At 36.0% G+C, this 72,089-nt stretch overlaps 5 protein-coding genes across 5 annotated transcripts; 2 read left to right on the top strand and 3 right to left on the bottom strand.

The window, feature by feature from the left end:
* The first annotated feature begins 8,926 nt into the window (after positions 1-8,926).
* LOC143542011 (putative glucan 1,3-beta-glucosidase A) lies at positions 8,927-12,136 on the top strand. The gene is made up of 6 exons (XM_077034686.1): positions 8,927-9,266; positions 10,092-10,211; positions 10,335-10,526; positions 10,619-10,777; positions 10,891-11,060; positions 11,162-12,136. The coding sequence occupies exons 1-6, from the start codon at positions 9,075-9,077 to the stop codon at positions 11,850-11,852; spliced, it is 1,524 nt and encodes a 507-aa protein (XP_076890801.1). The 5' UTR covers positions 8,927-9,074; the 3' UTR covers positions 11,853-12,136.
* A 4,384-nt stretch (positions 12,137-16,520) lies between these two features.
* On the bottom strand, positions 16,521-19,638 carry LOC143541993 (putative glucan 1,3-beta-glucosidase A). The gene is made up of 7 exons (XM_077034662.1): positions 19,546-19,638; positions 19,345-19,464; positions 18,407-18,598; positions 18,135-18,293; positions 17,507-17,676; positions 16,900-17,405; positions 16,521-16,814 (listed from the first exon to the last, which is right to left on the bottom strand). The coding sequence occupies exons 1-7, from the start codon at positions 19,636-19,638 to the stop codon at positions 16,633-16,635; spliced, it is 1,422 nt and encodes a 473-aa protein (XP_076890777.1). The 3' UTR covers positions 16,521-16,632.
* Positions 19,639-28,888: 9,250 nt separating this feature from the next.
* Positions 28,889-33,994, bottom strand: LOC143542012 (sulfate transporter 1.3-like). Its single transcript, XM_077034687.1, has 13 exons — positions 33,678-33,994; positions 33,157-33,503; positions 32,902-32,950; positions 32,228-32,435; positions 31,648-31,828; positions 31,507-31,572; positions 30,968-31,081; positions 30,718-30,834; positions 30,038-30,451; positions 29,768-29,958; positions 29,533-29,618; positions 29,390-29,466; positions 28,889-29,290 (listed from the first exon to the last, which is right to left on the bottom strand). Exons 2-13 carry the CDS (start codon positions 33,475-33,477, stop codon positions 29,147-29,149), a joined length of 1,968 nt encoding a protein of 655 aa, XP_076890802.1. The 5' UTR covers positions 33,478-33,503; positions 33,678-33,994; the 3' UTR covers positions 28,889-29,146.
* A 3,895-nt stretch (positions 33,995-37,889) lies between these two features.
* LOC143542036 (low affinity sulfate transporter 3-like) lies at positions 37,890-40,182 on the top strand. Its single transcript, XM_077034708.1, has 5 exons — positions 37,890-37,955; positions 38,585-38,778; positions 39,026-39,105; positions 39,205-39,281; positions 39,726-40,182. The coding sequence occupies exons 1-5, from the start codon at positions 37,890-37,892 to the stop codon at positions 39,876-39,878; spliced, it is 570 nt and encodes a 189-aa protein (XP_076890823.1). The 3' UTR covers positions 39,879-40,182.
* A 17,752-nt stretch (positions 40,183-57,934) lies between these two features.
* On the bottom strand, positions 57,935-62,936 carry LOC143542014 (sulfate transporter 1.3-like). The gene is made up of 13 exons (XM_077034688.1): positions 62,624-62,936; positions 62,103-62,449; positions 61,848-61,896; positions 61,174-61,381; positions 60,595-60,775; positions 60,454-60,519; positions 59,915-60,028; positions 59,665-59,781; positions 58,983-59,396; positions 58,713-58,903; positions 58,478-58,563; positions 58,335-58,411; positions 57,935-58,235 (listed from the first exon to the last, which is right to left on the bottom strand). The coding sequence occupies exons 2-13, from the start codon at positions 62,421-62,423 to the stop codon at positions 58,092-58,094; spliced, it is 1,968 nt and encodes a 655-aa protein (XP_076890803.1). The 5' UTR covers positions 62,424-62,449; positions 62,624-62,936; the 3' UTR covers positions 57,935-58,091.
* Between the last annotated feature and the right edge of the window lie 9,153 nt (positions 62,937-72,089).

Consider the following 72,089-nt stretch of genomic DNA (forward strand, 5'->3'; position numbering starts at 1 on the left):
ACAGAGTTCGAACCGTATTCGAGGACGATTGGGATCTTTTGCGCATCGGCAGCCTTCCACACCCGGCTCATCCCCAGCATCACCATCCCGGACTCCGCAAACCGGTAAACCGGAGATTGGACCCGAGATATCTTTGAGAACCATTCCGCCTCCTGGTAGTTGGAGGCGTGAAGGCTTGGGAGAGCTTGCCCATTCTTAAACTTCATGGCAAGGGGGATGGCGCGAGCGGAGATGTAGAAGAACTCCCGCTTCCACGCGCGAAGACTGCGCTCGGTTGCGTAAATCTTCAAACCCTTAACCCGGGTTATCAATGTATACCACCCCTGGATGCACCTCCAAGTGTAGAAGGTCATCAGGCGGTCAACATAGGGCTCAACGCCCAAAATCCGGCACACCCACTCGAAGTGGCGAATCTTGGCGATCGCCATGGGGTGCAACTCGGTCAAATGAACACCGTGCCTCTCAAGGACACGGTAAACAAACTTTGTCAATGGGAACCTAAGATTCTCATAAACAAAGAATGCAGCATAAACCCCGATCTTGCCTCTGGGGCATCGTACACCGTCTGGTGGGGTTCAGGAAACTCAGGCTCGAGAGACTCGAGCATGAACTTCCTGACGACGTACCGATACAGATCGCCAGGCAGAGCACACTGGCACTCGCCAGCAGTACTCTTGTCATCAGCTGTAGATTCGAGATCACGAGACATCTTGTAAAAGAAGAAGAAAACGATTTCGGGAGAATGCTTGCCTGAAAAGGTGAGTATTCGCCGGAAATCGCAAAGAAGATGAAGAGAAGAGTGAAAGTGTGGATTACAAAGAACCCTCTACCCCTTTATATACTAATCGCAATTAATGCGATGAAATTAATGCGGAAGAGAGAGAAAACGAAGGTGCAATGAAACTATGACACGTGGCAAAAAGCAAGCTGGCAACAGCTGTTGACAGGACGCATACCATTAATTTCGCGGCCACGCGCCCGAAAAATCGCTCCCACGCGCCTGAAAAAGCGTCTGGAATGACCATGTACTGTCACGTCACCATAACTTCCTGCACGTCCTGACACAGTCAGAAGAAACCGTCGCACGACGTTTCAGAGGTTTGGACTGTTCTTATCTTTCCACCAACTCTTCGAATTTCAAAATTCAAAATTCAAAAATATCAAAAAGTAAGCGGGAAAATACCCCTTACCTTGGCAACCAAGTAACCGTAGACGGATGCGGGTACAGTGTTAAGGCAAAACCCTTCACATACCTAGCACCCGCAGGGAATTGAAGCCAAGTAAACCTTGGCAAACAAGTAACCGTAAGACGGATGCGGGTACAGTGTTAAGGCAAAACCCTTCACATACCTAGCACCCGCAGGGAATTGAAGCCAAGTAAACCTTGGCAAACAAGTAACCGTAAGACGGATGCGGGTACAGTGTTAAAGCAAAACCCTTCACATACCTAGCACCCGCAGGGAATTGAAGCCAAGTAAACCTTGGCAAACAAGTAACCGTAAGACGGATGCGGGTACAGTGTTAAGGCAAAACCCTTCACATACCTAGCACCCGCAGGGAATTGAAGCCAAGAAAACCTTGGCGAACAAGTAACCGTAAGACGGATGCGGGTACAGTGTAAAGGCAAAACCCTTCACATACCTAGCACCCGCAGGGAATTGAAGCCAAGTATACCTCGGCAACCAAGTAACTATAAGACGGGTGCGGGTACAGTGTAAAGGCAAAACCCTTCACATACCTAGCACCCGCAGGGAATTGACGCCAGGAATACCTTGGAAATAAAGTAACCGTAAGACGAGCACGGGTACAGTGTTAAGGCAAAACCCTTCACATACCTAGCGCTCCGCTGGGAATTGAAACCAAGAAGGATCTTCTGGGCAATGCTTGCGGAAACGAAAATAACATCCCCGCATAGCGGGAACGTCGAGAACTACGTTGTTTGAAGCTCCAGGATGGAATTGGTGGTTTTAACATAATTGATCACTATGTTCAAAACTACCAAAACCTCACGGAGAATCCACACAAGTGGGACTCAACGCTCCTGACTTGCGAGGAGGTTACAGACCTACCCGCATCATACCCAAAGACCAAGCAGGAAACTCGGGAATTTCTGCAAGTGACAAGGACTTCCGCGGGAGGAATCCCCATGGAAAACCTTAAAAAAACCCTTTTCAAAACCCTTTGCTTAAGTCCAAAAGTTCACCTCACTTTATTAAACACTCATGAGAAGAACATTGGACTGGGGGGACTTGAAGAGGTAGGTCCCAGCAGAGCCCAGTTGGACCCGCAAGACTCACCTTGAAGAGGGACGTCTGCGCAGAAACCAACTGGATCCGCAGGACCAACCATGCTCAGAGATGTGACGTCCTTACGCGCAGTACGCAAGCTGTTCCCGCAGGAAATGCCTCCCAATGGTGAAGGACTCCGCCTGTCCCCGCAGCCTCGGATACAAGCCATCAGGGAAGGCCACCCGCGCAGCAAGGCTACACGCACAAGGCACTTAGCTCTCAATCACTCAGTGTCACCTGAAGGAATGAGCGAAGCCGGGAACAATCCCGCACAAGGGCGGGAGGGGGAATACTCCCGCCCAAATAAGCCAGTCCGTACGATACGGGAAGATCTTCTGTACTGTACCTGACGAGGTATGGGAAAAAGATCTGACTAAAGATACGACAGCTTATTGATAACAGTATGGCGAGCAGCATGCTCCTGTACTGTGTCACTATTAGCCGCTGCCTACTCACCAACTACTGCCATACCACGTGCGTAGCCGGCAGTTGGTGGAAAAGGAATAGTACACAGCAGGCCTGGTCACTATCAGCCGCTGCCTACTCACCAACTACCAGCAGGGCACGTGCGTAGGCCACTGTTGGTGGAACAGGAACACTGTTGTAGCCGGCCACACCTCCTTGGAAACCTACCTTCGGCTATAAATACCACAAATGGTATGATCTTAACATATCTTATCTTATATCATCATAATATACCTGATATCTGCTCTAGCAATCTCTTAATATACACTTATATTTAAAGAGCAATCTAGTCTGATTCTCACGCCGGAGGGTGGTCACAAGGAGGAACCCCCCCCCCCTTCTCAGTGACAAGCTCACGGTGTCTGTTTTGCAGGTTATCAGAAGAACCATCTTCTCAGGGTCTAACCCCTCGTGGGAAACAGCTATCTAACCCCCAGGTTACCAGTAATCTGCCCGGGGTCCGGTTAGTGTTTCTTCACTTCTCGTGATGGTTTTATTGAATGGGGCCAAACGGAAGAAACTATACAAGAAACAGTTCGTGTCATTGAGTTCTTTACTTCTAGGTATGTGAACAATCCAAGCTTATATGCAGTTGAGCTCATAAATGAGCCTAATGCAAACGGGGTGTCACTAAGTGTACTGACGAAGTATTATGAAGTTGGCTATAAAGTCGTACGCAAGCATGCTCCCAATGCCTTTGTGATTCTATCAAATCGACTTAGTGGTGATTCTAAAGAACTCTTTCCTGTTGCGAGTGGAATGACGAATGTTGTTATTGATGTTCATTACTACAATTTGTTTTCAAGCATTTTCGATGATATGACCGTTGAACAAAACATTGATTTCGTCCAAACGAATCGTTCGAATGAGCTACAAGCCATCACAACATCAAATGGACCGCTAACTTTTGTAGGAGAGTGGGTGTCCGAGTGGCAAGTTAGAGGAGCTACTAAAGAAGAATTTCAGAGGTTTTCAAAGGCTCAACAAGATGTCTATGAACGTGCAAGCTTCGGGTGGGCTTATTGGTCAATAAAAAATGTGAATAACCATTGGAGTATGGATTGGATGATAAAAAATGGTTATATTAACCTTTAGAAACGTACCAAAATATCATTTTAACATTTAAAATTTATGCCCACTTTAAATCGAAGTCATTTCCAACCCTCTTTTATATATTCATCAGGTTGGTCTGAATATAGTCTCTTAAATATTAACAACTGCATCACAAAAAATGTACGTAATTGGTTGTCGAATTGACAACGGTGTATCAATAATAAGCTGTAAGAAGATTGAATCATTATGTGGTGTTCTTATATCTCTTCCCTAAGTTATGACTGTCTTCATTTAAGAAATATATATAGTAATCAATTCTATGCTTTCCAATGTCATTTCTGAATCTTGTATAAGCTTTTGAGTCCCTTAATCGGTCCTAGATTCCAATCCATCACATGAGAGGTAAACATATATACTTACCAAACAATCCTACGAGGCAACAGTCCGTCTTTCCGTAACAATGGATTTTTCTCACTATGTGGTGTTCTTTCTTATTGCACTTATTATCCAATTCCCTAGTTATAAAACAAACTCGACCACCCTAAGATATTCATTTCTGAATGCATTTCAATCTTATGCATGAATAAATAAATACATAAAAAGTTTAGTTGTACAAAAGTGTAGGAGAAAATTGTACTAAAATGAAAATATTGTAGTGGGGAGGAACCTAACAAAAGGTGATTCATAAATTGTAAAATGCAAGTTGGGAGACCAGTGGCCACACGGTTGGACCATTTTGACAATAATGGCACCCTAAAAAAAAGTTGACACCCTTGAGTTTATTAGTCCCCACTCAACAAAATTGTATTAACTTTTTAACCACTAAAACAAAAGTTTGCTTCCTAAGAATTACTTAGAAGGTAATAACCTCAACATGTACACTGCATTCGGTTAAAATCTGTCATTCTGTCAACTTATCCAAATTAAACCCGAGAGAAAGATTGGTGATGGTGACTGTGGCATTTGGAATATCAAGAGAGAGTAATGTTAACAAAAGGTGAAAGAGGCGTGTGTTAAACCAAAGGAGAGGACAGAGAGTGCCACGCGTAAGAAAATAAGATTCATAACAAAAGGTAAAGCATATAATATAACTGGTGAAGCATATAGTACAGATAACTAAACAAATGTACAACTTTAATGCATAAGAAAGTTGTTATTTAATATATACATGTATAATTTGGCCGAAAGCCAATAATGGACAACAAAGTTAAGCATTATTAAGTTATATAAGGAAGTCATCAAATGTTAAATGTTTGAAAATGCTACTATTTAATTTGTGCTCATCCTTATGGGTCTCAATGATTAATTAAAGGTGTAGATTGAAAATGCATCCACTTTCAATAAGTGCGTAGCAGGACGACACTAGTTACCTATATGTCATGAGGAAAAAGGAAGACAAACAAGGGAATACTAAATCATCATCATCAGTAAATCCCACTAATAGCAAAGCTAAGATATGATTCGAGAAACGTAAGATGTAGACAGTCTTATAACACATAGTAGGAATAGAGAGGCTAGCTGCTTTCGGTGAAACCACCAGCTCGATAATAGTTTTGCATTAAGCCTTGGACATAAGACACGTAACACTCAACCATTGGGACACTGGCTGATTGGTGCATGTGCCCTTGTCTTTCAGCCAGCAACGCCACCACATGATGTTTGATTAACATTCTGCCGCTTTTAACGTCATTTTCACGAAATTAGTAAAATAACGTCAAAATTAGTGCAATTTCACTTTTACTCACCAAGGGCCCACCTATATATATATATATACATATTATATGCGCGCATCGCAGGTAGGACGTAGACGAGGGACTACTAGATGAAATTAGTAATACATTAAGATTAGTGGAACGCACTTCTTCCTTAAACAATCTGAGAATTTTCAAGGGACATAATCTATCTAATCTTTTTCTACTATGAATAAGCCCTCAAAAATCTTTTATTAACGCATTAATTAATAAGTTTTTATAATATTAGTGTAAGGGAGGTTTTGAGGATGGACAATTTGGGCGTCTGGTTGGGGCATGGAAAATTTAAAAATGTTCCAATACATTTTGAATACCCGAACTTTTATAAGTCCACTATTTTATGATACCCAAACAATTTATAGTCTATTTGAGTCATAACCTCATTCTAATATCATGATTTTGCTATATTGTTATGCTTATTGCTATAACTTTAATCACTGTTTAAAAATAATCGTTTACATTATTTAGTTCGTTAAGGCTTAAAATGACGCATTTTTTCCAGCTCGGTCGGGGTATTTGAATTCTCAGGGCCGGCCTTAGTGTTATATATAAACTAATATACAAATTACATTATTATATATTTTTAGACTTCGAAATCTTTGAGTAAATTGAAATTCAAAATATATTTGACTTGTAAGGTGGATTGACGAGTTTTTCATATAATAACTTAATGCTAAAGTTCGTTATTCATAAGTGATTGCCGGCCAATTTAGTTAAATTGAACATTTGTTTTTCTTATAATAACTTAGATATTTGTTCTTTGGAATCATCCATGAGGTGTGAATCAAACATTTTACCCCATTTAAGTATTTCAAATTAGTGTTGTGAATCACTACACGCCACACCCATTAGGGCTAGTTGGATGTGGGAAAGGCAAGCACTTTCATTTTACATATTTAATAATCTGTTGTTGAGGTCCTACTGAAAGAATAGGTAGTAGGTTAGTTACACATGTCGTTACATACAAATTGAATAGACGCCTTTTTCAACCATTTAACTCGCCCGACCATTTTCCTTATCAATTCATCATAACTTAAGATTTCAACTTTTAAACCTGACTTAAAAAGGGTTTCTCACACTGATGTGTTTCCTTCTTAATAGTGTTATTGGATAAATCAGATGATATGAAATATCAAAATCAGTATAAACGGTTGAGATCTCATATCCGGAAAACTCACTCGAGTATTATGGGTAGTTTCAAACGTTGTTCAAAGAAATTATAATAACTTAATGCTTAAGTATAACTTGTTTGATCCTATATGCGACGGATTTCATCCTATTTTTCTTAGAGAATGGTTTGGTTGAGGCTAAGAATCTTTTGTTTCACTGAGGATATGAAATGGATAGCCCCTACACCAACCTCTACACTTTGAGCGAGGCTAGGAATCTTTTTATTTCACATCCTCTATAAAACAAAATATTCTTAACTCTATCAAACTACTCCGTGTAAAAGGATGATGGAGTCTACCAAGTATATTACCGAGCATGTTATCGCTGTTCACACATGATAGCTCGCAAAAACCAATGGTGGCACAGTTTTCACTGTTGTCTGGTTAGATTTGTTCCACATGTCATCCATATGTGCAAAGCCCATCTCACATCCATTAGGAAGGGAACAGAACCTTTTATAAAAGAAGATGGATACATTCCCTATCATTACACATTTTGGGCACTTAATGGTAGTGGATAAGAAGATAACTCCGCAATTAAGCGTGTTCACATGGAAGTGGTATCAGGATGGGGACCTCCCGGGAAGTCTCCACATGAACAACCAAAAGCAAATCTGTGAAGCGATGATGGTTTGTCATCGACAAAACGAACAGGATTATGATGCGACAGTAGGTGGGCTGTTACAGCTTACAAATGGTACCAGAGATAGGACCGTGCTGATGGTACCACCCGGGGGGGGGGGGGGGGGTGGACTGTAATGTATTACATCGGTTCAGGTAGGGAGGAGAACGAAACCTTCTATATAAGGAAGTGGACACCTTTTCTATAATATCGTGTTTTGAGCACTTAATGGTAGCGGATGAGAGAATAACTCCACAATTAAGCGTGCTTATGTGGGAGTAGTATCAGGATGTGTGACCTCCTGGAAAGTCTCCATCTAGACAACAAAAAACAAATATTTGAAGCAATGATGGTTCGTCCCAACCAAAACAAACAATATTTTAATTTGGCGATAGGTGGACTGTTACACCATATACTTAGGTAGTAACAATATGACGTGGTCAAAGAAGACCTCCACCTATAAGCTTATTGTCGTTTTTACCATATGGTCTTGATCACACTTCTATTTATGCCATCATTGCTCGATGGGGAATAATAGGTTGCATTTTGATCGTGTCTATGGCACATGTGTTTTATTTGTCATAACTTTCTCAATGTGCGTCCTATTACATCTCATGTTTCGATAGCTTTACGTGGTATAGAAACTATCTTTATTAAAACACACTTCTAAGTAAGGAAGGAGAGTAAGATTAATATTCATGTATACTTCTATTGATATCAATCATATCATTCAAGAAGTTATGATACGTTGGAGGTTTTTACCGCAAGGAATCAATTTCAAGAAGTTATAGACCAAATGATTTAAGTTTGTTTTCTTGTGAAAAAAATATTCAAATGCAAGTAAAAGAGATTCGGAATCAAGTTTTCATGCATGTCTTCATGCATCGTACAATCATATGAGATATTCTCCTAGACATGAATATAGAAGAAAATAGATTATACAACTCGGTTTTATGATTTAATCTTAAATAAAAACTGAGTTGTTTGAATAGCCTTTTGGTAAATTAATGTTACGTGCAAGATAAGGTCTAACATTTTATCAATTCGTTGCACAATTAAAGGTTGTAAAGGCTCCATCTAGAAGTTGACTGATTCTCATTAATTCAATAAGTTTTCACCAATATTATGATTGGTGGTCCTTAGCAAAGAATTATAAGTGATCCTTTTTCAGAATAAATGTAACAAATATAATTAACGTTTGAAAAATTGTATGATGTATGTTGTAGATACAAGGTATATATGGCATGATGCGCATATTACGGTGTAGTACTTGGTCCGAACTTGTCGAACCAATGTCTCGAACCGTGACCGGCCCCAAATGCTCTTCAATTGGCTTGTCACATGTCTCTGATTTAGCAATGTATTATAGAACGTAAAAGATTATATGAATTATATTTATAAGTTCTAGAAAATATAGAAAAAATTATGTCTTTTTCTCGGAAAAAAATACTATAATTCTGAAATAATCTTAATATTAATTAATAAAATATTAGCTTTCTCATATAGGTCATTGTTACATTCTATCAATAGGATATAAGATTATGTTACATCATTTTTCTTATTTAAATTGTAAACGTTCATTTATGTGGGGTGATGACTTGTGAACACGATTACACAAATGTACCTTCAAATTGGACCACTAACCATGTTATATATACACACCTTCGATTGTGAACACAAGTGTACCTCAAACTCCTAAATATTGTTGACTAAGCAAGAAAAGCCAATGAAAACACTAAATTCAAATGGTCAGCTATTGGGGATTGTTTCAGTGTTTGCTTTGTTCATAATCTCCAATGGACAAACTTCGAACACAAGTAATCAGATGATCCGAGCCGTTAATCTTGGAGGCTGGCTAGTTGTCGAAGGATGGATGAAACCTTCTCTCTTTGATTCCATCCCGAATAAAGATTTCTTGGTTCGTTTTGAATTTAATTTATGTGTCATTTATGGTTTGTTTAACTTGTTTTCATGTGCATGCATGAAAACACTTTAAATGGTTTTTTCAAGTTTTTTCAAGGGCGGACCCAGTTAAATTTTTCATGGGGGCGTAAAATTTTAGAGGTCATTTGTCTATCGCTAGTAATTGTTTTCGGTAACTGAAAGTACATCAAACGTAGTTATAAATGTATACTTAAGAGTAAATTAAATTATTAAAATCTTACTAATGACCATAATTCTCATTCAAGAAAATAACATATCACATTATCAGTTTATCACATTATTACATATTCACAAATTAACATGGACTTCACATAATCGCATTGGACCTAATCATAACTCATAAGAATTCAGTGTTCTAGTCCACATTAACTACTTAGTCTCATACAAATAATTTTTAAAGTTCATAACTTGTAATTTTTCACTCTGGTCCATAATCAAATAAATTAAAAATAATTGATAAGATGAGAAATCAGTAATTCAGTGTCAGGATGTCATAACTAACGTCCTAACTAGTGGTCATTGTCCGGAATTCTGGCCGTTTGACTTCTGTCTCGATGTAAACACTACTTTTTAATGAATATTGGTTAATTTATTGCAAAATTTATGGGGGCGGTCGGGATTTAACGTTCGTATAAGACTAATATTATTTTAACCCCCCCCCCCACCCCTTTCACACCATACGTTCAGCGTTGGATTTTTTACGTCCGTTTAGTATACATGGCCTAATTTCTGTACGGATTAATTTTTGCTTGATTACAAATCAAGCTTAAAAAATTACTTATGAATTGATCATCACCAGGATGGAACTGCCCTTCAATTAAAATCGAAAACGATAGGGAAATACCTTGTTGCTGAGCTCGGTGGAGGTTCAATCATTGCAGCAAATCGTACATCAGCTTCCAACTGGGAAACTTTTCGGGTAATTTCATTCAATGCCTTCGCAACTAAAAATGTTGTTGCAAAAGTTTAAGAATACATTTTTAAGTTGTGACAACGGTTTTTTTTTCTTGGTTAAATGGTTGCTTTAATTTATTTGGTACAGCTGTGGAGGATCAATGAGACCAGTTTTAACATACGGGTGTTTAACCAGCAGTTTCTAGGACTTGACTCAACAGGGATCAAGTTGGTCGCCGTATCAAACGATTCTCAAAAGTCGGGTGTGTTTCAGATTATTAGAAAATCTGATGATCCGACTCGTGTTCGGATTAAAGGCCCAAATGGGTATTTCTTACAGGTTCGTTTGTCACAAATTTGTGTTTCTTTAATAGGTCTTGATGATTGATGATTGATTATTACAAGAAAACAAGTTTTACTTTCTCATTATAGGCAAAAACACAAGATCTCGTGACGGCTGATTCAAAAGGAGACGGACAATGGGGAGGTGGCGATCCTTCGGTTTTTGAGATGACAATCGTCCGAATACTGCAAGGAGAGTACCAAGTGACTAATGGTTACGGTCCTTTAAAAGCACCGCAAGTCATGAAAGTATGATGTTACTTATTTATATCTGTTTAATTTGCGGGTTACATTTATCATTTTTTCCATTAGCAAAATATCCTAAATGTTAAACCTTATGTTTAATTTGTGTTTTCATTCAGGATCACTGGAGCACATTCATAGTAGAAAATGATTTTAATTTTACCGCAACAAGCGGTTTAAACGCCGTGAGAATTCCAGTAGGATGGTGGACCGCCTATGATGCAACACCTCCTAAGCCTTATGTAGGAGGATCTTTGCAATACCTTGATAAGGCCTTCTTATGGGCAAAGTATGCATATCTTCCTTTGTTTTAACTTTTAAGCTTATATTTCTTGATGAAAGCGATATAATACGTAATATAGCTTTCTAATTGACCATTATTGTGCGTAGGAAATATAACATAAAGGTAATACTAGATCTACATGCTGTTCCGGGCTCACAAAATGGTTATGAGCATAGCGGTACTAGGGACGGTTCTATTGAATGGGGCCAGACAAACGAAACTTTACAAGAAACGGTTCGTGTCATTGAGTTCTTTACTGCTAGGTACGTCAACAGTTCAAGCTTATACGCAGTTGAGCTCATAAATGAGCCTCTTGCATCAGGGGTGCCACTAAGCATACTTACCAAATATTATGAAGCCGGCTATAATGCTGTACGAAAGTATGCTCCCAGTGTCTTTGTGGTTCTATCAAATCGAATTGGCGCCAATGATTCAAAAGAACTCTTTCCTGTTGCGAGTGGAGGGACTAATGTTGTTATTGATGTTCATTACTACAATCTATTTTCCGACATTTTCAATAATATGACCGTTGAACAAAACATTAATTTCATCCAAACGAACCGTTCTAATGAACTACAAACCATCACAACATCAAATGGACCGCTAACTTTTGTAGGTGAGTGGGTGGCTGAGTGGCTAGTAAGAGGAGCTACTAAAGAAGACTACCAAAGGTTTTCAAAGGCTCAACAAGATGTCTATGGACGTGCAAGCTTCGGGTGGGCTTATTGGTCGCTAAAAAATGTGAATAACGCGTGGAGTATGGATTGGATGATAAAAAATGGTTACATTAAACTTTAGAAACGTATCAAAAGTATCCTTTGATCGTTTAAAATTTATGCCCACTTTAAATGGAAGTCATTTCTAGCCCTCTTGTATTTGCCAAGTTGGTTCAAATAAGTGTTTAATTCTTAATCAACTGCATCACAAAAAAATGTATTGGTTATCGAATTCACAATGGTATATCAATAAGATGTTGGCAGAAGATTGAACCCTTATGTGTTGTTTCTTGAATTCCTTAGAAATATGATAAATTCTAAAATTATCATCTAATTAACTTTGTTTCACATCTAGCTTTGTGCTAGTTTTTATGCACAGGGCCGGCCCGTATGTGTAACAAATTACAGACAGGGCTTTAGACCCATAAAATTTTAAGGCTCCAATTTTAAAATATATAAGTATTATATATAGTATTAATATAATTTTTAAATTCATAACATTAGAAGCAAATTCGATTTTGGTGTAGTGGTCAAATGCTTTGCTTATGTGTGCAACACGGGATCGGGTCCCACCCTCTATTTTTAACTTTTGTTTTTTGGAATCAGCTCAGTGGCTTATAGTTCCAAATTTAGTTTTTCTAAATATAATTATTAATTCAATTATTTTGACTAATGCTTATAATACTTTTTATTTTCTCAAAATAAAAGCATTCACATCCAATTCCATATATCTTTCCTATAATTTAGCTAAAAAACACAATTCCATAAATTTATCTATCATTTTTTAAAATTTTTATTATTTTTTTCTCTTTTGTCTTATTATATAGTAAATGGTGATTGGTAGATATGTGATATATTATATGGTATGAATAAAAAATGAGTCCCTATATTTAGGGATTTACTTTAGTTGTCATATAACTCATCCATATAATAGGGAATGAATTGGAAATGTGATTTTGATGGTTTTCTTAAAATTTACTCTAAATTATATGGGTTTGACAACTTTAGAGAATGGGTTGAGAATGCTCTAAGGATTAGCTCAATAATCTGAATGTATACAATACCTTTTAATTTTAACCAAAATTGTAGTTTAGAATATTATATCTAACATTATAGTGTTATGACGTTCATCCTTTTTCAAAATTTGTATAATATATAAGCATTATAATTGTAAGTGTGGATGATAAAAATGTCTAATATATATGGTATCATCCACAAGAACTTTTTCAATATATTTCAATCAAGTTACTTTAATGTCCTGTTTCAATACATTTATATTTATTTTTTGGTTTTTAAAGAGAGAAAGAAAAATGAAACTATTTTGGTTTAATATTTAACTTATTCATCTAATTAAATGTGAACCGGATATAATAAAAGAAATGAAAAGTACAAACCCACTTTTTTAATAAGGCCCCGGATTTTTTATTCGTTTTAGGCCACCAAAATGGTTGGGCCGCCACTGTTTATGCAACTAATGGTCGTTCACAAAAAAAACTTATTATTGTCTTCGCTTAAGAAATGTATGTATTCAATGCTTTACAAGGCACATAAAACTCGATTTTGTGAATTTTGTATAAGCTTTTGAAACCAAACGTTCTGTCCGATAAACCAAAAAATGACAATGTGGGGCTAGCCCTTTTGATAGAGACATGCGTCTGTTAGATGGAAAGTCTCAAGTTCAAACATGGCCAAAGAAGTATATTTATTGGTCTAGAAAAGTGTATGAGTAAAATTTTCTATTAAAAAATAAGATAAACTCAATCATACTCGCTGTATGTTGCTATTAATCTGCCACTAAAGATGTTTTCTAAACCGGGCCCAATTAAGCCTCCATAAACCCAACAAATCTGCAGGTTTAAATTTAAACATAAAGCGTTTATACAAAAAGCTGCAACAAAAACAAGCATAACCCGCTCCAAATAATACGTGCCTGTGCCAATCAATCTGAACTGCTATAAATAATAATCGACCATTTAAAGCGGTTTGAATAAAACTACGTATATTTTACAGTGTTTTTAAACACATCTTTGATGAGATCACTAACTTATTTAACATTTAATAATTTAGAAATAAAATAGAGTGGAGAGTGAAAATGTAAAATTTCTATTTGTTTTCTTTGAAATTTGTTTATTTTTGTATATTCTACTGTGAATAAACCCCAAAACCTTTTGCTAATGCATAAATAAGTTAACTTACAGCACTAGTCATGCTGTATATTTTGAAACTTAGAAACCTTTGAGTCAACTGAAAGTGAACTATCAAAACCGATTGATGAGCTTTTCCTATCATAACTTAATGTTTAGTAAATCTTGTTGTTCATAATTAGTTGCCGCCTGATTAGTTTTAAGGAGATATCTATTCTTCTTTGGAATCATCCATTTGAAGTGTGACCATTTCACCCTTTTAGGTATTTTTAATTTGTGTTGTGAATCTTTACAAGCCAAACCCATTAGAGCTAGTTGGATGTGGGAAGGACAAGCACTTTCATGTCACAAATTATAAATAAGATTATTATCAAACTATGGTGTTGCAGAGACCTTATTAGTCTATGTGCAACATTTGGTTGGTATATTTAATTTTTGTTTTGCCTTTTATTTTTTGTTGTTTTATGTATTTGGTTGTTAACGAATTGGGTTTTGTTTCAGAGCCGTAACTCAATTCCGATCGAATTCATGTTGACTTGCACTCACATCCCGCATGTTTTGCCAACCGACTAGGTGGATTTTTTTTATTATAAGTGGTACGAGTGTTATAGAGGTAGGGTACCAAAAAGACCCAAATACCCTTAAGTAATACCCGAGGGTTAACCAGAAGTCCCTCATAAGGCACCCGCGAGACATGAGAACTAACTGTATAGATCATCTGAGGAAGAAACACCCTCATGACACATGCGGGAGCATCCTGACACCCTCAAAGGTCATCCGCAAGAAGGAATACCCTTCCTCATAAAAGACCACGAGGTAATGTTCCAGGACAGCTGCTGTCAATAACTAATTACCATCTAGAAGATTTGCCAAAATGCTTTCTTGCGCAATACGTGATCCCTTGGCCAATCAACTAGTGACACCTGGCAAGGCCGTTATAACCCTGCACATGGCCAATGTTACCTATCAACCAATATCAGGAAGACGCGTGTCCAGGTTGTTATGCACATGCAACGTATAGACTAAACCTATCATATGAGGACACGTGTTCAGGCGGTTATAAGAGCATCTTCTAAAGGGACAGCTGGCCCAATTACTTTCCCACACCCTTCGGCTATAAATACCCTCTCGATCATCATGAGGTATTCATTCACTCCCACTGTACTCTCTCAATTTACTTAAGTATTTTATCTTCATCGGAATTGTACTTATTCTCACGCCGGATGGTGGTTACGGGAAGACCCCCCCCCCCTCTTGTCCTTCCCATAACGAGCTCACGGTGCTCGTTTGGCAGGTTCACGCCACTGGACTTTGGGAATTGTGTTCATATCGTATTGACAGTTAACCGTATTCTACCCTATTGATTCATCGGATCTAGGACCCGTTAAAGGGAGTAGATCCGTGTTTCTTCAAGTGTTAATACTATCAGCCTGGCGTAACGATCCATGTATGCTACCTAGTTTAGTTAGTTGTTGAGCTCCTAGTGAAGAATATGCAGTCGGTTAGTTACACATGTAGTTAAGCAAAATAGACACATTTTTCACACATTTAACTCGCCCATTTTCCTAATTATAACTTAATGCTTAATTTTGTTGTTTATAATAAATATTTGTTCTTTTGAATCTCCATGTGAACTTTAATCCTTTTAAATATTTCTAGTTAGTGTTGCGAACCACTACAACATTACATTTTAGTTTTTTTTTTCTACACTTTAGATTGCCTAACTTTTTATTATTTTTTTATTTTAAATGTTTAATACTTTTAACTTTGAATGTATTTTAAAATGGATGTCTACGGATGTGTATGTAAGCGAGTAGAATTTTAAACATGGAATCTGAAGTATGAAACTAGGTACCATACCTCGGTTGAGCACGAAAATTGACAAAGAAGCTAGGAATATCACATAATGAGGAGAATCTCCTATTAGTGCTAGAGGGATACTTGGCCCAACGAGAACTGGTCAAGGACGATGCCCTCTCTCATAGTGAATTCGAAGGGAACCCGTTAGGTCAATCGTATCAGACAGTCGTACCTCAATTACAGCTTCATTAAGATTGAATATAGTTTAACGAACTACAAGGAAGTACATCAACTAAAAGTAGAGATGGAAAACAAAGAGAACGAGATAGGATACAAGATCATTCACATTCAAGCCAATTCATAACCTAACTCTTTCTCTCCAAGATTATAAGCTATGTTTAGCTTATTGGGGCCCTTACTATTCTTGAACTGGGCTGTTTGGTTGGGCCCATTGTGATTATATAGATGTCAACTGGATTTGGCCCATAGTGTCATAATAGAATTTGGGGGCTATCTAGCTTGAAACCTTGAACCGATTAAGGGTTTTTGGAACAAAATCTTTCTGACAATATTCAGAAATGGGTTTATTTAACATTGAATTGATATGAGTTTTCCAAAATTAGAACAATAATAAAGGTTCAAACTTTTGTCAACATATTATTACTACATCATTGTTAATGCAAGTCCATTTTGACAAGAAATATTTGTATATGGATCAATTAAACAAAAATAAGACGGTTAGAAAGCGTTCCAAATTGAAACGGACATAACTTTCGCTATCCTAGAAATTATAGACCCCATAAGATTTGAATACAAACATTACAACCGAACCCACGCTTGACAAATGACAATAGTGTTGTACACTTCATGTAATGAAAAGTAAACTTTAAACGATAAAATGACAATATTGATACATTTCTAAAGGGTAATATAACCATTCTTTATCATCCATTCCATGCTCCAATTGCCGTTCACATTTTTAAGCGACCAATAAGCCCACCCAAAACTTGCACGTCCAAACACTTCTAGTTGAGCCTTCGAAAACCTTTGGTATTCTTCTTTAGTTGCTCCTCTTACTTGCCACTCGGTCACCCATTCGCCTACACAAATAAAACTTTAGGATGCCATTTTATCATGACATGAAACATATAATGCATCATATATAAGGAAGTTGAAGATACGTACCCACAAACGTTAATGGTCCGTCTGATGTTGTAATAGCTTGTAACTCATCAGAACGGGTCGTTTTAAGGAATTCAATGTTTTGTTCCACATTCATAGTATCAAAAATGTCGGAAAATAGATTGTAGTAATGAACATCAATAACAACATTGGTCATTCCACTTGCAACAGGAAAGAGTTCTTTTGAATCACCGCCAAGTCGGTTTGATAGAACCACAAAGGCATTGGGAGAATGCCTTCGTACAGCTTTATAACCATCCTCATAGTACTTGGTTAGTACGTCCAGCGAGACTCCTGATGCATGAGGCTCATTTATAAGCTCAACCGCGTATAAGCTTGGATTGTCCGTGTACCTAGCAGCAAAGAACTCAATGGCACGAACTGTTTCTTGTATAGTTTCTTCCGTTTGGCCCCACTCAATAGAACCGTCCCTAGTAGAGCTATGCTCGAAACCATTTTGGGAGCCTGGAGCGGCGTGCAGATCCAATATCACCTTCAGGTTATATTTTCTATGCACAGAAATGATGAAATACAATATATATAACTTACTATATAGGTTTCATCAAGAATATATAAATTGATTATTTGAAACAAAAGAACATATGCATACTCTGCCCATAAGAATGCCTTATCAAGGTATTGCAATGATCCTCCCACATAAGGCTCTGGTGGTGTTGGATCACTTGCGGTCCACCATCCCACTGGAATTCTGACGGCGTTTAATCCGCTCGTTGCAATGAAGTTGAAATCATTTTCTACTATGAATGTGTCCCAATGATCCTGAAAGAAAATGCAAGTGAACTCATGTGTTAACATAGACTCGTCAAGCGGGTCGTGTTCGTGGGTGTACCCCGACATGAACTCAAAATTTTGACACGAGATGACTTGGAAATCGTGTCTGATGTATGAACTTGAACACAACACGAATTATCACGGTTTACAAGAATTCAACCCTTTTAACGCAAATTTTTTTAATTAGTTCTTGTCATATTAGACATTAGAACCATTATATTACAGTTTTATAACTATGTATACAATATAATTACGTGTTAATATATGACATAAAACAGTTTAAATTATAAAATAAATGGGTTAAACAGATAAATCCAGTCGGACTGACATGAATTTGTGTAATAACTTGACACCGACCGTTAGGAACCCACAAAATTGGTTGGTGACCCTATTGAAATAAAAGTCACCCACAAAACTATAACAAAGAATGGAAAAGAAAACTATACTTTCATGATTTGTGGTGCTTGTAAAGGACCATAACCGTTAGTCACTTGGTACTCTCCTTGCAATCTTCGGACGATCGTCATCTCAAAAACCGAAGGATCATTGTCACCCCATTGCCCGTCTCCTTTCGAATCGGCAGTCACGAGATCTTCAGTCTTCGCCTGAAATCATTCAAATAATCGGCACGAAAATGAGTCAGTAAAACTTACTTTATAAAAACTAATCCTCAATACAAAGAATTAAAGAAATACAAATTGGTGGGAAATTAAGGAACCTGCAAGAAAGACCCATTTGGTGCTTTAATCCGAACACGATTTGGATCATCGGATTTTCTAATAATCTCGAAAATACCAGATGTTTGATAATCATTTGTGGTAGCGACCAAATTGATCCCTGTTGAGTCAAGTCCTAGAAATTGTTTGTTAAACACCCGCAAGTGAAAGCTGGTCTCATTGATCCTCCACAACTGTACCAATAAATTAAAACCAACTTGAAAAATGCTTTTGGCAACCTCATTTAGTCGCGAAAGCGTTGCCATTGGGGTAACTAGATAGAGTTAACATAATGTTACATGGGCCATGGGCAGTGGCGAAGCTTGGACACGAATGTCGGGTGGGGGGACTCAAAATGTATTATAAAAATCATAAATGAGGGGGACCAGGCTCAACTTTTTGGCCGAAAACAGGTAAAATTACACCACGTATAAAAATTTCCAGACGAAAACAGCTACATTTACACTTGGAACTCTCCTCGGATTTGTGGTGCTTGTAAAGGACCAAATCCTTCGCCCCTGGTCATGGGGTAACTAGATAGAGTGAAACAACGAAAAAAGAGCAAAAAAAAAAAAACAGATTTAATAACTGTCCTACGAGTGCTGATACAAAGCCATAAGCAATGGCACTATCAGACCCGAATTGCGTCAACTAGCTAGGGTTCTGGGTCCGATTTTACTATAGGTTTTCCCAATTGTAAGGTATATCCTAAAGTTTCTTTACCAATGTAGAACGCGTAATGGGAATGCTCACATTAATTTACGTGTTTATTTATAACTATAGTTTTAGCATTTTTCTTAAAGTTTGTTACTTCAAAATTGTGACAAATGACATTTAGGATTCCCTACAAAATCAACTCATTACATGTATTCATCATTTGGAATATATGAGTTCTCTTTATATATATTCTCTACGCTTATTTCTTTGAGTCGGAAATTACCCGAAATGTTTCCCAGGTGGAAGCAGATGAACGGTTTGCAACGATGTTTGTGCCTCCACCGAGCTCTGCAGCGAGGAACTTTCTGGTTGTTTTCGATTTAAACTGAAGTTCGGTTCCGTCCTGGCATGATACATAATATGAAAAAACAATTGATCAAGAGTTAACAAACAAAAAAGCACATAAGCTGAATTGAAAACAAACCAAGAAATCTTTGTTTGGGATGGAATCAAAGAGAGAAGGTTTCATCCATCCTTCAGCAAGTAGCCAGCCTCCAAGATTAACGGCTTTGATCATCTGGTTGATTGTGTTTAACGCTGAAGATTATGAACACGAACAAAGAAATTACAACAGTTTGAAGTTTGAATACATTTAAACCAAATCAAAGGTGTGCAATATATAAGTACATATGTTTGCAATTTTAAACAACCAAAATGATAGTGGGTAAATTTAAAAATCTTTCCACGAATCGTCGAATCTTATGTAATGAATTATTTAGAAACATACACTTGTCCAAATATCGACAATAGGAAAGTGGCTGTATTTTAGTATTATCGTACCCTACCTATCTACCACATGCATGTATGATATAATCCATATATCATATATATACATTTCTCAAAACTATATTTTATATTTTATTATTGGTCACTTGTAATAACTAATACGTTCTAAATCATTATACTTGTCTTTATGATAATATATTCTATTCTTTGATTCATAATAAAATATGTATGTTTAACTTATACGAGGTGAGAAATTTAAACCACCTATGATATGGAGCATATTGGTTTGATAATTTAAACCTCCTAAAAAGGACCCGGAATCAAAAAGGTCGCTCGCATGCTCAGGGGATGCTCGGAGGGTGTGCGAGCCGCACCATCGGTCGGGACACATAAATTTCAGGGGCACAAGCTTTTTTATACATATTACTTATATATGTTTTTTTTGTTAAAAATAAGGTTATTTGCAATGGTTTATGTGATAATTACATGCTCAGAATGGTTTCTACTTATAATAAATCGGTCGATAAAAGTTTTATCCATGCACATCAGCGAATAAAAAATATTAGTTAAGGCCTATGGGCTTTTTTTATTTTGGCTCGACCGGGGTATTTAAATTTCCGGAGACGGCCCTGCGCATGCTCATGCGAGAAAGAGAAGGGATTCATAGAGAGATTAACCAAAGGCTTAGTAGACGGAATGATCACGGGTGGATCAAATGTAAGACCCTAACCCATTTATAACATTTTTAGGCGTAAACATACACTCGTTAGGACTTAAAAACCATGTCTATTTAAAACTTTTACGGATGACGTGATAACATGACACGACATACATAACTAGTAATGAAAATTTTACAAATTTTATATTTATATGATACGAAGACTAATATTAGACTGTCTTCTAAAATGAATTAATATAGCGGAAGCTTGTTTGGTACGGTTGTGTTCAGTTCTTCGACAGCTTGACCGTTAATCCTTGTCCATCAATGAAGTTATAACCTGTCATGGAAATTCACCATAACAATTAGTCATACATACTTTACGTCTACTTGTAATAAACACAAGTGTACTTAACCTTCCCTATAATTGTCTTTATACAATTATTCTTTTTAAACATTAAAAGGGTCTAAGTGTTCTCATTTAGTATTATCCTCCTTTTGTCCTTCTTTTATATTTGCAATCAAGAATTAGGATTTGCACGTTCATGCACAAAACCTTAGCCTTTACGACCCCATGAGTCGTTTATACAACAGTTTACTTATTCGGATTAACTGTACGAGTTAAACGGTTTTAAAATTACAGATTAAACCAACGAGTACGAACCCATTTCCCGTTTCCCTGTTATCCCGTTACCCTTTTTACACTACAACCATATTGTAGCCGGTAACTTCATGGTTCGTAAATCTAATCTTCACGACCCGTTATTCATTTTTAAGTCAATGTCTATACTAACCTTGTCGTTTGACTCTTTATGCTTTGGACGGCCCGTTAATATCAAATGCACCCATATACCATTGCCTCGAGGGCGTTTTGGTCTTTTTTTAACATTAACCGACATCATGATTTAATTCACGTACCTGGCAGGGTCAAGGTTGTGACCCATTACCAATACCTTGTAACTCCTTTTAGAGAACTCGACAATGCATTCTATTACCATCATGCTTACCTGTAGGACAATACTCAACAGGACAAGCATTATATATCAACTTCAAATGGTGGTTGTTTCACCATTTGACATGTATGACCCATTCACGCATATATCCACTCCGGGTCACTCCTTTTTATATCTTAATCTTACAACGGGTTATTACCAAAATAGTGATTTAACACCAATTTACCCATAATACCTCTTTATGACTTGGTCTATAAACCACACCCGATAACCAATAAAATCCTTGTCCCATATACTAGGATTATTAGTTTTCAATTCTCATTTGACCCTTTTGGACCAATTTGAACCAAGTCTCTAACATTAAAGATTACAACCCAATCTCGGGTTATACCTTAATACCCCCAAACTACCCTTCTTGAGTTTTCTTATCAGTTCATTCTTTTGTTATTCAATTAAGCAATATTACAATTTGACAAGGAACTTTAGATTATTATTTGAAGTGAACAAAATCACTTACCTTTCTTTTGTTAACTAGAACTCCCACGCACTCCATTAGCTTGTTTGACCCGTTTCATCCAAGCCTCCACCTAGCTTGACAAGATCAAACTTTGTCCAATTTCCACAAGATTGTCGGGTTAGTCATTATATAACATGACCACATAATCCTAAGGACTCATACATACCAATTTATCGAACACTAGTTTTTTTTTTCTTTTGTCAGTTTCACTTTTAAAAGTCAAACTGCTCATAGGTATGTATATTCTCTAATCATTACATACAATGATGTAAATACTCATACAAACCATTTGCAAGTCCTTTAGACACTTTAAGTATGCCATATAAAGTGTTAATATTTCTCTAAAATCAATGCATCATGCCTAATGCAAGTATATGCAATCTTATGTGTTTTCTCGATTACTAATTATCCTTATTAATGTGCTGCGATTTCCTATATCGCTGCTGTAATCAGCCATTTTGACCCATGTAACATCCGAACTGGTTCAACATGTTCAAAGATGAATCGTAGGGGACTCAAATACCTTTTCAATCATATAAGGCACACCCTCTAACTATTTTTCTATGATTTTATATGATTGTTACAAAATCAGGACAGAAACATAAATATTTCCAGTCAGCATGTTTTATATCCTGACTAGTCACTTTGGTCTACTGTTTTGGACAACTTCCGATCATATTTAGACTTTCATGATCAAATATTAATTGAAATAGACACATAGACTTTTCCAACGATATAAGGCCCGTCCTCTAACTCTTAACGACGAGTGAGATACGCGCTCTGCAAATTAACTATTTAAATCTGTCAAAAGTGACGGATTTCATAATATATTGCACAATTCAAGTTTCATGTGAACATTTCATCAAACACTTGGTGTGCGATCAATAACATAGCCTTAACATTAGTGTTCTAAACATAAATTACCTTGTTACTCATCCAAATTCTATTATTCAACATCAACAAGTTTAAAACACAAAATTTCATTTAGTCTAGCAATAATCTTAACATTTAAAGCTAGACTAACACATATACATGCTCAATTTCATGTTATTCAACATAACTAGTTTTCTCTCAATCTTAAGGTTATTCACAATTGAAGATATTTGAACATACCTTATGTTCACCAAGTTGAGATGAGCACAACCTTACTCACATGCACGGTTTTATCACCCAAATTACCTTTCAATTTGAGGAATTTGAAGAACTAGGGTTTCTCCTTCTCCTTCCTGATGATTGATGCAAACAAACACACACCCAGTGTGTGTTTTAATTTATTTTCTTTTTAAGTTTTCTACTTTCTAACTTGACAACTTCAACCTCTCACGATTAATAAGTTATCTAGTTTAATACTTTTTGAAATATATAAATATTTCACCATTATTAACTTAAGTACTAACTAGGTTGAATATTATCCTAGTTACGTGTTTCAAACTTTTCATGTTTCATACTCGACTCGATTAATATTTTGGGGTGTTACATCAAATACATGTATACAACAACAACTTTCGAGTCCACAACACTTATCGGTGAAGAATAATCAACCAATGAGTCTCGCCTACCAGAATCAAAGATATGTCACAGCAGCATTATTCTTGTTTGCCATCTTGGGTTCAATTCTCAGGATAGTTGGCACACCACGGTTTTAAAGCATGGAATACTGGAAGTGTAACCAACAATTGGCACCTGCTTAATTTATTTACGTGACAGAGAACATTTCTTTTATTTAAATAAACAGATTGAGAGTTGAATAAAATATACTTCCATAGTTCGGGATTTAACTAATACCCTTCTTTAATACAAAACATTGTTTTAACAAAGGTTTACAAACTCTTTTCTTATGAAAAATTATTTAGGGATTTATATCATGTAAGCTAAAAGGTCTTACCGTCACCTAAAATGTCTGTTGTCCCTCCGGCAACACTACTCTCGCTGATAACTCCATCCTTCCATACAATTACTAAAGATGGTGGAACCACTCTCACAGCCTATTGTGACTCAGACTGGCTCAGGTGAAATTGTAACATCCCGAAATTTCCAAAATGATATTAATTATATTACTTAATAATAGAGGGAAAGTTTACTCGGGTTATCGGGAAATAAATAAATAGAGTAGGAGTTGGTATGGGTCGGGCTAGTGTTGGGTAATGGATATGGGTTATGGACTTGGATTAATGGAGATGGGTTAAATGAGAATGGGCCATAGGTCCATGGGATTTAAGGGATATAAATATCCCCTAAACCCTAAACTATCACTCATTTCATCCTATCCTCTAACACTCCAAAACACACACACCACACACCAACACCGCCGCCGGCCGAGGGAAGAACCGAGCCAGATCCGAGAGAGAGTGAGGGTTAGTTGTGATTAAACAAGTAAACGAGATCCAAACAAGCTCAAAAATGTATGATTCTTGATCTTTGAAGTTTAAAGATCCAAGCTTTATAGTGTATAAACGACCGGAAACGGTCGGGGAATGTAGTGGGTGATGTTAAACCATAACAAGGGTGTTAAAATCGCCAAAATGATTGATGAAAACCAAAACAGCGGCTGATCTGGGTAACTTCGCCTGCAACTGGGCAACTTCGCCTTCAAAGCGATAACTTCGCCTGAGGCCAAGTTCGCCTAATTGATAACTTCGCTTACGGCCAAGTTCGCCTAACTGGTAACTTCGCCTGAGGCCAAGTTCGCCTAAGGTTTAATTTCGCCTAAAGCCAAGTTCGCCTGATGACAACTTCGCCTAAAGCCAAGTTCGCCTAAGGTTTAACTTCGCCTAAAGCTAAGTTCGCCTAAGGTTTAACTTCGCCTAAAACCGAGTTCGATTAGAAAATAAAATTAAAAGCGATAAGTAAAAGTAAGCTAATACTAGGCCACCAGATTAGATCAGGCGAGTATTGATACGTGTAACTTATACAGTCAGCCGAGCTCAGTTAAAGAAGGGATTTACAGCTATCGGAGGAAGAAGCAGAGTTCAGGTGAGTTTCTAGCCCCATTCCTTGTTATGTTTTCGGGGCTGTGTGCATACTCGATGTGTTGTTAATACATTTATCCTAAGTGATAAGTGTATGCCATATGTGATATGTGGGATAGATATGAATGATTGCTTGTCGGTACGCGAACGATCTTCGGATATTGCGCGTACTGTCAGGTTAAAAATAAAGGTACGAATATTATATATCGAAGATGTATGAATATTTCAAATGAATACTTGTCGGGGCGTGAACGATCTTCGGATATTGCACGTATCGACAAGGGGTATGGTTGTTAAATGAATGATGTAAAGAACGCCTAGAGTGTTCTTATGTTATAATGTAATTATTGTATATGTGAAGTATGTGTATATAGGTACACGAATGGCATGCGAGTTCTACGTTCGACATAGTAAGTTAGGATGGCAAATCCCTCTAGCTTCTGTCGGACATAGACTCGGCTGGTGATAGCGTAGTTAAGGACTGCGAGCCTTATACGTGATGTAGATGATAGATGTAAACGTAGATAAGGACTGCGGACCTTATACGTAACGTAGATAAGGACTGCGGACCTTATACGTAATGTAGATAGGCGTCAGCACAGGAAAGGACTGTGGACCTTACACGTGCTATATTTCAGCATAGGAAAGGACTGTGAACCTTATACGTGCTGTATTTGTAGCATAGGGGAGTTCTACCTTACACGAATGGCATGTGAGTTCTACGTTCGACATAGTAAGTTAGGATGGCAAATCCCTCTAGCTTCTGTCGGACATAGACTCGGCTGGTGATAGCGTAGTTAAGGACTGCGAGCCTTATACGTGATGTAGATGATAGATGTAAACGTAGATAAGGACTGCGGACCTTATACGTAACGTAGATAAGGACTGCGGACCTTATACGTAATGTAGATAGGCGTCAGCACAGGAAAGGACTGTGGACCTTACACGTGCTATATTTCAGCATAGGAAAGGACTGTGAACCTTATACGTGCTGTATTTGTAGCATAGGGGAGGACTGCGGACCTCGTACGTGCTATGAATTAGGTTGCAACATAGGGAAGGACTGTGGACCTTGTACGTGTTGTGGATGTATTTCAGCATAGGAAAGGACTGTGAACCTTATACGTGCTGTATTTGTAGCATAGGGGAGGACTGCGGACCTCGTACGTGCTATGAATTAGGTTGCAACATAGGGAAGGACTGTGGACCTTGTACGTGTTGTGGATGTATTTCAGCATAGGAAAGGACTGTGAACCTTATACGTGCTGTATTTGTAGCATAGGGGAGGACTGCGGACCTCGTACGTGCTATGAATTAGGTTGCAACATAGGGAAGGACCGTGGACCTTGTACGTGTTGTGGATGTATTATGGTATAGGGAAGGACCGCGGACCTTGTACGTACCATAAATGGTGAACATAGGTAAGGACTGCGGACCTTTTACGTGTTCACGACCTTGAGTACAGGTATAGACGGTGGACTATGAACGTACTCTCGGTAGACTGAGGTTAGTGATTGTAGATATGTATGTATGTATGGTAGCAAGTATGTACGTAGAACAGAAGGGTAACTAGTGAAGTATGGATATGTATCTACGGATATGTATGTATGTGTATGTATTGTATGGCGTTCGATTAACTAGAACTCACTCAGCGTAGCTGACTTTTAGTATGCACGCAGGTGAGCTGATTATAGAGTCAGCATGAGGATGGCACATGGCATGGATTGAACGGCTGGCATCTGAAGAAAAAAAGAAAAGATGTTTTAAACATAAAGTTTTGTGTTATGGTATCAAAGAAAAGATTTAATGTTTTGTAACAAATGATTGATGTTTTATATTCCGCGAAAAGTTTTAATGAACTCTGATTTGTAAGAACTGTGTTTATGAGTAAATCCGACGCTAAAGTAAGGCTACCGGGTTCGGGGCCTTACAGAAATTATATGGATGAGATGGTTGTTAAACTTGGTATGCCACAATAAGTGAAATTCTTGTATTTTTGTCATGTTATTTGTAGAGATGATAACATTATCCACATAAATAAGTGCAACAATACAAGTTCCTTCCCTTTTGAATAAAAAACAATGAGTGATCGGCCTTTGTTTGCTTGAAACCGAGAAATTGCAGGGAGGTAGTAAATTTTTGGTACCAAACTCTTGATACTTGTTTAAGCCCATAGAGTGAATTTATTTTAGCTTACGAACTCAGTTGTTGTCTCGTTTTCCAAAGCCTTGAGGTATCTTTATGTACAAACTCAAGTAAGTCACCATGCAAGAAAGTGTTATATACATCTAGTTGATGGGTGTGCCACTCCCTTTTGATGCTATGGCTAGCAAACTTCGAACCATGACCAACTTCACAACAGGAGCAAAGGTAATTTTATGACAGTAAACACCTTCTATTTGTGTGAAGCCTTTCGCAACGAGTCACGCTTTTCTATTTCTCCACTCGGCTTGCACTTTATTTTGTACACCTACTTCGAGTCAATGGCTCGCTTCCCTTTTGGTAATTCTTTTAAATTCCAAGTCTTGTTTTTTTCAAGAACTTGGATTTCGGTCTTCGTATGGGTCTTGAACTGCTTGAGAAAAATATTGTGGCTCATCATTTGAGGTAATGGCCACTAAGAAAACTTAGTGAAAGTTAGTAAAATTATCATAAGAAACAAAATGTGCTCAAGGCCAGATGCAACATAATCATTGAGATAGGTCGTCTACTTGAGGTTGATGATCGGAGCGAGGGGATGCTTGCTCAAGGTTTATAGATGGGGGCAAATTCACATCATAATCATTGAGATAGGTCGTCTACTTCTAGTTCTTTTGGGTGGTTTAAAGTTTTCAAGGCCAGATGCAACATTCACATTTTCTGGAGTTGGGCTTGTACATCCTATGCTTGTGAGTTTGGGATGTCCACATTGTTTGTTCTTTCTAGATTTTGCATACGCATATCTTCTGTTTGTGGCCATGGAACATTTTCATTTTCCAAGGACTCATCTTGTTGCATATTGGGTTATTGAATATGTCACCATCCTTTTAAGCTTCACTTGTGGTATTTATAATTGGTTTTGTGGGTTGTGCAATTTGTTTAGTAGGCTCGGCTTCATCATCATCCCAATGCTTAGGCCAAACAAAAACTTATTCTTCATTTTTAGGTATATTGACTTTCATGAGAGGGAAAACATCCTCTATAAATTTTATATCTCTTGTTATAGTGATCTTTTGGCGTTGAAGATCATAGATCTTGTTGCCCTTTGTGCCCGACGGATAGCCGAAAAATATTTTGGGCCTCACTCTAACTTCAAACTTATCTCCTTTCGTTTCCGTGCTTTGGTAATACGTGAGACAACCAAAGACCTTAAAGTGTTCATATTCAGCTTTTTTGTTATATAATAATTCATAAGGTGTTTTGTTGTTGAGCGCATCGGAGGAAGTCGCTTTATGATGTGAGTGGTCGTTAGGACACACTCACCCCAAAACTGGCTTCAAATTCCAAGAGTTGTCGATGTTTTCGTTCCACAACATCATTTTGTTGTGGTGTATGTGGACAAGTTGTCTCTAATATGATCTCCTCCTTAGCATAAAATTTGAGCATGTTGTTGGAAGTAAATTCCACCCATTGTCACATCTAATCCTTTTAATATTCTTTTCAAAATGAACTTGCACCATTTTCTGAAAATGAATGAGGCAGGTGCTAGCTTCATACTTATGTTTAAGGAGATAAACCCATGTGGCTTGATTAGAGTCATCGACTATAGTAAGAAAATAGTTGGCTTTTGTGAAAGAAGGTAATCGACATTTGCCCCCATACATCACAATGTATAAGTTCAAAGCAATTACTAGTTTTTGTTGTACTAGTTGAAAAAGGCAGTCTAGAAAATTTCGCATTGTATGAGGATCGACGCAATTCTGGTAGAGGTAACCAATTCACGAACTCCGACGGGTTGTTGAGACTTCTCCGGCAAAATGAGGCGCCATTTGGGCCATGCATATTATATGATAACTACATATTGAGAACATTTATTTGTATATAATTATCACATTACATTTCTAATCATATCAAAAGGCAGAAACAAATATTTATTAATCGGCTATTTCTATATCTATGTTTTGACTTGAATCTTTGAGAATGTGTGACCCTTTTAAATAGCTACATGAGTATTTATTGGGCTATTTTTATCAGTTTCTTGTACTTTACACTTTCTGATTAACTCAGACATCTTGGTGGAGCTTTGGTGAGCATGTATGAACCGCATCCGCAACCGTGAGAAAAATCTTGTTTTCGCCAATCAAGTCAGGGAAACCCGACGCGTATAGCTTGTCTAACACTTGTTGGCCAGGATTCGCAAGAACAAGCTGTACGTATTTAAACCAAAATTTTATTATTATAAGTCCTATGTGACTATTAGACTATATGTCCTTGAGTATATTATTGCCCCGTAAAGTTTTACTTACTTGAACATCTCTCTTTTTTAGGCTCCGGTGTAACTCTTCGAAGGCATGGATTCCACTGGTGTCGATGTCAGTAACCGCTGCAGTTAAACAACAAGATATGAGAACTTTAGACAACTTAAATAACATGATTTCGAGATTCTTACGTGACAATTCGACTATCAAGAATTGAATCTTGGGCTGATATGTTGCTTTCAGATTTTCTTCTTCTTCAGTTAACCATCTTAATATCCTGCAATAAAGTACTGGTGTGTGAATATCTGACATGACATGAACTTAACACGAAATTCGTGGGCTTGGGTTAGTGTTGTGTTTAACTCGTGAATTTTTTAATAATTGTTAAAATCATCACAATAATCCAAGTTTGTGAAAAAGATTCACCTTTCTTTGATGTAATTCGAGTTCGAGAAATAAACAGCAGAATCAACGCGAACAATCAAAACACCTGGAATCTTATTCGCTTCCGGATACTGTCCAACATTCCGGTAAACTTCGGTCATTGGAATCTTTCCAAGAACTGCGGTTCGTGGGCGTGTAACTTGCAGAAGAATCTTAGCAAAAGATATCGCAACCTGAATCAACAAACCGTAAAAATGTTTCCAAACCGAGCTTAAAGATTCAACAAAACAGTTAAAACGGTTTAATTCTTACAGCAATCAGAAGACCCGTCTCAACTGAGTCAAAAACGACACCAAGAAACGCACCCAAACACGCGATAAAATCAAACTTATCAATCTTCCAGATCAAAATTGCAGCATCGATGTCGATTAGCCCAATAACAGCCGATATAATAATCGAAGCTAGGATCGCGTTTGGGGTGTATTTGAAAAGAGGTGTTAAGAATTTGACAGTTAATAATACTACCATGGACATCACAATATTCGAAACTGCGGTCTGGCATCCGGCCATATAGTTAACTGCAGACCGAGAGAACGAACCCGTTGCAATGTAGCATGATGTCATTGAGCCGACAACATTCATCGTCCCGAGTGCTACCATTTCTTTGTTTCCGTCTACTTTGTAATCTTTCATTGATGCAAATGTTCTTCCGATTGCAACGGCTTCCTGACAGATTAAGGAACAAGATTAGATGTCATTTATAGCCGAGTTTATTATCTATTATTCTTATTATTATTTGATATAAGGATAGTTGTTAAAATGTTATCAATATCATTAGTTGGTTAGATTTATCATTATATTTTCCATTGTAAATACTCTAAAATGATGTCCAAAGTTATTCAATATGCAAAAATATCATTCCACAAAATTGTTTTGTTTCTTTGAACTCTTTCACATGTGAAAAATGATTATCTTTTGGGCTAGAAACTAACCGTTAATGCGATCATGCCTGCCTCGACGCCGATTCTAAATCCTTTAAGTAGATTGTCACCAGAAAAATAGATTTTGTCAAGTGAGGGAGGGTTGATTCTTTCTTCAATCTTTCCTACCTGTCAAAACAAATTAGGAACATTAATTTTTGTTCACAGAGTTGGTGATTTTTGCTTGTAACAAATTATTTTTGTACAATTTGAAAAACTAAATCAAACAGTTTGACCATGAAAGTCAAAACCATGTTCTTACAATTGCAACACCTTCCTTGTTGGCATGGGTGATGTACACGAAGGAAGTCGATAAGATAACGGAGATCAAAGGTGCTATCGCGGGCACCCAAAAGAGTTTCGTGTTCTTCTTCCCCTGTTTCATGTGTATATTTAGAGACTTTGCATGAACGACTTTACTATGTTTAGCTAAATGGATTGTGTTCATGTTAACCCTACTAACTTTGTGTAGTTATTAAAAATGTGTATTCTATAATAAATTAAACTATTCGGGAATCGGGTATTTTTGTGTCAAAAAACTTTCAAGATAAATTGGCAAGGTATAAACATAACCGCTTACAAAAAAATATATATATGTAAATTTAGAATTTGAAAGTATTAAGATGTAAAAAAAATTAAATAATTTTTAGAGTCGTGCTCATGTCAACCTACGAATACACGTGTCATATTCGAGTTCATGGTGTGCCCAACAATATTTTTTGGTTCATCTTGTGTTTGGGTTTGACTAGCTAACCCACCAACACGACCCATTTAGTGGCCCTAATAACCACGATGCCTTACAATGTACTTGGCGACAAGTAAGAAAGCCAAGAAACTTGTTCCGATGACAATTGTCTGCCAGTTCCACTACAAAATGCAACAATTCTATTATTAATACAACCTTCACAAAACTTACATAGACAATGAGATTGAAGAACTCACCCCATGATGAGCGGATTTAAAGACCGACTTCATTACTGATATAACATCGGTCTCCTTCGTGAAATGTTCAGTGCTGATTCCAAGAAAGCCCTTGAGTTGTTGAAGGGAAATGGTGATCGCAGCCCCGCCCATAAAACCGACAACAGCCGCATGCGATAGAAAGTCTATCAAAAAACCCAATCTGATCATTTAAACCATTGTTAGAAACTAGATTAGGCTAGCTTAGAACACAATAGTCAGTAATGTTTATGCTAACTGATCTTATAACTTGTATAAGATTGGTTCATCTCACTGCTAAAGATCCAATATGTAGTGTGTGTACACACCAAAAACCATGACCGGCAAAGAGACAGGTACTTGTAATCCTAGTCATGCATCTGATTGTAAATCTGTGTCTTATACCCTACCTAATACCCGTGAGATATTTATCTGTGGAGTCAGAAGCGGACCTACCCTTTAGAGAGAGAGAGAGGGGGGGGACCCACCTTAATTTTATTTTTTAGTGTAATTCGTATGTGAAAAATCCCCGCAAAAAATGGTTTTCAGGTAATATAAAACAAAAGAAAGTATTTTCGGTTACCTAAGAACTCCAAGAGTAGCTTGAGTTATCCCAGCAAAAAATGTAGCTGTAAACATAAGCCTAAGATACTCATCCGTTTCGGTCTTCGGATCATATTCATTCCGAACAAGCGTCCCCAATAACAATGAAACCACGGCCACTGGCCCAATAGCTATATCACGCGAGCTACCCATAAATGCATAGATTAGAGGTGGTACAAAGCTCGAGTCTGCATAAGAGTCGAACGTCGAATTTCATACTCATCATTTCAACCATAAATAAATAAAGAATCACATACAGAACATAATGCACACAATTTGTTCTTGTGTTTGCAGTTGTGTGCACCATTATTAGTCTTAACAAGCAGAGCCGTCTCTAGAGACAGCGAAATGAAGCTAGGGCTTTAAGCCTCCACTTCCTAAGGCGTCCAATTTTAAAACAATGTTAATAATTATACATTTGGGATTTGGATGAATGTGTGTGATTTGAGCACCATTTAAACTGAATTAGGTCTAAGGAACTGCAGTACTTCTATGTTTCAAAAAATGATGACAACATCTTGATTTATTTGGAGAGAAAGCAAGATAACTTCTTTTTACAAAGGCCCCATTTTTAAAAATGATTTTAAGCCTCCGAAGAGGTTGAGTCGTCCCTGCTAACAGACCGAACTACAAACGTATGAAGGAAACACTTACATAATCCATATTGTGGCTTCAGATTTGCAAGTTTTGAATAACCAATATCCTGAAATAATAAAAATATATGTCTAATTAAACAAACAGATAAAGGCACTCAGTAAATTCTCACTCATAAAATAGGGTCTAACGAGGATAAGATGAAGGCGAATCTTTCCTCTATTACAGAAGATAGAAAAGCCGCTTTTAGTTAGAACCCGACTAAAAAAAATGGTATAATAAAGTATACAAAGTATTTGAAGTAATACAAAGTACCTGAGGAATACAAAGGCTAGCAATAGTGAGTCCAGCAATAAGATCACCTCTAAACTTCTTGATATTATAGTCTCTTCCCCATTCAAGAATTGGGAAAATCGCTTGTGCACCGAGGATGATCTTTCTTGATTTTGGCTGATCTTTGAAGGACCGCAACGGATCATCAGCAAAAAATGTTTCTTTCACTGTGGTTTTGAATTCCTTCAAGAGATTTGGCTTTGGAGGGGCACCAATCTGGTGAATGTAAGGTACACTCGGTGATTGACCGTCCGGAAGAATCTTCGGGTTCATGTCAAGATCTTTGTCGTCTTGAACAGGCATTTGTTCTGTTTTTTGACGATAAAAATCTGAACAAGTCGTCAAGTTCAAGAAAAACAAAGTATCATAATTTACGTCCTTATATAAATTTGTTAACCACCATGGATGGTTGATGCTTTTAAATTAAATAACAATACACTTTAAAAAAAACCATATAAAAACAATTAAAAAAGTAAATAATAAAGGGTAATATATTACGTTACCATTTACGGAAATCTAGCTCGAATTCCGTCCTTGTTCATGGCACCCACTTGTACCTAAATTGACTTCACTAGCGACGAATAAAATCCAAGCTACGATATTGTGACAAAAAAGGATACAAATTCAAGAGATTTGAAACTGTTAAATGGGTACATATGAGTCATGGGGTTTCTGGTTTCGATTAGATCGGATTGGACTATGTGTGGAAGCAAGAGATTTGGGACCAATGATTTAGAAAATGTCAAATATTGTAGGGACGAAATTAGCGACGATTTTTGATTTTTGGGTCAACGGATTAGATTGATGGAGACTATGGAATTGGAGTGGAAGTAGGGGTGAGCAAAAAACGGTTCGGAACCGTCAGAACCGGAACAAAACCGGTGCCTCAGAACCGCTAATGTGTGTACTGGTTCGGTTCTCGGTTCTCATAATTTGCATTAAACGGTTTCCGGTTCGGTTCCAGGTAAAACCGGCGGTTCTAGACTTGGAACCGAAGAACCGGAATATTCAAAACGTTTTAAATAAATACCAATCCCCAGAGTAACTTATTAACCGGCATCTATTCAATCATTTTTTAATTCAAATCTTCTTTCTTTACGTTCAAGAACTAACAACCATAGTCAATTTTGATTTAAGCTATCAAGGTAATTTAATATAAAATGATATGATCTTCCATTAATCTATCGTTGCTAATGATTTATTTAACTTCAACACTTAGATTTTAATAAAAAATATAACGGATGTCCATGTTCTAATCTAAATTAGTTTTACCGTGAAAGAAGACATACAATTGTATAAACTTGTTTTGCAATTTGCAAAGTTTGCATAACTCATTTGATAAATAAATGATCGAACCGGTTCTAGCCAGAACCGATTAGCGAGAACCGGATTTAGCGGTTCTGAAACCGAACCGGTTTGTTATAATAGGTTCCGGTTCCGGTTCCGGTTCTATTTTTCACTCATTTTCGGTTTCGGTTCGGTTCTCGCAGTTCTGAACCGTTACACAGCCCTAAGTGGAAGTCAGAGACAAAAAGTGCATAACGTGTTTTAAAACTTTAGAAATTGTGGTTTTGATTTGAAATTAATGAAAGTTAAGTATATCTTTATTATTATTATTATTATTATTATTATTATTATTATTAAAACTACATGTAACATGTATTTGAGTTCAACTTAATGCACTTGACCACTTGTTAAAAATGTATCATGGTTTTATACACAAAGTTTTGGTTGGACCTTCTTGTATGCTAGATTTCGTTATTACGGGCTTGGACTCGGTCAATATAAATTGAATGGTGGTTGTGTGGCCAACTGGCCGATGTGCACATGGAGGATGTGAAGGCTGCCGGTGGTTTTTAGTGTCGAATAAACTTTAGTTTTTTAGATTAGTGTCACTTAAGTTTCTAATTTTTACCCTTTAGCCTTTATATATAATTTAGTTCTTTAAAGCTTTGCCACCTTAATTTTAGGTATTTAACTTTTAGCCCCTTAACTTTGGTAATTAAACTTTTTTTTTCTTTCAGCTTTCGCAACAATAACTGGACAGAAATCATAATAAATTGAAACATTATTGACTCAATTTGAATTAAAATCAACAAACCACAGGGACTAAAATAGCTATTCTTTAGAAAATGTTGTAATGTCAAATTTTGGTTTGCGTCGACATGGGATTCAGGCCGGTTCGGATTGGAATTCGACTCGGCATGGATTTAGGTCAGAACGGTTTCGGGTCAGAACACGTTCATGTTGGGACGGGTTTCGTTCGTGGGTTTTGGCTCGACATGGGTTCGAGTCGTGACGACTTTTCGGTCAAATCGAGTTTTGAGTCGAAGCGAGTTTCGTCCCGACATGAAACCCGTGATAACTCGAAACTCGCTCTGACCCGAAACCCATCCTCAACCAAAACATGCACTGATATGAAACATGTCCCGACAAAATACCCGTCACGTCAGCCCGTTGTTATCCTTGAGGCGAACTAATCACCCAACATAGTTATCTCAATTCAAGTACCACCAACATGTATTTTAGTAGAACCATTTGGTGCTATGCGTGAGACCAACAATCCTGTTTTCCATTTTACCATGTCATACTATGAGTTTGTCCTCTTAGGAGCATAGTTCCCATTTCCCAACGTCTCTTTCAGCACCCAAGTGAAATTCCTCCACTACTAGGTAGACATCTCAAACCATGATAAATTCAAACCTACTAAATCCAATCCCAACTTACACTTGATGCCTCTAAGTGCATCGTACAATCCTGCGCATTGACGATTTCATCTCGATAGAGCCAGAGATTATCTGAATTAGAGGAATTGGACCATGCAAAAAAGAATCAACAACAAGCGATTACGCCTAACATATGTGTCCACACCTTGAGTAAGTGAATATGAGGAATAGGAGGTCTGGCATGTCCAAGGTTCTCTTTACACTATTAGTCTCAGTCCAACCCATATGTCTCTTTCTACTTTACGTTACAATCCAAGACACAATAATATAACAACATTGTCTTTAAACTATGATCCCATACGGTCACATACTAAGCAATAAATTCAAATACATGTTTAAACTATGTTCTAACTGTAACACCACAAATTTAAAATAACTCTATTGCAGAAAATAGGTACCAAAATTTTTCTTTTTGACAACCACATCATAACTAGGTTTCATTAAGCAAATACCTACACATTACACTTACAACGTTAGATTTTGTATTGAAAACAATACTTGACCAAGACATCTTATAAAATGGAAGTTTAACTTGAAGATGTGTGTTGAAACTCAATTTCGAGCACTTGATCCTAAACTTCCTTAAAACCATTCAGAAGCTTTCACTTTAATCCAACACAACACCATTAGTAAGTATAACAAGTGTATAAGAACATGTATATGCAATACATGCATGTCTCAATATCAAAACATGAAAACTTACAACTTTTAGCCAAACCAAATTAGTTTAAGTCATCCCATCATAACCTACGATGTTGTCATAGGGGTCAACGTAGAGGTAAGCTAGGATACGCTAACGAGCATAGGATTCAATGTAGATAAGTGAGATTTCACCATAGGACTCCAAGATCAGCATAGCGAACAACAAAATCGGACTAGCTACTTTGTTTGCAACTCAGATACCCATTTTTTGTTTTAAACATACCCATTCGATTCTAGGCTTCTCGCTCATAACAATTGAAGGTTAACATGCAATTCAAATCACAATCCAAATTAATCATCAACTTATTGTTACAACATGATATCTTAAATTGGAATAGACACAAGCGGATCAAAATAATATACAACTACCATGCTACCTAGTTTATTACCCACAAGTTAACAAATATTTATCACCTACAACCTGGTCATTTCTTTCTTTTTAACTAATTATCAGTTAACTATATGTTATTGAGCCAAATGAATTTGATTGGGCTTAATTAAATTGAATTGTGCTTTTCTTTTTGGGTTGGGCCTACTTACAGTAATATTGAGCTATTGTTGAGACAAGTCCAACGTTCCATCAGTGAACTAGTAGAGAGTAGAGACTACTAGATTCAGTTTTGGTTTTTTATTGAATTTTGACAGCAATATACATTTTTATTTTACAGGAAGCTGTTGCAGTTGGCAGGTCTTTTGCTACAGTCAAGGGGTATAATATGGATGGGAATAAAGAAATGATAGCTATGGGGTTTATGAATATTGCTGGCTCCATGTCTTCTTGCTATGTTGCCACAGGTACATTAATTAATTATTATTGCGAAACTGAACTGTGGCGTAACGGAAACATCCTAACTAACAGAAAAGGTAGAAAAGAAGGACAAAAATCAGTTAACTTATATGCTCTACTTCATTTCATTTGTTCAGGTTCATTTTCGCGTACTGCTGTTAACTTTTTTGCTGGCTGTCAAACCGCGGTTTCTAATGTAGTCATGGCCATCACCGTGCTCATAATGCTACAATTTTTAACGGGGCTATTGTATTACACTCCTGTTGCTATACTATCCTCGATTATCTTATCTGCACTCCCGGGATTAATAAACTATACCGAAGCTTATAATATCTGGAAAGTTGACAAACTCGACTTCTTGGCTTGTGCCGGAGCTTTCTTTGGTGTGTTATTTGCTTCGGTAGAGATGGGTCTTATGGTTGCGGTAAGCATTCATTACCTTTAAGTACTAAGCTAATTTCTATATATTTGTTTACTTTCAAAATAATTGTTGTATCTAGATGTTCTTAATTAGACAACTAAAGATATATCGATACCATGATGGCATGATGAAGATGAACACATTGGTACTTAAGAAATAGTTTTCCGTTAATCGAAATTAAGAAAGAACTTGATCACATGTTCTTTCTGAATCATCATAAAATTTGTTCCTTCTTGTGATGGCAAGTGGCAATCATATAGATCTAAGTAATATACATGTTAAACATATATATAGTCACGGTTTCTAAGAAATTTTTTCTAAAAACTAAAAAAGTTCATAAACCAAGAAGTTTAGGGCCTTAATGAATGTGACAGTCCACTTATTAAATAGAGTGAATACTGAAAATGTAGTTGTTTCCATGACCATACATAAACCATAATATATTATCTTCTGATTGTTGGATGCATAAATCATAATCAATGGGAATAAATAGTGTAGCACTGTATCCAAATAGACCAAGGTCCCCAATGAACGATAAAAAGTAAACAGTTTCCAAGTTGACCTGGGTTCCATCATTCAATATGCATTCATCTTTTCAAAAGAAAATCAGTTATGGTGTTTATTGTTTAATCAATGCCTTCTACTGGAGTATGGTCAACTCAAATCCTTTTTCTTAAAAAAAAACAAATAGCTACTAATTAATATATATCAAGAGTAAAGATTCAATTTATATATTTGATTAATATTTAATAATTGTGTGTTTTTTAATGACAGGCTGCTGTTTCATTTGCTAAGATAATTCTCAACGCCCTACGTCCTCGTGTGCAAGAACTAGGGAGGCTTCCGGGAACAGATATCTTCTGTGAAGTTGATCAGTATCCTGTCGCGCAAGCAGTTCCAGGCGTTCTAATAATTCGACTCAATTCTGGCTTGCTTTGCTTTACAAATGCAAATCCCCTCAGAGACAGGTATATATTTGATTTATGTGAAAAAAAAAACTCATAGATTAATGCTATATGATTTTGAGAAAAGCAACTAATTTAATATCCTCATTCAACTCAATTTATTTTGCATACATACATATAAGCAAATAAACAGCTTCAATAATTAATCCCAAACACCCCTCAAATGAAATCATTTTAAAATGGAACGAGAAAAGTTGTTTCTATAAGCAATCCTGATATCTGTTAGTACTAATCTTGGAATATCCTTTAGGATACTGAATTGGGTAGCCGAAGAGAACGGAAAAGAAGCAATAAAAAGACCAATCAATGGAATAATCCTTGACATGTCTAGTAAGTGAACTTCATCCATATTATATAACATTACTATATCTATGTTTCTTGATCAAAGCCTCCTGATTTGTTCATTGACTAATATTTCGGTAATTTTAGGTGTCACCAACATTGATTATGCCGGAACTCTAGCATTGGAAGAAATCAACAAGAAGTTGCTTTCAGGAGGCATCAAAGTAAGATTCTAATCACCAACTTCAACAATATTCTTTTACAGTGATTAAAGTGAGTTTATGTACCAAGCACAAGCCTTAATTAAGCCACTCCACTAATATTTACACAGTGAGTGATGCCTTAAAGAAAAATATAGGTGTTACTAACTTCAGTCACTATCGAATTAGATGCTTCACCTACAAATATAAAAGACTAGTTAAAGCTAACTACATACCCAAGAGAGATCATGAGGAGATGTTTGGACGTTTTGCCGCATTTTTATGAAAAAAAAAAAGCTTTAAATAACTCCAAATTTAGGATCATGTAATCACAACTTTTTAAAAGTATGATTAAAAATTTTAAAAAAATAATAATAGGAAACTTGTTTTCACCAAAGAAAATATATATATACATTTTCATTGTAAATTCTGGTGATATTTGGGATGACATTCTAACTATTGATGCAGTTAGCAATTGCCAGTCCAAGATGGCAAGTGATTCACAAGCTAAAGGTAGCAAAATTCGTAGATAAAGTTGGAAGAGACTGCATCTTCCTCACTGTTTGTGAAGCCGTCGATTCCTTTGTTGGTTCCAAGATCACTGGTCCTGGCAATTGTTGATCAACGCTTGTATCTATCCGGCTTCTAAAGAATGAGGCTGATCCCTAAACTCATCTAATATGTATGAATGGACTTCAATTATGTATAATATAATAGTTTGTGTTGTTTTCGCTTGATTGTTGAATAAATAAAACAAAACAATGGGTATCTTGAAGAGCCCCCCAAGTGTTCTTGATTATCATGAACCAGGTGCACTGTATTTCCCTTTTTGTGCAACATATAAAATAATATTATACAAAATGTAATGAAAAAGGCTTTGCCTACAGTTTGTATTTTTCCACTAGATTACATTATCTTTTTTTAGTGCCATAAAGTCATAGATTTGATTATTAGATAAACTCTAGCAGTATGGACATAATTATAGAGAAAGGGAACAAGCCATGCTTGGAAAACAAATCAATCAAGCCAAAGTTAATATTTCTGATTCTTTTGATTAAAAGTCCCCAATTCTATCGTTCTACAAAATATAGGACCGTTTGGAGCACCGCATCAATCAGTCTATCATTTGTCCCTTGAGTTTTATGCAGGAAAACAGCACACTATAAGGGAAAAAAGAAGTTAATCACCGACGCCACACTCATTGTTACGTTGTTAGCGACTTCTAACAGATAACCTAACCAAGAAAAGGAGACCAATACTTACGTATTAGATAGGAACTATCAAGCGTGTAGTCTGCATTTTGTTGTCTGCGTGAACATACTCTGATGGATTTTCTCTTGGTATTCTATCACCAACCTTAAGATTAGAATTCAGATGAAAATATTCTTGCACAGTATATTTGGATGTCTATAAGTGGGAACAAATTTTTGTCGCTAACTTTCGGATAATTATATTCCTTAACTTAGAGCATCCACAATGGTGGATGAGGAAATACAAACTGAACACGCCACATCAAATTTCCACTTATTCGCTTTCAAACACCAAAAACTCTTATTTTTCCTCCAACACTACATCTACTTTTTAACACCTCTGTATTCCACATAATCACATACTTTTATATTTTCTTTCTATAACTCAAATACTTTTATAATATTAATTAACTAAGGGGCCCACCTTTTTAATGTTCACATGCATTTAGAATTGTGAATGAATATTAACTGAACATCAACCTCCATTCTTCACTTGTCCAGTTCAAAAAAGTGGACATTGCCACATCAGAACTAAACAAAGCAATGGAGATGCTCTTAGACTTCTTAGGCATTTTTTCTGCCGCTTGTACTGATCCTACCACTGGCCTAAACACAATCCATGTAATTACACACCAAGTGTCTAATCCTTAACTAAACTAACTTGGGTAATTGGCACCATCCGGTGGCGTACTATAAACCATTTGTTGGATCAAACCCAAATCAATCACACAAAAACGAACGCATATCACATGCCTGTGTGATTAATGCTCATTCAAATGCTTAAACATAATTTATTCAAGTATGATTAACAAGTTCTTTAATCTAGATGTGCAATATAAATATTTCATTAGTTACATAGATATAACTTATATTAATTTATTGACTACCTTTGGGCACATATTATATATGTAAACTCCTACATATTGTCTTTACCCTAACTAAGCTAGCTATGGCACTAACACTTGCATTATATACTATAACTCGTCAAACAGTAATTAACACAGCCAAACAATAACACGTGAACAAATATGAACTCAACTCTCACAATTCGATAAAGTCTAGTGTCGAACACAAATGCTACACATCATAACCAGTGGCGGCCCAAGGTTTTAGGAGGCCACTATTAAGTTGGAGGCTTTTTCAAAAACTTTTTTTTATATAAACTCTCATCCTTTACCCGGGTTAGAGACCGTCATACCGACAACAATAAAGTTACACGTTTATAGTTGGCAGAGTTAAAAATTTTATTTTAAGTTATATCTTTTGTGTAAACAATATTTACATAAATTTATATTTCTAGCTTTCGATTTAACATTCAACTGTTAGTAATAATATTTAAGTATTCAACTAAAAGTTTTAATGTGCAATGCTTAACAAAGATTCTAAGAAATAAATAACAACAGATGATAAATTGGATTGTAATTACTAATTTGGACAAAATTTGGTGTTAGAATTGGCAATTAGCATATTAAAAAGACAGAATTACAAATTTTGTCCTTTAAAAAAAGCCAAAAACCGGTTCGTGTCCTTTTCTAAGTTTCCTTGCAGGCGGTGTACTTTAAACTTTTTTTTTCTACACGTTATGTCCTTTACGCTAACTGGGTTAGAAAAACACAGTTAAATGCCCTCACGTGAGGCGCATGTGAGGGCATTTTTGTCTTAAAAGGGCAAGGTCTTAAAAGTGTATTATTTTAAGAAAATAATAAACATTTTAGCATAAAGAAATCCCAAAAGAAGATAATTCTTTTATTGAAAATCTCAAAAATTACATCCTTTTTTGGAACTAAAAATTACATACTTTTATATGCGAGCGACCAGTGATGTAATCCACAATTGGTCAAAATACAAAAATATTTTAATCCAATTTGTTATATGCCGATAATTTGAAATTACGGATGTGTCTTAAAGGGAAGAAAACATAAAGATGAAATATAATTTATTGTATTAAATATTCTTTTTCTAAACTGTGATTTTATTTTTAAACTATCGCATGTATGACTTAAACTCAATACATCATCTTTCAAACATACGTGTTTAAAGACTTTTTATTTGTCAATGGACCACTACCCTATAGTATCGTATTAAATATATTTAATTGGTTAGCAAAGTATTAACATTAATTAATGAGTTAGTGATTAAATACTAAAAAATAGATGTCAAATGTTTTCACATACGAAAATATGTAATATATGTTTTTTTTTTCAATGGCTATTCTAATTACGAAACTAAACTATATCGGGACATTGATTTTCTTTAGAACTGTCAACTAACACTTTTTAAACATACACCTAAATTTATATGTTTGTCGAATATAGGATTGGAGCACCTAACCGCTTGAAAGGAACACCGCTAAACCCAGTGGCGGATCTAGGATAAATATTCAGGGTAACCTAATTTTTTAACGTATGTCCCCTGACGGAACCAGAAAATGTTAATCAAAGGGCCCGTGCTAACTTTTGTTATATTTTCGATTGTATGACGACTACTTTGTTTTACTAAACAATGTATTACAAACATCAAAATCTGAACTTCTTTTCACATTATCTTAATATCAAATTGGTATTTAAAACCTTGATAAATTATATATATTTTGAAAATAACAAATACCAAACTGATAAGTAAATAACTTGTTAAAAATACACTTAAAAAAAATAAATTTATACTCCAAATCATAAAATACATTAGTCAAATATAACCTCTGAACAATAAAAAAATATTAATCAAATATTTAAAAAAACTAAATGCTTATTCCAAAATTAATAAACAATAAACTAAACAAACTTTAAAAGTAAATAAAAAGTACTTTTTTTACGAAGCTGAATAAAATGATAAACATATATATAAATGAGAAAAAAATATTTGTTTAACAAATAAATAAAATATTTGTTACCTATCGAGAAAGGCCCATTATTTTTTAATTTTTAAACACTTTATTTTTTTTATAATGAAATGGGCTCTGGGTTTAAAAAGGCCCAATATTAGTATTAGGTCGGGTTCATCATCTTTCTCAAACTAACGAAGCATTTTGCAGAGCCCAATGACAACAAAACAGAAATAATGAAACGAAAAATCCGGCTATTTCACTCTGTTTTCATCTCAATACTTTTTAAAGGTAACCTAATTTTTGCTCAGGGGTAACCTAGTACATAAAACCGAGAAAAAGAAAAAAATCGCACTAATTTTGCACTTCTCCGTGAAAGTTGAGGGGTAACCCGGGCAACCCCTGGATACACCCTAGATCCGCCCCTGGCTAAACCACAAGCCTTTTGGTTTCATAATTCTAACCAATTTCCTTAAAATGGTAACTAAAATGTTCAAATGTGACACTAGAGTCACTTGAACTTTTATGTAGTGTACTCTTTAACCAACTGGTTAAGTGTTCAAATCATACACAATACACATGTAGTTATTTTAGAAGTGTAATAGGTGTACAAGCCTACAAGGTGTGTGCGCTCGTTGGTAAAGAAATCAACATTAATTAAGCTCTCTAGACTCTAGTTCTATCAATTTTCTTTATAATTGTATTAAGTGAGCTAGTGAAGCATGTATAAATCCTTGTAATGGTACTGATTGGACCAAACGACGGAATGCCATGGGGCCAAGCTTATCTGTGTATACTTCTTGTTTTATTTCAATATCGTAATAAACGTAACAGAAATTAACCGAACTCGCATCGATTTATCGCATTAACGCCTAGGATTTAGCAACGCCCGAAGATGATTGACTCAACACTCCAACGCGTGGGACCGAAAACGCTCGGGCTTTACTTTTACCAACCCGTGGTTTTAATGACCATGTTGTCTTTGTTCTGGTACTATAACAAACGTAAACTACAACGACCGAATTCGTGTCAACTCACCACCTCTACGTTCGGACGACAATGCTCAAGTTTTACCAATGCCTTGGTCTTACCGAATCCTTTGTTTTAGTTTAGGTACCATAACAAACGTAACAGAAACCGACCGAATTCGCATCGACTAACCGCCGCAACTGACAACTCTCAAATTTTACCAACTCACCGTTGCCACGCTCGGTTTTTATTGAACGATTAAACATCGTTTCAAATATTTTATTGTTTTTATATGTTAATTTTTTATACGTTAATTTGACGAATTTATTTTTTAGGTTTTAATGTGTCGGTTTTACCAACGTATTTATACCATAATGAACGTAACATATACTGTCCGATTTCATTTCGACTTGCCACTGTAACTCTCGATTTTTACCCGCTAGGTTTAATGACCAAATAAACATATTTTAGATATGTTAATTTTTTCCATAATATGTTATGCGAGTGTTAGCTACTTTATTTTCCTTTCTTTATTTTAAATATGTCAATTTGACTAATTTATATTTTAGATTCCACACCAAGGGAAGCTCTCTTATTAAATTCTGTAGCAAGCGTCTTTTAGTAAGGGCTTGCTATATCATTCGCTTCATATATGAGCTAATATTGGATGAAAGAAATGTTTAGTTTAAGTTATTCTTCATGGTACTTGAGATTATATCCTTATACTCGTATAGTAAGGTAGTGTTTGTTTTTAGAAAAAAGCTCCGCGGGGCAGTGGCGGACCTTGTATATTACTAGGGGTAGCCTCTGGTACCACTCAACTTTTCGTCGGCAGTACAAATTTTTATATGTTTAGGTCGGTTTTCGTATATCATTACCCTTGAAAAAAATATAATGTTACCCTTGTTTGTTTAAAACCCAACTGTGACATTCATCAATTTCGAGTTCTATTTTTATTCATTTGTGTATTCGTTTATCACGTAAACGACCCGATTTATATTCCGAACATTTCAAATATATAAAATATTGGATTTTATATTACTAAATCATTCCCACATGTTCAATTTGAAAAAACCCCTTTTACGGATTCGAAAACGCCTTTAAAACGATCAAATTACAGCAAAAAACGAACTTACGGGACGCAAAATGAACCACACAAGACGAGCTGACCAAACCCACCCTCATGGGCGCCGCGCCCAGCGGCCATGAAGGCAAGGGCGGCCGCGCGTGGCGGCCTCAGACCTGCAGCAATCCGAATTTTGTTGTTTTGTGTCTTGTCATGATCCATTTTGCATGTAATTACTTGATATTTATACCCATATCTGACCTATATCCTTACCCTATATATACACCACCATCTCCTTTCATTCTCCCCTGCTACATCTCCAAAATCTCTCTCAAACATCAAAGATTCAACGTTGTTATTTATGTGTTCTTGAAGGTTTGACTTCCAAAAGTCAAACTGAGTTTAATCCTTCATTCTAATTAACTTATATAGTCTTACGGACACTTGAATACGGTGGTACAACATATATATAATATACACCCCTTGTTACCTTTGGTAGTTACTTATCCAGCTCAGGTTGGTTAAGTTTCGGACCTTGTAAGGCAAGACTTCATGGAGGACTTCGTGTCCTTAATATATATATATATATATATATATATAACTTGTTTATACATACTAATCATGCTTAACTTCTGCTCATTTTGGTTTATTTACAAGTTCCATGATTATGGGTTCTAAGAGTCTAGCCTCGGTTTGACCGTAAATAGCTCTAGACCGTAAACCGAACTTTGTTTACTAGTTTTATTTAAATAATTGTTTAAACATGCTTATTGTTATATTTAAGTTTCTAAAATCATTTTTACAAGTTTCTTTGATATTTGGGCATGTGGAAACCATCTATGAACTTATTATGAGATGAAAACCGAACTAAACCGATTTTCACTCGCTTAAGACACATAAGTGTGTTTTTAGCTATCAAGACTTGTATAAATCTTTAAAAATACTTTATAAACTGATTTTAATTATCTTTTTAAGTACTTGGAAATGTTGGATCCAACTTGATCTCATAACAAAGTTTGGACCGACAAAACCAAAAACTCGTTTAACAGACGTTGTTAGTTCTAAAACAATAGAACTACATACTTGGTTAAGTCTTATTAAATTTTATTGAGTTATCTCATAACATCTATTATTTTGGAAAGTTGACTTTGGGTTAGACCAATTATCAAGACCCGAACCAACAACCCGAAACACTCGTTAAAACCCGTTTTAGTATCTAAATTACAAAGGGACTTGCATTCTCGCAGTTTTACCCACCTTATTACTTAACATGGGTTGAGTAAATATTAAGTGCTATATACTTTAACCCGGTTTCGAGCAAACTTATATTTTTAAAGGACTATTGTTACAATTTATTAAATATTTACATTTTTAAACCTTAAACTTTAAATGGTTTGCATTTATTATCATTTATTTTATTTGAAGACTTCCTAGACAACCATTACAATTCAAGACTACTTTTCATTTAGACTTTTCTCGTTAAACCTCATCATTCCGGTTACTCGTCATTCTTACCAAATCAAGTTTGTTACTTGAATGTAAGTACTTTTATCCCCCGTTTTCCATCTTCCGTTTTGGGGTGATATTGCATACTTATTCAAACCAAATGTTTTATACTTGAGTCTTAAAATAAATGCTAGATTTGGTGTTCTATGCTTACATGCTTATATGCTTATGTGTTTACCGCTTTTGGTTGGTTGATTCATAAATTCGTGAACTATCTGGTATTCTCTTATAGCACGGTGCCGTTAATGTATTCTTATTAACGACCTCATGAAATCCGAATCCATTTGGTATTCTCTTATAGACGGTGCCGCTAATGTATTCTTATTAGCGACCTCATTTTATCCAAATTATTGCTTTTATTTAATGTTTCGTATACAAGTTGTGGCATTTCTTATTATATACATATTTGTTCAAAACTATGAAAATGCTCACCAACATTTGTATTGATAAACTTTATTTTATGCAATGTTACAGGTTTGACTATAATTGACTCGAGGACTTGGAGAAAACGTTATCAAGACTATTAGGATATTAGTAAAACGAACAATATATTTGTTTGCATGTATTCAATTTGTTTTGTATGAACAAGATCTGTTGTTTATTGATTTTATGAAATAAATGAGTTGATTAAACATTGTCACTTTAATAATATCTTGTGTATTTGTCCAATCACGTTGCACCCCGACATGTTCCGCCGCCTTTGGTCGGGGTGTGACACCAACCAAATTAAAATCCGAAACCAATTAAAGCCCAACCAAATTTAAGCACAAACTAAATAAAACCATTTGTTTGTTTTACCCTTATGCTTATAAAACGTTTGGTTTAAGTCGGACATCATCATTCAACGAAACAAAGTTCCATTCAATCGTGGCTAACACCCCACGCTGCCTCGACCCCCTGCATGCTGCAACCGAGTAGCCAACGTTCAGTGCTCCTTCATTCCCTCACTCCTTCGTCCACAGTTTGAATTCTATTTGTTCAATTTAGGTATTCTTCTACTTTTACTTAAAATTGTAACTGTTTATTTGTTTATATAAATTATTGATATGGAATTGTTTATGGGCAATTAAATAAATTTTTTTAAGGGATAACTTCTTTTAGTTTTTGATGTCTATAGGATTTGAACCCAATACCTACCCCTCCAAACCTAGGTGTTTTTTAGGATTTGCCTTTGGCAATGGAGCATCACCCCATTAGTAGCAATTGAATGATTGATAATGGTTTCTTGGATTTTCGCATAATATAAAACGGAAATTGTGTAACATCCCGAATTTTATATTAATAAATAAAAGAAGTCCATGATTTAAAATCGAGTGTTAATATTTAATTAATATTAAATATAGAAAGAATCATGGACTTGGGTAATTACATGGATTAAGATGGTGGGATGGGCCTTAGGTCCATGGGCTTTAAGGGACATAAATACCCCCTTAAACCATCCTAAAACCCTAACTTCCCATTCCATCTTTCCATAATCCCTACACACACCCAAAACACACACACAACCCGAACCAAGATCCGGAGACGAGAACCCGAGCTTGTTGGTGCTAGATCGTCGTGACGGACCAAAGCAACATCAAAGACCAGCTCATGTTCGTGTTCGACTCGTTTAAGGTACGTTTAGGATCGGAAATCATTTAATTAGGTTCGGATTCATCTTGAAATCATAGGATCTGTCTTAGTATGGTAAAAACGAATCCAACGAGGCCAAACTTACTGAAAATTGATTTCAGATTGATAGGTTAATCGTTAGCATGAAAAACCCGTATGTATATACATGAATCGCAGCCTGTAAACCCGATGTTTTGAACGATTGAATGGTTAGGGTTTGTAGGCGCTGCTTAGACGATTCCGTTGATACCTAAATCGATTTGTTTGGTTAAGAAACGATGACGATTTTGGGGATTAAGGACGAACAGCGGCGGCTGCTGCACAACTTCGCCTAAGCTAAGTTCGCCTGATGAGAACTTCGCCTAAGCTAAGTTCGCCTGATGAGAACTTCGCCTAAGCTAAGTTCGCCTGATGAGAACTTCGCCTATGCTTAAGTTCGCCTGATGAGAACTTCGCCTATGCTTAAGTTCGCCTGATGACAACTTCGCCTATGCTAAGTTCGCTTATTGTTAAGTTCGCTTAATGATAAGTTCGCTGGAATTAGCAAATTAGAAAATAAATTAAAAACCTAATGAAAAATGTGTTAAGACAGTTAATGGAAATAAAATTTTTCCAAGCTGACCTAGCAGCTCGACCCCAGCCAGGGGCTCTGCCCCTTGGACCCTGCTAGGGGCTGCCGCCCCTAGAACCCCGCTGCCAGGGGCGCTGCCCTCGGACCCCCGTTCGTTGTGGGTTATATAAAGATAGAAATACAACATGAGTAGTAGTAGTTAATTGATACGTGTAACCTATATACAGTTAGCAGAACACAGTTAAAGAGAGGAACCACGATAAACGGAGAAAGGAACCGCATTCAGGTGAGTTTCTAGCCCCATTCCTTGTTATGTTTTTCGGGGCTGTGTGCATACTCGATGTGATTAGTTAATACACTTACCTTAAGTGGTAAGTGTATGCCATATATGATATATGTGATAGATATGAATGATTGATTGTAGGTACGCGAACGATCTTCGGATATTGCGCGTACTGTCAGGTTGTAAACAAAGATATGAATGTTATAAATGGATGATGTATGATCGTTTTGAATGAATGCTTGTCGGGACGTGAACGATCTTCGGATATTGCACGGACCGACAAGAAGTACGATAAATGAATGAGGTGAAGAACGCCTAGAGTGTTCTTATGTTATAATGTAATTATTGTATATATGAAGTATGTGTATACAGGTACACGAATGATATGTGAGTTCTACGTTCGACATAGTAAGTTAGGATGGCAATTCCCTTAAGCTTCTGTTGGACATAGACTTGGCAGGTGAGGGCGTAGTTAAGGACTGCGGGCCTTATACGTGATATAGGTGATAGATGTAAACGTAGATAGGGACGGTGGGCCTTATACGTGTTACAGATAATAGACGACAACGTAGTTAAGGACTGCGGACCTTATACATATATAGATAGGCATCAGCATAGGAAAGGACTGCCGACCTTATACGTGCTGTAATTGTATTGTGGTAGCATAGGGGAGGACTGTGGACCTCGTACGTGCTATGAATTAGGTTGCAACATAGGGAAGGACTGTGGACCTTGTACGTGTTGTGGATGTAGGATGGTATAGGGAAGGACTGCGGACCTTGCACGTACCATGAATGGTGAACATAGGTAAGGATTGCGGACCTTTTACGTGTTCACGACCCTGAGTACAGGTATAGACGGCAGACTATGAACGTACTCTCGGTAGACTGAGGTTAGTGATTGTGGATATGTATGTATGTACGGTAGTAGGGTAACGGATTGAGTATGGCTATGTATCTTCGGATATGTATGTATGTGTATGTATTGTGTGGCGTCCGATTAACTAGAACTCACTCAGCGTAGCTGACTTTTAGTATGCATGCAGGTGAGTGTAATGAGACAGCTAGCTTGAGCGGGCACATGGTGGGTGAATAGGAGACTGGCATCTGAAGACTCAAAATGTTTTAATGTTAATTGACGTTTATTTTGAAAGACAAGAATGTTTAATGAAGGCAAGTTTTGGATTTCTGTAATGTTTTATGAAAGTTTTTATATTCTGCGAAAGTTTTAATTAACTCTGATTTGCAAGAACTGTGTTTATAAGTAAATCCGACGCTAATGTAGGGCTACCGGGTTTGGGGCCTTACAAATTGCAGTTGATTAGGGATTTAAGGATTATGTGTAAATTGAAATTATTTATGGATATATGGTTTAAATTTTGTCCTTTTAAATATTAGGGAACTTGAAAGATGAAACAACAAAGTCTTATTAGTACTATTTAAACGAAAATTAAAAGAAATGGGTATTAACGGTCCAAAGGCAAATTAAACAAAAAACAAAATAAAAACTATTGTATGATATATCTTTAAAAAAGCCGGTTATTGTATGAAAAAACGGTAAAAACAAAATTCGGTTACATTGTATAAAATACGGTAAAAAAATATTTTTGAACGTTATCCCTGAGATTATAGTCTAGATCCGTCACTGTCTTCCGGAGCTCTTTAGTCTGTGCCGCGCAGACATGAGCTTTTACAGGGTGTTTGTTTTATCGCAGACGTTTCACTAAAACACATCTGCGCTGGTTATTCTGGGTGTAGATCGGTCTTAGTCGCTTTTTACCTCTTCTAACCTTTTTATGACCTTATAAACCATTGTTATCCTTCACAAACCCTCAACCCTACCAACCACCCTCACTCCTCCACCGGCCGTTGTCACACCCCGTCAAGGCAGAAACGCAACCGCGCAACATTCATGGATGATCATAGCTATTGATTAGAGCACCGGCACTAAATGAGACGCTTCTTCTTGATTAGTTGCAATGAAAAACATACTTTAAAATGTCAACATAATGTTGGTGGGTTCACATGTTTGAATGACATTATGTAAATGTTATTTTCATGCAAAATGTTTACATATTGTATTGTTTGATTGTTTTCCTCGAAAATACTAGTAATAGATGTATGTTCATAATGTTTGATAGTTTTCCTCAAAAACACTCGTAATAAGTGCATGTTTATACTGTTACTGTATTCATATATGATAAACATAAACACTGTGTATGTTACGATAACCAAAACAAGTTAGGGGGATCCTCGTGGTCTAGCTAAAACTACGAGTTGTAATATATGAGTCTATACTCAAGCTTGACCGGTTTCATTTATCCCGTATTGTAGCAATTTACATGATAAATACTTGGACAATATAGGATCATTTGACTAGGTAAGTCAGCGATGAGCGCGACCAACCATTATCAGGGGTTGTCAGACCCAATAGTACTATTTGCATTTCCATAGCTAATGCGTAGTTAATGGTTATAAATTTAATGTTGAGTACTTAACGAGCTCTAATATATCTGTCTCATATATTCACAAGATCCGGTTATGCCGCTTGTTTTGTGTTATCATGGTAATACTGAAATAATATTAGTCATTTGTTTTCCCTTTGGTTTGTAAAACAGTTAAAAGGGACAGTGAACTCACCTTAGTATCGGAGTATGGGAACTAAAAATGGGAAGTAGTGCTTGCTTCTGTGTTGTCCTAAATTTACAAAGCACATTTAATAATCGAACACTAATGTTGATTATTACAAGTTGTTCATCCGACTTCTAAAACCGTTGTATTGGTTATTACAAACATGTAGTGTGTAGATACTAATCGATTCTAAAAATGAATGCTCATACAACATTTTAAGGCTCACACTTAATCATATAAACACCTAGAAAAAAATTGTCTCATTTCATAGTTTATTATTTCAGCACATTTAGTGTCAGTTTCTTAATCATGCCAGTTACTCGTATAATAACCAAATGGCCTCGCTAAGTAACCGATTGTCACGTTTTTCTAAGTCTAAGCATATAATAAATCAAAATAGATAACTTTACCCATATCAGCATGTATTTCAAGTATTATATCCTTAGTACGCATATCGAACAAAATACACCTAAACATGGAAACTTCTAAAATCATAACGGTATGATAGACAACATAGTAGTAGCACGTACGCACATAATACATCAAAATACATAACCTTACCCATATCGGCTTGTATTCTAACTATTATATCCTTAGTATGCGCATTACACCAAGTAAATTGCGCAACACGAAATCACATATAAACAAGTTAGAATAACATGATCAACCCATATATCTTAAGTTAACTGTTTTGTACTTAAAATATGTTCCTAAAACCTATCAAAAATCAATTTTCCATTTGCATTTCTTTTAAAGCCGAAAACTCGTCGTTTAACCAACTTTTTAACCATAAAACGTGCATGCGAGTGTATTTAATCATCAAAATAGTTTGTTTATGTAAAATAGTAACTTTTCACTTAAAAATTAGTAAGAGTTTTGTAAAACTGATCTTTAATTTACTCATTAAAATGGCTTTAACGAGTCAAAAATCGAACGTTTAAACGATGTAAACTATCAAATAACATATATTATGATATCAAACCATCAGGTAACAAAATATGATACATATTTATAGTAAGAAAATTATATCTTTTCAGAAGTTAGATCCTATCTTCACACAAGTTCATGCATGTTACAAATGTAATTTTTAATCGCACTTGTAACTAGATCTAAGCATGTAAAATCAAGCTAATCACACCAAATATTCGTTGAATCAATATGTCATCATTTTTACAGTAATAATGTTAGAAATTATTTTTCACATGTCATCAAGACTTTCAAATCTATACATACATGTACCATGTAAGCTTTTTAAGAGGAGTTCTTACCAAAATCTAAGCATGCAATAGCTAGTAGTTATAGAAAATCAACATGCAAGACATATTTCAGCATATATCTAGTAATAGTAACTTATTTTTATATTCATAACTTCAAATATCTCAGATCTATTCATGCATGCCGGAATCTATTCATAAACGAGTCTTAAACGATTAGTCAGACACACGCATACATATACACATAAATGAATCGAATCAAACACATGCATTCATCAGAATCAAATACTTCTATGTTTAGGATCTGATTTTAGTATTTATTTTGAAAACCATTGTTTTAGAATAAACAAAGCTGAATAAATGAATAATCGATAAAATGATAGGAAATCAAAGTAGAAGTAGGTGAGTTTTATACTCTTGAAGATGGAAACGAAAGATATGATCAAGTTTATCTTGCTTGAGCTTCTTGTGGCTTGAATTCACCAAGAACACCTTCAAATCACTTCATCTTTGCATGCTTGATTCCTCTTCGTTTAAAGGCATAATTAAGGTTGCTTCAGAGGCTCCTCCATGTACTTTCTCTAGACCCAAATGAACAAAATCATAGTCCTTATAAGTAGGAAAAATAATCAAGGGATTTGGACTTCTTTTGATACTTCAAAACAGCAAGATACTACTAGGTAATAGTGAAGCTCTGATATCGACGCAGTCGTGAAGAATGCATCAGTTGGGGGGTCGAATACTTCATGGAATGAAGTGAAACCGATATGAATATATACGGAAGTTATAAAGGTATATTTCATAAGTGGAATGTGGCTATTTGGTTGTGTTATTAGAGAGATATGGACGAGTTTGTGATGGTGTTGAATTATGGCAGCAATGGAGTTGTTTAAATAGAAAATGAAATAAGAGATTCAATGATTACAACACTTGCATGGATGACAAGTGGGAGAAGGCACTTGCATGGACTCCATGTAGAAGACATGGTTTTGCAAAAACAACGGGATGGTGGCCAATGGTTTTGGATGAGTACTTGTGGGGTCCACTTTTTTTATAAAATGAGTATTTATACCGGGTGTTATCGTGTGATGTTTTTATAAATTATTTCGGTTTTTGGTATTTTCACACATAATATATATGGAATGATATTAATAGGTAATATTATATATATTTAAGATAATAACATTTGTACTAGGTGCTGGATAACTTATATTGGTTTAAAAATTTTGTGTAGACACTCAGTGCACACAAATTCTAAACATAATCAAACGAACTAACACAAGGTTTTTCACACCATACCACTATATTCCGCGTTTCTAATATTTATTGGGTAGTGTCCAGTATGCATGTCTACTGCATTGTTATGCATAGATTGCACGAAATGAAATTGTATATAAAACGAATGTTCTTGTGTACCGTAAATGACCGAAATTAACTGTAATTAACTCTTAATTAAGATTTATGTCGTTGACTACAACGCAAGGATTTACCGATAATTTTGTTGGTTATCACAGTGGTCGCCCCTCCACAGCCCTACTCCATCGATTGAAATCCAACACTCGAAGCATAAAGCTATTGTACCCTGCTTCGCTACTTCTCGTCACCACTGCTCTCCAACACAGCCACCGCCTGCCATCTCTTTTGAACTTCAACGTTGACTGTAAGTGAAATTAACAGTCTTCGAATTTTTTATTTGCTAAAAGTTTCTCGTGATGAGATGAGTTCGAATAAATAAATTCACCGCTTAGTTGCTCTTTATTTCCCTTGCCATGAATTTTTCACCAACCACCATGGATAATTGTTTTCATGGATTTTCAATAAAACGATTACAATAAAGTGGCAGACAAACAGGCAAAAGCTGCGCCGCAACCCTCTTTTGAATAGCAAAGCCAATCCTGCTAAAAACGAAACTTTGGGACCTAGAAGCTGAAGAGGTCCCGTGTACGACGCACTGAACCCTATTTAAAAATTTCACAGCCTCTGGGGCCAGAAAACCAAATGTATCAAAGGCAAATGGTAGAAAGACGTGTTGATTATCTAAACAAGCTTTCTCGTGTTTAACAACTTTGCCCGATTCAGCCTTCAATGCAGCCTGACCCACAACAAACCCACGGTCCCTGAGCCCAACAAGAGGAGACACTCCTGTAAGATCCACACAGGCGTGTTTCCCCCTGTCCACCCGAACACAAGAATATCAGCTGGTCGTAAAGTAGACCTCCTGTGATGAGATTGAAATTGGTCATTAGATTTACGTGTATTTGAAAGTTGAAATCAATGTATATATCATTTGAGAATTCCTGTTGAAAAGACCTAGGTTTAATTATAATGTTAAAAAACTCTTTTAAGTTTAAAAATCGGTTAAATTAAATTTCAGCTTGTTTTAGCATACCTCAAAAGTTAAAAAAACAGTTTTATAAGTTATTACATATTGTGGACCTTTGGTCCACGTCTTCTTCTAATGTGGTTTGCAGATGTAGTTTGCAAACTACTGAAATTTTACCTCTTAAAAGCACCTAATTTTCTTTACAGAAGGGTTCACTTCCTGTTATTCACACACGAATCAATGTGGATTGCGTCAAAGGGTTTTGTTAATAAGTGAAGTTTCCCACGTAAACTTTCGTAGTGAGTTCTTTCTATTAGGAGTTACTCCCCCTTGCTTAATATGAGACAAATTACAAAGTTTTTTTTAAACTATTTTTCCACAATAAGTGAAGTTGTCGTCCTAGCTTGTGTGTTGAGCTCATTTTTAGGGGGGCTTATTGTATCCTTACCTTATACATGAACCAATACAATGTGAGATAAGCCAAAAAACAATGAGTGATCGGCCTTTGTTTGCTTGAAACCGAGAAATTGCAAGGAGGTAGTAAATTTTTGGTACCAAACTCTTGATACTTGTTTAAGCCCATAGAGTGAATTTATTTTAGCTTACAAACTCAGTTGTTGTCTCGTTTTCCAAAGCCTTGAGGTATCTTTATGTACAAACTCAAGTAAGTCACCATGCAAGAAAGTGTTATATACATCTAGTTGATGGGTGTGCCACTCCCTTTTGATGCTATGGCTAGCAAACTTCGAACCATGACCAACTTCACAACAGGAGCAAAGGTAATTTTATGACAGTAAACACCTTCTATTTGTGTGAAGCCTTTCGCAACGAGTCACGCTTTGTATCGTTCTATTTCTCCACTCGGCTTGCACTTTATTTTGTACACCTACTTCGAGTCAATGGCTCGCTTCCCTTTTGGTAATTCTTTTAAGTTCCAAGTCTTGTTTTTTTCAAGAACTTGGATTTCGGTCTTCGTATGGGTCTTGAACTGCTTGAGAAAAATATTGTGGCTCATCATTTGAGGTAATGGCCACTAAGAAAACTTAGTGAAAGTTAGTAAAGTTATCATAAGAAACAAAATGTGCTATAGAGTGCATCGTTGAGGTTCATGATCGGAGCGAGGGGATGCTTGCTCAAGGTTTATAGATGGGGGCAAATTCACATCATAATCATCGAGATAGGTCGTCTACTTCTAGTTCTTTTGGGTGGTTTAAAGTTTTCAAGGCCAGATGCAACATTCACATTTTCTGGAGTTGGGCTTGTACATCCTCTGCTTGTGAGTTTGGGATGTCCACATTGTTTGTTCTTTCTAGATTTTGCATACGCATATCTTCTGTTTGTGGCCATGGAACATTTTCATTTTCCAAGGACTCATCTTGTTGCATATTGGGTTATTGAATATGTCACCATCCTTTTAAGCTTCACTTGTGGTATTTATAATTGGTTTTGTGGGTTGTGCAATTTGTTTAGTAGGCTCGACTTCATCATCATCCCAATGCTTAGGCCAAACAAAAACTTATTCTTCATTTTTAGGTATATTGACTTTCATGAGAAGGAAAACATCCTCTATAAATTTTATATCTCTTGTTATAGTGATCTTTTGGCGTTGAAGATCATAGATCTTGTTGCCCTTTGTGCCCGACGGATAGCCGAAAAATATTTTGGGCCTCACTCTAACTTCAAACTTATCTCCTTTCGTTTCCGTGCTTTGGTAATACGCGAGACAACCAAAGACCTTAAAGTGTTCATATTCAGCTTTTTTGTTGTATAATAATTCATAAGGTGTTTTGTTGTTGAGCGCATCGGAGGAAGTCGCTTTATGATGTGAGTGGTCGTTAGGACACACTCACCCCAAAACTGGCTTCAAATTCCAAGAGTTGTCGATGTTTTCGTTCCACAACATCATTTTGTTGTGGTGTATGTGGACAAGTTGTCTCTAATATGATCTCCTCCTTAGCATAAAATTTGAGCATGTTGTTGGAAGTAAATTCCACCCATTGTCACATCTAATCCTTTTAATATTCTTTTCAAAATGAACTTGCACCATTTTCTGAAAATGAATGAGGCAGGTGCTAGCTTCATACTTATGTTTAAGGAGATAAACCCATGTGGCTTGATTAGAGTCATCGACTATAGTAAGAAAATAGTTGGCTTTTGTGAAAGAAGGTAATCGATATTTGCCCCCATACATCACAATGTATAAGTTCAAAGCAATTACTAGTTTTTGTTGTACTAGTTGAAAAAGGCAGTCTAGAAAATTTCGCATTGTATGAGGATCGACGCAATTCTGGTAGAGGTAACCAATTCACGAACTCCGACGGGTTGTTGAGACTTCTCCGGCAAAATGAGGCGCCATTTGGGCCATGCATATTTTATGATAACTACATATTGAGAACATTTATTTGTATATAATTATCATATTACATTTCTAATCATATCAAAAGGCAGAAACAAATATTTATTAATCGGCTATTTCTATATCTATGTTTTGACTTGAATCTTTGAGAATGTGTGACCCTTTTAAATAGCTACATGAATATTTATTGGGCTATTTTTATCAGTTTCTTGTACTTTACACTTTCTGATTAACTCAGACATCTTGGTGGAGCTTTGGTGAGCATGTATGAACCGCATCCGCAACCGTGAGAAAAATCTTGTTTTCGCCAATCAAGTCAGGGAAACCCGACGCGTATAGCTTGTCTAACACTTGTTGGCCAGGATTCGCAAGAACAATCTGTACGTATTTAAACCAAAATTTTATTATTATAAGTCCTATGTGACTATTAGACTATATGTCCTTGAGTATATTATTGCCCCGTAAAGTTTTACTTACTTGAACATCTCTCTTTTTTAGGCTCCGGTGTAACTCTTCGAAGGCATGGATTCCACTGGTGTCGATGTCAGTAACCGCTGCAGTTAAACAACAAGATATGAGAACTTTAGACAACTTAAATAACATGATTTCGAGATTCTTACGTGACAATTCGACTATCAAGAATTGAATCTTGGGCTGATATGTTGCTTTCAGATTTTCTTCTTCTTCAGTTAACCATCTTAATATCCTGCAATAAAGTACTGGTGTGTGAATATCTGACATGACATGAACTTAACACGAAATTCGTGGGCTTGGGTTAGTGTTGTGTTTAACTCGTGAATTTTTTAATAATTGTTAAAATCATCACAATAATCCAAGTTTGTGAAAAAGATTCACCTTTCTTTGATGTAATTCGAGTTCGAGAAATAAACAGCAGAATCAACGCGAACAATCAAAACACCTGGAATCTTATTCGCTTCCGGATACTGTCCAACATTCCGGTAAACTTCGGTCATTGGAATCTTTCCAAGAACTGCGGTTCGTGGGCGTGTAACTTGCAGAAGAATCTTAGCAAAAGATATCGCAACCTGAATCAACAAACCGTAAAAATGTTTCCAAACCGAGCTTAAAGATTCAACAAAACAGTTAAAACGGTTTAATTCTTACAGCAATCAGAAGACCCGTCTCAACTGAGTCAAAAACGACACCAAGAAACGCACCCAAACACGCGATAAAATCAAACTTATCAATCTTCCAGATCAAAATTGCAGCATCGATGTCGATTAGCCCAATAACAGCCGATATAATAATCGAAGCTAGGATCGCGTTTGGGGTGTATTTGAAAAGAGGTGTTAAGAATTTGACAGTTAATAATACTACCATGGACATCACAATATTCGAAACTGCGGTCTGGCATCCGGCCATATAGTTAACTGCAGACCGAGAGAACGAACCCGTTGCAAGGTAGCATGATGTCATTGAGCCGACAACATTCATCGTCCCGAGTGCTACCATTTCTTTGTTTCCGTCTACTTTGTAATCTTTCATTGATGCAAATGTTCTTCCGATTGCAACGGCTTCCTGACAGATTAAGGAACAAGATTAGATGACATTTATAGCCGAGTTTATTATCTATTTTTCTTATTATTATTTGATATAAGGATAGTTGTTAAAATGTTATCAATATCATTAGTTGGTTAGATTTATCATTATATTTTCCATTGTAAATACTCTAAAATGATATGTCCAAAGTTATTCAATATGCAAAAATATCATTCCACAAAATTGTTTTGTTTCTTTGAACTCTTTCACATGTGAAAAATGATTATCTTTTGGGCTAGAAACTAACCGTTAATGCGATCATGCCTGCCTCGACGCCGATTCTAAATCCTTTAAGTAGATTGTCACCAGAAAAATAGATTTTGTCAAGTGAGGGAGGGTTGATTCTTTCTTCAATCTTTCCTACCTGTCAAAACAAATTAGGGACATTAATTTTTGTTCACAGAGTTGGTGATTTTTGCTTGTAACAAATTATTTTTGTACAATTTGAAAAACTAAATCAAACAGTTTGACCATGAAAGTCAAAACCATGTACTTACAATTGCAACACCTTCCTTGTTGGCATGGGTGATGTACACGAAGGAAGTCGATAAGATAACGGAGATCAAAGGTGCTATCGCGGGCACCCAAAAGAGTTTCGTGTTCTTCTTCCCCTGTTTCATGTGTATATTTAGAGACTTTGCATGAACGACTTTACTATGTTTAGCTAAATGGATTGTGTTCATGTTAACCCTACTAACTTTGTGTAGTTATTAAAAATGTGTATTCTATAATAAATTAAACTATTCGGGAATCGGGTATTTTTGTGTCAAAAAACTTTCAAGATAAATTGGCAAGGTATAAACATAACCGCTTACAAAAAAATATATATATGTAAATTTAGAATTTGAAAGTATTAAGATGTAAAAAAAATTAAATAATTTTTAGAGTCGTGCTCATGTCAACCTACGAATACACGTGTCATATTCGAGTTCATGGTGTGCCCAACAATATTTTTTGGTTCGTCTTGTGTTTGGGTTTGACTAGCTAACCCACCAACACGACCCATTTAGCGGCCCTAATAACCACGATGCCTTACAATGTACTTGGCGACGAGTAAGAAAGCCAAGAAACTTGTTCCGATGACAATTGTCTGCCAGTTCCACTACAAAATGCAACAATTCTATTATTAATACAACCTTCACAAAACTTACATAGACAATGAGATTGAAGAACTCACCCCATGATGAGCGGATTTAAAGACCGACTTCATTACTGATATAACATCGGTCTCCTTCGTGAAATGTTCAGTGCTGATTCCAAGAAAGCCCTTGAGTTGTTGAAGGGAAATGGTGATCGCAGCCCCGCCCATAAAACCGACAACAGCCGCATGCGATAGAAAGTCTATCAAAAAACCCAATCTGATCATTTAAACCATTGTTAGAAACTAGATTAGGCTAGCTTAGAACACAATAGTCAGTAATGTTTATGCTAACTGATCTTATAGCTTGTATAAGATTGGTTCATCTCACTGCTAAAGATCCAATATGTAGTGTGTATACACACCAAAAACCATGACCGGCAAAGAGACAGGTACTTGTAATCCTAGTCATGCATCTGATTGTAAATCTGTGTCTTATACCCTACCTAATACCCGTGAGATATTTATCTGTGGAGTCAGAAGCGGACCTACCCTTTAGAGAGAGAGAGAGGGGGGGACCCACCTTAATTTTATTTTTTAGTGTAATTCGTATGTGAAAAATCCCCGCAAAAAATGGTTTTCAGGTAATATAAAACAAAAGAAAGTATTTTCGGTTACCTAAGAACTCCAAGAGTAGCTTGAGTTATCCCAGCAAAAAATGTAGCTGTAAACATAAGCCTAAGATACTCATCCGTTTCGGTCTTCGGATCATATTCATTCCGAACAAGCGTCCCCAATAACAATGAAACCACGGCCACTGGCCCAATAGCTATATCACGCGAGCTACCCATAAATGCATAGATTAGAGGTGGTACAAAGCTCGAGTCTGCATAAGAGTCGAACGTCGAATTTCATACTCATCATTTCAACCATAAATAAATAAAGAATCACATACAGAACATAATGCACACAATTTGTTCTTGTGTTTGCAGTTGTGTGCACCATTATTAGTCTTAACAAGCAGAGCCGTCTCTAGAGACAGCGAAATGAAGCTAGGGCTTTAAGCCTCCACTTCCTAAGGCGTCCAATTTTAAAACAATATTAATAATTATACATTTGGGATTTGGATGAATGTGTGTGATTTGAGCACCATTTAAACTGAATTAGGTCTAAGGAACTGCAGTACTTCTGTGTTTCAAAAAATGATGACAACATCTTGATTTATTTGGAGAGAAAGCAAGATAACTTCTTTTTACAAAGGCCCCATTTTTAAAAATGATTTTAAGCCTCCGAAGAGGTTGAGTCGTCCCTGCTAACAGACCGAACTACAAACGTATGAAGGAAACACTTACATAATCCATATTGTGGCTTCAGATTTGCAAGTTTTGAATAACCAATATCCTGAAATAATAAAAATATATGTCTAATTAAACAAACAGATAAAGGCACTCAGTAAATTCTCACTCATAAAATAGGGTCTAACGAGGATAAGATGAAGGCGAATCTTTCCTCTATTACAGAAGATAGAAAAGCCGCTTTTAGTTAGAACCCGACTAAAAAAAATGGTATAATAAAGTATACAAAGTATTTGAAGTAATACAAAGTACCTGAGGAATACAAAGGCTAGCAATAGTGAGTCCAGCAATAAGATCACCTCTAAACTTCTTGATATTATAGTCTCTTCCCCATTCAAGAATTGGGAAAATCGCTTGTGCACCGAGGATGATCTTTCTTGATTTTGGCTGATCTTTGAAGGACCGCAACGGATCATCAGCAAAAAATGTTTCTTTCACTGTGGTTTTGAATTCCTTCAAGAGATTTGGCTTTGGAGGGGCACCAATCTGGTGAATGTAAGGTACACTCGGTGATTGACCGTCCGGAAGAATCTTCGGGTTCATGTCAAGATCTTTGTCGTCTTGAACAGGCATTTGTTCTGTTTTTTGACGATAAAAATCTGAACAAGTCGTCAAGTTCAAGAAAAACAAAGTATCATAATTTACGTCCTTATATAAATTTGTTAACCACCATGGATGGTTGATGCTTTTAAATTAAATAACAATACACTTTAAAAAAAACCATATAAAAACAATTAAAAAAGTAAATAATAAAGGGTAATATATTACGTTACCATTTACGGAAATCTAGCTCGAATTCCGTCCTTGTTCATGGCACCCACTTGTACCTAAATTGACTTCACTAGCGACGAATAAAATCCAAGCTACGATATTGTGACAAAAAAGGATACAAATTCAAGAGATTTGAAACTGTTAAATGGGTACATATGAGTCATGGGGTTTCTGGTTTCGATTAGATCGGATTGGACTATGTGTGGAAGCAAGAGATTTGGGACCAATGATTTAGAAAATGTCAAATATTGTAGGGACGAAATTAGCGACGATTTTTGATTTTTGGGTCAACGGATTAGATTGATGGAGACTATGGAATTGGAGTGGAAGTAGGGGTGAGCAAAAAACGGTTCGGAACCGTCAGAACCGAAGAACCGGAACAAAACCGGTGCCTCAGAACCGCTAATGTGTGTACTGGTTCGGTTCTCGGTTCTCATAATTTGCATTAAACGGTTTCCGGTTCGGTTCCAGGTAAAACCGGCGGTTCTAGACTTGGAACCGAAGAACCGGAATATTCAAAACGTTTTAAATAAATACCAATCCCCATAGTAACTTATTAACCGGCATCTATTCAATCATTTTTTAATTCAAATCTTCTTTCTTTACGTTCAAGAACTAACAACCATAGTCAATTTTGATTTAAGCTATCAAGGTAATTTAATATAAAATGATATGATCTTCCATTAATCTATCGTTGCTAATGATTTATTTAACTTCAACACTTAGATTTTAATAAAAAATATAACGGATGTCCATGTTCTAATCTAAATTAGTTTTACCGTGAAAGAAGACATACAATTGTATAAACTTGTTTTGCAATTTGCAAAGTTTGCATAACTCATTTGATAAATAAATGATCGAACCGGTTCTAGCCAGAACCGATTAGCGAGAACCGGATTTAGCGGTTCTGAAACCGAACCGGTTTGTTATAATAGGTTCCGGTTCCAGTTCTATTTTTCACTCATTTTCGGTTTCGGTTCGGTTCTCGCAGTTCTGAACCGTTACACAGCCCTAAGTGGAAGTCAGAGACAAAAAGTGCATAACGTGTTTTAAAACTTTAGAAATTGTGGTTTTGATTTGAAATTAATGAAAGTTAAGTATATCTTTATTATTATTATTATTATTATTATTATTATTATTATTATTATTATTATTAACTACATGTAACATGTATTTGAGTTCAACTTAATGCACTTGACCACTTGTTAAAAATGTATCATGGTTTTATACACAAAGTTTTTGTTGGACCTTCTTGTATGCTAGATTTCGTTATTACGGGCTTGGACTCGGTCAATATAAATTGAATGGTGGTTGTGTGGCCAACTGGCCGATGTGCACATGGAGGATGTGAAGGCTGCCGGTGGTTTTTAGTGTCGAATAAACTTCAGATTTTTAGATTAGTGTCACTTAAGTTTCTAATTTTTACCCTTTAGCCTTTATATATAATTTAGTTCTTTAAAGCTTTGCCACCTTAATTTTAGGTATTTAACTTTTAGCCCCTTAACTTTGGTAATTAAACTTTTTTTTTCTTTCAGCTTTCGCAACAATAACTGGACAGAAATCATAATAAATTGAAACATTATTGACTCAATTTGAATTAAAATCAACAAACCACAGGGACTAAAATAGCTATTCTTTAGAAAATGTTGTAATGTCAAATTTTGGTTTGCGTCGAAATGGGATTCAGGCCGGTTCGGATTGGAATTCGACTCGGCATGGATTTAGGTCAGAACGGTTTCGGGTCAGAACAAGTTCATGTTGGGACGGGTTTCGTTCGTGGGTTTTGGCTCGACATGGGTTCGAGTCGTGACGACTTTTCGGTCAAATCGAGTTTTGAGTCGAAGCGAGTTTCGTCCCGACATGAAACCCGTGATAACTCGAAACTCGCTCTGACCCGAAACCCATCCTCAACCAAAACATGCACTGATATGAAACATGTCCCGACAAAATACCCGTCACGTCAGCCCGTTGTTATCCTAGAGGCGAACTAATCACCCAACATAGTTATCTCAATTCAAGTACCACCAACATGTATTTTAGTAGAACCATTTGGTGCTATGCGTGAGACCAACAATCCTGTTTTCCATTTTACCATGTCATACTATGAGTTTGTCCTCTTAGGAGCATAGTTCCCATTTCCCAACGTCTCTTTCAGCACCCAAGTGAAATTCCTCCACTACTAGGTAGACATCTCAAACCATGATAAATTCAAACCTACTAAATCCAATCCCAACTTACACTTGATGCCTCTAAGTGCATCGTACAATCCTGCGCATTGACGATTTCATCTCGATAGAGCCAGAGATTATCTGAATTAGAGGAATTGGACCATGCAAAAAAGAATCAACAACAAGCGATTACGCCTAACATATGTGTCCACACCTTGAGTAAGTGAATATGAGGAATAGGAGGTCTGGCATGTCCAAGGTTCTCTTTACACTATTAGTCTCAGTCCAACCCATATGTCTCTTTCTACTTTACGTTACAATCCAAGACACAATAATATAACAACATTGTCTTTAAACTATGATCCCATACGGTCACATACTAAGCAATAAATTCAAATACATGTTTAAACTATGTTCTAACTGTAACACCACAAATTTAAAATAACTCTATTGCAGAAAATAGGTACCAAAATTTTTCTTTTTGACAACCACATCATAACTAGGTTTCATTAAGCAAATACCTACACATTACACTTACAACGTTAGATTTTGTATTGAAAACAATACTTGACCAAGACATCTTATAAAATGGAAGTTTAACTTGAAGATGTGTGTTGAAACTCAATTTCGAGCACTTGATCCTAAACTTCCTTAAAACCATTCAGAAGCTTTCACTTTAATCCAACACAACACCATTAGTAAGTATAACAAGTGTATAAGAACATGTATATGCAATACATGCATGTCTCAATATCAAAACATGAAAACTTACAACTTTTAGCCAAACCAAATTAGTTTAAGTCATCCCATCATAACCTACGATGTTGTCATAGGGGTCAACGTAGAGGTAAGCTAGGATACGCTAACGAGCATAGGATTCAATGTAGATAAGTGAGATTTCACCATAGGACTCCATGATCAGCATAGCGAACAACAAAATCGGACTAGCTACTTTGTTTGCAACTCAGATACCCATTTTTTGTTTTAAACATACCCATTCGATTCTAGGCTTCTCGCTCATAACAATTGAAGGTTAACATGCAATTCAAATCACAATCCAAATTAATCATCAACTTATTGTTACAACATGATATCTTAAATTGGAATAGACACAAGCGGATCAAAATAATATACAACTACCATGCTACCTAGTTTATTACCCACAAGTTAACAAATATTTATCACCTACAACCTGGTCATTTCTTTCTTTTTAACTAGATTATCAGTTAACTATATGTTATTGAGCCAAATGAATTTGATTGGGCTTAATTAAATTGAATTGTGCTTTTCTTTTTGGGTTGGGCCTACTTACAGTAATATTGAGCTATTGTTGAGACAAGTCCAACGTTCCATCAGTGAACTAGTAGAGAGTAGAGACTACTAGAGAGCCACTAGTTTAATAGTTAGTTTACTTTAAAAACATTAATATTATAGTATTTTAAGACTTCTAGAAGATAGAGATCTTACCATTGAACTTGAATGTTCATTTTCGATCCATTGATGTATAATTTAACTAGGTCATAAACGTTCGATCACACGTACTAAATCATTGTGATGTGTGTGACGTGTTTTAAGAATAATCAATTCAACTTGAAATACTTTATTGACACACTTATATGATATGTGCATGGATTATCTCTTGCAACATAAGTTTTTCATAGACATGAATCCATATCAAAAAGCTCATGTACCTCGCCAATGCCCAACTTACTAAACGATGCATGTGAATCGTTGTTTACATGAACTGTTCATATGAGATTCAAGAAATTATGGTAAAGGGATACTGACCCACGACCAACATTAACATGCATTGAAACGATTTTTTTTATATATCAAATTCAGTCGCATATTATAATGCATGCTTCCATGGATTCCATAATCATTATATAAATATCAACAACCTTGTAATGCCCTTTAAACACAATCGAAGTATTAATTAGAAAAGAATCCTCTAGAGGTGATCTCTAGATCTTTAACAATTGACTACGACTTGTTACTAAATTAATATACGAACTTTGATTAAGTATACACGTGCAAACTTACCTCCAATTAGTGACAAATCTTGAACCCGAGCTACAAAGTTAGATCAAAACTCAAATACTAATAAGGTGATGTCGAATGTTGAGAAATAAAAATAATCATAATCTTATTCATCTCACAAAGAGGTCATATATAGTTACCAGTCCAACGATATGGATATCCATTAATAACCATCCATTTCAAAATTCACTTTTTGTGTCACTATGATAGTGATATGATATTCAAATATTGGCACATATTTCAGTCGATTATAACAAGTCGTTACAGACAAAGCTTTAGAGAAAGTTAAAACGAGACATACTATCAAAGTTTTTGCAAATGAACTTTCACAAAAATAATAAATAACATAACATTAATTAATTATTTGTTAACAAGCATCCATAATCCACTTATGTAGGAGTTCAGGGCATTAAGATAGGAAAAGGTTGCACTATCCAAAAAGTTAAAAGATATACTTGAAGAGATTTGAGTCCACACATGCAATATATGATTATATTCCATTAGGTTAGGTTGCCAAATTGCCCACTACCCCATATGCTAACTACATATTGCATTGGTGCACTTTATTTAGTTGTTGACTTGTCACATTCTTGTATTGCACAATGACATCATGTTCTAAAGGAACATTTCATTTTGGTATATTTGTCTCCAATACTATTCATTTAAACAAAAACAATAAGTGTTTATCCAAAGGAATCGTCCATAAAATAATATAAATAAAACCTTTAAACTGAATTACTAGAAACGAAATGAAAGCCGTAAATTACAATATTTTTTACAACTGAATTAAATACAATATAAGAACGAGTAGAACAAGGTGAGAATTGATTCGTGTTCAACGTCACGAGTCACTTAAATTACAATATTTGTTACCCACTCGTTCAGAAAACTCTGCCATTACAACTCTGGTGGGGTGGTCAGTGAGGTTTTCTCAACAGGTTTCCTTCATGGGGTGGTCAGGGGTCGAGTCCTCTGTCCTTAGAGGAGAAAATTTGCTAAAAGTACATTTCATTGACAACTGTGTATTTGATGTAAAAATAAGTTCAGGAATCTCCAATCGATCACTACATTTAATTTTATGTTGGAAAAGAAAAGGGGTTCCAGAAATAAATATCTGCTTGCTGTATAAGCTGAGTTTCTGCCAAGTGCCAAGCAATTACAATGGTGCTTGTAGATAGTCAACGGCTGTTGTTCTTACAATGGTCAAGTTGTCAACATCTGGGACAATGAAATCAAGTATAGCTTTAAATGAACAAGACTTGTACAGAAGACCTTAGAGGATTGTCTATTTCGTTTAATTTATTGGTGGTACTGGTACCCTTTATGAATATATACGATCCTCTAGTATATATTGGACGTTGACACATACACAATTATTGAACAAGTAATTATGTGTCTCAACGGGACATTCCAATGGTAAAGTGTTATACCACCCAAACTAGCGGTTGTTGGTTCAAATGCACTCCATCCTGTGAAGTGCGTGTGTGGTACTTTTAGGAATTTAATAGATGTTGAGTAGAGACGTAGAGCATGGGTATGTTTGCCGGGTAAAAAAAATACAAAAAGTAGTTATGCAATGCATGTCAATATTTAAAACTGGGGGTGTAAACGAGCGGAGCGGAGCCCAAGCTCGACTAGACTAGAGCTCGGCTCATTTTGACTTATGAAAGTTTGAGCTCTAACTCGGCTTGTTTTGAACTCCTTTTTTAAAGTTCATGCTCGGCTCGTGAGTTGTTTCAAGCTTGAGTTCAGCTTGGACTTGTTTATTATTTATTAATCAATTTATATACATTTTGCATAGTTTTATATATTTTAAAATTTTAATTTTTATCTAATGTATATTATTTAGCTACTTTTATCATACTTTTATCAAATAAATATATATTTAATATATTAAACAAAAATTATATGAATAACAAGCTCTTTTAGGCTCACGAGCCAGCTCGAGCTCAATATTGAATCTCAAGCTCTGACTCATTTATTAAACAAACTTATTGTAAGACTCGAGTTTTTTTAAGCTCAACCCAATTCAAGATTTTAACAAACAGGTTTTGAGTAGCTCACAAGTTGGGTGGAAACCTGGCATTAGTTACCGCATTATCCGCCACAAATCGATTGCAAATAGGTTACTAATTTTGCGAATGTTAAGAGTTTGGTTGCAATGGTTCGTTATGTTTTTTTCGTCCTAAATCAGTCGCTAAGATTTTGTTTTTCGTCGCAGCTGCCCTTTCCTATTAGTGGAGGCCTCAATTAAAAGAAACCAGAATAATATAAAGCTAGTCATTGGACATGGACCACCCACACACAAGAGAGCAACAAACAGCGACTCCAACTACCTACAAGAAATCAATGATGTTGGCGCAAACACGTTTCACAGAATACGTGAGATCGTGCAAATAAAAACAAAACTAAAATACACCAAAAAAACTTCATCACCTTCACTTTAAGTCTTTAACCATCAAAAGTGCCCTTTTGGTTGTTTAGATCGACTTATCCAAAATCGGCCCCATTCGAGTCTACCACATTTTGTGGTGGAAAAGAAACGATGTGCAAGTTTAAATTAAGGACCAGTTTCGATCGGATAGGATATGCGGCATTATGTGCGGGAGGACCTCTTAGTAATAAAAACAACACATTGAATATGACCAAATCAGCATCTTGCTTAAACACACAAGAAATTGTTCCCTGGGGCAGTAAGAATACAAGATTTTTGTCCAAGTTGTGCTATAGGAAGCAACGTTGAGCTGTCCTCATCAAGCATATTAATTATAAGGTAGTGCATATATATTGTGGAAATAGCTGACCGATGCATGATGAAATTGCCAGAAATCTCTTTTTTTAGTCTGAACGACGTTTGAATCCAACTAGTGGTGCTTTACCCAAGCTTAAACCCGAGAATATTGCACGTGAGTAGAATTCGAACCCGCGATGTCAGGCAAACAAACCCTTAGGTGAACTTGATGTAAAACTTACCACCCGACCAAAGTGGTGATAACATGCCAGGAATCTCTTCATCATGAAAGTTAACTAATATTATTTATGTAACATCTTGAAGAATCAAATTAGCCAACAAGATTCATTGCAAAATTGTGAACTAGTCTCGGTCACTAGCAAATTAATAATATCTTTAAGTACATTATATATTTATCTTCAAGGGTGGTCTAGTGATAGATATCTTCAAGGGTATACAACGACTGTGCGTGTGTGAGTATGAAAACAGTACTATACATATATATATATATATATATAGAGGAGGGTTAACGTACAATAATAAGTTATCGTATATTAGGTACGCGAGACCCTGCACCACCAGATCCTAATTGCAATTAAAACTACGCGGTGGCATAATTGTAATTAAATCAAAAAAATACTTCTCGCACAACAGATCTTCATTTGTTGTAAGCCTTCAACCATAATCAAATCATCCACAAAACTAAAGCATAATCAAAATCGATAAACCCATTATCGCCATAATTTAATAATCTTCAAATTGATCAAAAATTGTTGATTTAATCAATAGAATTGATGTGTAGGAGGCTTTAGAATCATCAATCGATTATGAAATTGCATAATAATACACTTAATTGAGCTATAATTAGGGTTCATGTTTAAACGTTCTGCACAAAAACTTTAAACGTTCTGGACTTTTTGTACAAAACTTTTAAACTTTTTGTACAGAACTTCTAAATTTTTTGTCTAAAACTTCTAAAGTAAAAAAATTTAGACCAAAATGAAGAAAAAGTTTAAATGTTCTGACCAAAAATGAACAAAAAGTTTAAACGTTTAACTAATACGCTCTGATCAAAACTACAAATTTAAACGTTCTGACCAAAACGAACACATTTAAACATTCAAGTTTAGATGTTCTGTACCAAAACTTTAGAAGTTCTAACAAAAGGTTTAGAAGTTCTATACAAAAAACTTTAGAAGTTCTATACAAAAACTTTATATGTTCTATTTACACGTATTATACGTTCTATTTAAACGTTCAGAACAAAAATCAATTAAACTTCAAAAAGTTCAATACAAAAAAGTTTATACGTTTTAGGTTAATGTTAATACGTTCAATGTTAAAACCCAGAACTCAAACTCAAAATTGATAACTGAAACTTCAAATTGATGATTAATTGGATCAATTTCAAAGTTTAATTGATCAATTAGTTCATCAATTTCAATTTCAATTAATCAATTTGATAAACTAACCTGTGAACAACTCGTGACGGAGGAAGATGGTGTTCACGACGGTAACGTCGATGGTCGCGACGGAGAATACAATCGTTGGATGGTGACGAATTGATGAACGGTGATAGTGAAGGCGGACGGAATCGATGGGAGCAGTGGATCATAGTTGATGAAATTTACAATATTACCATCGCGTGATTTTGAAATCAACAGTGTAGGAACTCGCGTACGTAATGTACGATTATGGATTACTGTATTGGATCTTTTATCTATATATATATATGCTACCCATTTAAAAAAGGATACAACTTTTTAAGTGATGTGTATTGGAATTAGATGCGTCATTATTGAGTGACAAAAAAACATTAGACAGCGACATACATGTGTGTTTCAATCAAGTTTATGGATCGAAAATTCGAAATTAACATTGTTGTTCAACCATTGAAATATATTCTCCAAATTGACCAAAGAACAGCTACAATTCAACTTATTAATCGGATAAGATTGCTCGAGCTTATGCATGTGGGTCCGTCATGAAATCACTACCAAATGTTTTCGATCGTGTCCCATATGACAAAACTTCTTTGTTGTTTAAGAACTTAAGTACTAAAATTACTAGAAAAGAGTGATATATAGCATAGAATAACATACATATTCTTCTAATAATACATAAGTGAAAAGATCATATCATCTTAATTAGGGTAGGCGGGGCATCCAATCCAAAGCCTCGGAGCTCACACGGGTTGGGCTAGGACACCGTCCACAACCTGAAAACACATTACTTGTGTTTGTGAACTCAGTTGGAAAGAAAAGCAATCACCATAGGCTTGTTCAAGTTTACGCAAATAACCAATTCAATTAATATATTCTTAAATAAGAAATCACATAGACATGACTTTGGAAATTATTATTAATCAACTGACCCAATATCAAATTATTCTCAATGAAAAAAAAAAGAAACGATGAATTGAGCAAAATCAACCAAAGCCAAACTGTTTAAATAAATCGAACAGACAATTGAATTCAAAAGGGCTTAGCGTGTCCACAAATCCGGCCAATCCTAAACAAAAAACAATAT

This window comes from Bidens hawaiensis, unplaced genomic scaffold (genome assembly GCF_021521415.1).
Source record: "Bidens hawaiensis isolate Kalapana, Puna unplaced genomic scaffold, B.hawaiensis_p1.1 tig00012729_1, whole genome shotgun sequence".
Lineage (NCBI taxonomy): Eukaryota > Viridiplantae > Streptophyta > Magnoliopsida > Asterales > Asteraceae > Bidens > Bidens hawaiensis.

Excerpts from the sequence above, each read along its gene's own strand:
- LOC143542011 (XM_077034686.1), top strand. The coding sequence starts at position 9,075 with ATGAAAACACTAAATTCAAATGGTCAGCTATTGGGGATTGTTTCAGTG. Across the intron at positions 9,267-10,091 it reads TCCCGAATAAAGATTTCTTG|GATGGAACTGCCCTTCAATT; the intron begins GTTCGTTTTGAA and ends GATCATCACCAG. Across the intron at positions 10,212-10,334 it reads CCAACTGGGAAACTTTTCGG|CTGTGGAGGATCAATGAGAC; the intron begins GTAATTTCATTC and ends TATTTGGTACAG.
- LOC143541993 (XM_077034662.1), bottom strand. The coding sequence starts at position 19,638 with ATGATCAAAGCCGTTAATCTTGGAGGCTGGCTACTTGCTGAAGGATGG. Across the intron at positions 19,465-19,545 it reads TCCCAAACAAAGATTTCTTG|GACGGAACCGAACTTCAGTT; the intron begins GTTTGTTTTCAA and ends GTATCATGCCAG. Across the intron at positions 18,294-18,406 it reads CAAATGGGTCTTTCTTGCAG|GCGAAGACTGAAGATCTCGT; the intron begins GTTCCTTAATTT and ends GAATGATTTCAG.
- LOC143542014 (XM_077034688.1), bottom strand. The coding sequence starts at position 62,423 with ATGCCTGTTCAAGACGACAAAGATCTTGACATGAACCCGAAGATTCTT. Across the intron at positions 60,029-60,453 it reads TACTCGTCGCCAAGTACATT|GGGAAGAAGAACACGAAACT; the intron begins GTAAGGCATCGT and ends CACATGAAACAG. Across the intron at positions 59,782-59,914 it reads ACAAGGAAGGTGTTGCAATT|GTAGGAAAGATTGAAGAAAG; the intron begins GTAAGTACATGG and ends TTGTTTTGACAG.
- LOC143542012 (XM_077034687.1), bottom strand. The coding sequence starts at position 33,477 with ATGCCTGTTCAAGACGACAAAGATCTTGACATGAACCCGAAGATTCTT. Across the intron at positions 30,835-30,967 it reads ACAAGGAAGGTGTTGCAATT|GTAGGAAAGATTGAAGAAAG; the intron begins GTAAGAACATGG and ends TTGTTTTGACAG. Across the intron at positions 29,619-29,767 it reads TCGAATTACATCAAAGAAAG|GATATTAAGATGGTTAACTG; the intron begins GTGAATCTTTTT and ends ACTTTATTGCAG.
- LOC143542036 (XM_077034708.1), top strand. The coding sequence starts at position 37,890 with ATGTTCTTAATTAGACAACTAAAGATATATCGATACCATGATGGCATG. Across the intron at positions 38,779-39,025 it reads GCAAATCCCCTCAGAGACAG|GATACTGAATTGGGTAGCCG; the intron begins GTATATATTTGA and ends AATATCCTTTAG. Across the intron at positions 39,106-39,204 it reads AATAATCCTTGACATGTCTA|GTGTCACCAACATTGATTAT; the intron begins GTAAGTGAACTT and ends CGGTAATTTTAG.